The 71509-nt window shown below is 42.7% G+C and overlaps 5 protein-coding genes across 9 annotated transcripts in view; 2 read left to right on the top strand and 3 right to left on the bottom strand.

The window, feature by feature from the left end:
- The first annotated feature begins 22414 nt into the window (after positions 1–22414).
- Positions 22415–26149, top strand: LOC133915765 (UBP1-associated protein 2C-like). Of its 2 annotated transcripts, none has more exons than XM_062359072.1 (2): positions 22415–23854; positions 25837–26149. In XM_062359072.1, the coding sequence occupies exon 1, from the start codon at positions 22522–22524 to the stop codon at positions 23851–23853; it is 1332 nt and encodes a 443-aa protein (XP_062215056.1). In that variant the 5' UTR covers positions 22415–22521; the 3' UTR covers position 23854; positions 25837–26149. The 2 variants fall into 2 exon arrangements, with proteins under 2 accessions (XP_062215056.1, XP_062215047.1); XM_062359063.1 differs by having other exon boundaries at positions 22416–23854; positions 25853–26149.
- A 1107-nt stretch (positions 26150–27256) lies between these two features.
- On the bottom strand, positions 27257–29303 carry LOC133915757 (protein trichome birefringence-like 1). Its single transcript, XM_062359051.1, has 5 exons — positions 28677–29303; positions 28421–28595; positions 27967–28148; positions 27730–27885; positions 27257–27656 (listed from the first exon to the last, which is right to left on the bottom strand). The coding sequence occupies exons 1-5, from the start codon at positions 29159–29161 to the stop codon at positions 27314–27316; spliced, it is 1341 nt and encodes a 446-aa protein (XP_062215035.1). The 5' UTR covers positions 29162–29303; the 3' UTR covers positions 27257–27313.
- Positions 29304–30514: 1211 nt separating this feature from the next.
- Positions 30515–41111, top strand: LOC133915738 (uncharacterized protein YNL011C). Of its 3 annotated transcripts, none has more exons than XM_062359039.1 (14): positions 30515–30844; positions 31690–31806; positions 31921–32053; positions 32160–32256; positions 32393–32436; positions 32612–32768; positions 33125–33196; positions 34340–34423; positions 34986–35087; positions 35635–35682; positions 35951–36076; positions 36260–36352; positions 36814–36988; positions 40964–41111. In XM_062359039.1, the coding sequence occupies exons 1-13, from the start codon at positions 30625–30627 to the stop codon at positions 36964–36966; spliced, it is 1446 nt and encodes a 481-aa protein (XP_062215023.1). In that variant the 5' UTR covers positions 30515–30624; the 3' UTR covers positions 36967–36988; positions 40964–41111. The 3 variants fall into 3 exon arrangements, with proteins under 3 accessions (XP_062215023.1, XP_062215014.1, XP_062215007.1); XM_062359030.1 differs by lacking the exon at positions 40964–41111 and adding an exon at positions 37184–37342; XM_062359023.1 differs by lacking the exon at positions 40964–41111 and having other exon boundaries at positions 30516–30844; positions 36814–37139.
- Positions 41112–59185: 18074 nt separating this feature from the next.
- LOC133915726 (uncharacterized) lies at positions 59186–61808 on the bottom strand. Of its 2 annotated transcripts, none has more exons than XM_062359008.1 (3): positions 61410–61808; positions 61132–61243; positions 59186–59523 (listed from the first exon to the last, which is right to left on the bottom strand). In XM_062359008.1, the coding sequence occupies exons 1-3, from the start codon at positions 61750–61752 to the stop codon at positions 59376–59378; spliced, it is 603 nt and encodes a 200-aa protein (XP_062214992.1). In that variant the 5' UTR covers positions 61753–61808; the 3' UTR covers positions 59186–59375. The 2 variants fall into 2 exon arrangements, with proteins under 2 accessions (XP_062214992.1, XP_062214998.1); XM_062359014.1 differs by having other exon boundaries at positions 59186–59505; positions 61410–61807.
- A 6467-nt stretch (positions 61809–68275) lies between these two features.
- Positions 68276–71509, bottom strand: part of LOC133915719 (GDSL esterase/lipase At1g28570-like) — a 5039-nt gene continuing 1805 nt past the window's right edge. The window contains exons 3-5 of the mRNA XM_062358996.1: positions 70842–70990; positions 70482–70758; positions 68276–68845 (exon numbers count right to left, since the gene is read on the bottom strand). Of these exons, the coding sequence (XP_062214980.1) occupies positions 68541–68845; positions 70482–70758; positions 70842–70990 (731 nt within the window). The 3' untranslated portion in view covers positions 68276–68540. The remainder of the gene's footprint in view (positions 68846–70481; positions 70759–70841; positions 70991–71509) is intronic.

The following is a 71509-nucleotide window of genomic DNA, read 5'->3' as shown; positions in this document are numbered from 1 at the left end:
GAGCATGGCATATGCATTCATATGAAAGTATTTACTTTAATCACATGGATGTTTTGCTTCGTATGCAAGGAAGATTTTGTTGTCATTCTAGATATGATAATTGTTTTGTTGAATCATAGACAGTGGAAGATAGCCTGTATATGTTGTTGTATTGTCATGTTTAGTTAGGAATTCAGAAGTTACTTTCCTGTTAGGCTTTCTTGCCCCTGTTAAATGGATGCTTGTTAAAGCAATTTGCTTGTTGAGATTATTCAATCTCATTCATGCTATCTTTCTAGATGTGTTTTGATGTGATGGCAAGCATACGAAATGGATAGCAGCATGTCACTTACACCTTTACCTCTACTTTTGTTTAGTAATGATGTATGTTGATTAGTGTACTTTCGTCGTTGATGATGTATGAATATTTCATCATGGTGTATCTTGGTAATGGAGTCATTTCTTTATATTATTGTTAGGATGCTCGCTATGATGTCAATGTGTTGTTTTATGATATGTCTATCTATCTATATGTTGTGACTTCCAATTTATGTTTGCTTTTGAGGAGAAGCTACTGAATGTTTCTTGTTCGATGTGCTTGTAGGGTAGTTTAGTAGCATTCCAAGCTTGTGGAGGTCTCTAGAGTGTTACAGAAGGCCATGGTGGTGGGCCATCTCAATGGTGGTGGCAGACGTGGGGATAGGGCGGCAAGGCGGGGGGATATAGCCATTCACAGAAGGTGGAGGACCACCTTTTGGGCGGTTTCCTGGCCGAGGTGTCACGGCAACATCCTGGTGGTGGGCGATGATCGTGAATCTAGTGGCGGGGGCTACCAGATAAATGAGGAGGAGGATGGGACGAGAGCGTCATGTTGTGGATGAGCTCATCGATAGGGAAGGGGCGGGAGAAGGAAGAAGAGCCTAAGGAAAACAAGATTGCCACAAAAATCGAGCGACAATGGCTCATGAAACACTCTAACTCTCTGTAAGTAATTTTTTAGATGAAGGAAGTACAACTTTCGGCCTCTGTAACAATAAGAAGACAAAGCACCAAGGATACACGTTGCCATTACACCCCCACCATAAAGAGAAATCGAAACAAATCAGTAACAGAGAAAACAAAAAAAGGAAAAGAAAAAAAGAAACTCTACTCCCCGGTCACAAACCTCCAACTTAAAAAGAACTTCTAAACTCTTCCTTTCTGCTATTGTAGGCTCCGGAGTTTTCAAAACGGATTGATATGATCTTGGCAAACCCCAAAACACTTCATCCACACTAATTAGGGAAGAAGAAACATGGATATCAAAGCCTATCAGCTCTGCACAGACTCCACCACCAAGATAGCACACAAGAAACCAAAGCCACACACCATCATCCATTCTACAACAAAGAGTCCTTTCTGCTATTGTAGGCTCCGGAGTTTTCAAAACGGATTGATATGATCTTGGTAAACCCCAAAACACTTCATCCACACTAATTAGGGAAGAAGAAATATGGATATCAAAGCCTATCAGCTCTGCACAGACTCCACCACCAAGATAGCACACAAGAAACCAAAGCCACACACCATCATCCATTCTACAACAAAGAGGTAGGGATGTGCACACCACACCTCCATTGCATATGGCCAGCCATCAAAACCATCTCAAAGTACACTATCTCAACATCGCCACCTCCACCACTGTCGTCGTTGAACCTGTCGACAAACACCAACCTCCACCTTCAAACTCGTCAAACCACACATGCAAACCACGGCCAAGAGCCATGGCAGGCAACCCTTACAGTCACCACAGAAGTAGCAAGGACTAGGGGAGCCCTGCAACAATGGCCACCATACCAAAGCGCGTGGATGATGGCACCCATGACAGCGGCTTGAAACAGAACCGACAGCCTCCATGGAACCAAGCTGAATGTCGGTGGCCACCAACACCACCGCGTACAGCGGTCGTGGCATCGCCACGCAACCTGTAAAACAAAGTTGTTCCTCATGACACCATGCAGATTGTGGTAGGTGTCACCGGACCGATCACCACGCCAGTGACCGTCACAAATCCAAGGTCGATCGCGACATGCCCAAAGACAGCAATGATGTAGATCCAACCTAGGGCTAGACACCCTATGCCTCCTCGTGCTGATCCCATCCATGCCAAGCAAGTGCAGGGAAAACAGGCACGTCGGCGTCGACACCAGACCTAACCAGAGCCGGGCACCACCACGCAAATCGGGTACTTTCATCCACGGATTTCAAAGCACCACATCATCGGGCCATCTCCGTGTAGGGAAGAGCACATCAACGGCGAGATTGAGCACTTGCATCTCCCTGCCAGAGACATGGGCATCTCCGTCGAAGGCGAGCACCCCCGCGCGCGGGCAAAGCGTCAGTCACACAACCTGGCCGAACGCCACACACGCGAAGACAGCCGCGCCCCTAGGTGCGTGCACCAGGAAAAGCACGCCGGCAAAACGCCATGGAATCTAGCCTAAACCAGCAGATCTAGCCGCCAACACCGCAGATCTAGCTATACCACGCGCCGATCCACCGAACCTTGTCGGTGGTCCACCGGAGGAAGAGTAGACGCAAGGAAGAAAGTGGAAGGGGAGGGGGGACACCACGACAACGACCGCTTGGAGCCGTCGCCGGCTATCGCCGCCACCATTGTCATCCAGCCGGTGGGTAGCAACAACGGTCGCCCAGGGTTTCGATGGGGAGGGCCTCCTACGGCTGCGGTGGCATCGCCCCTGTGCCGCCTTACGGGAGACGATGCGAGGGACCCTGCTCTGACATGTTGTAAGTAGATGACCCCTTACACTTTGGTATTTGGGTTTATCACTTTCTCTCTTGCTGCACCCACGAAGCATATGCTTCATAGCTCTTAGTTCTTTTTCTTTGCGAAGTTCACATCTCTTAATAAATATTTTTTGAAAGATGTTGTGACTTAAATATCTAGCTATTTCAATGTAGTGTACACAACCGTTGGATTGTGACGCGAGAATCACAACATTGGCCAAGAGCTTCTCCGAAGCTAAAATAGCCCATGCCCTTCACTCTTGGGGCTAAAACCGCAACATTGACTGAGCACCTAGTCACTCCACTCACTTGAGAACAACCCGAGAAGGGTCGCATGCCTGCTTCACCGCAACATTGATTGAGCACCTAGTCACTCCACTCACTTGAGAACAACCCGAGGGGGGTCGCATGCCTGCTTCACCGCCATGAACTCTGTCATAAGCACACCACCGTACTTATCGGTCGTGCCCTCGAACGCAATGTTATGGTTCTTGGCCCAGTGCGGTAGGCTGCTAGCACATCCTTGCGGAGGTGTCGCTCCGGTAGTAGGTAAGGTTGAAGTCTACGTTGTTCTCCACCTTCCCGAGGTGTGCCACATTGACCGGTCCAGGAACACATTGTAGGCATTGCTCACAGTGTAGTCGGTCGCGCCAGCCTCCATGCACCGGACGATCAGCGACGGGAGCTAGCGCTGGCCAAGGAGACGAACAAGACGAGGAGGATAAGAAGGCGAGGCATTGCGGCTTGGCATCGTAACTCGAATGTGTTTGTGTTGGGCTTCTTGTGTCTTGTGGTGTGCCGGCCAAGCTTATAAAACCAAGCTGTGCTTGGAAGTTGGAACCGGCCGGCCAAAGCTAATTATCAAGCAAAATAATGGTGCACCGAACCGAACTTTGACTATCAATAGTTTTTTAAATATTTAGTTTGGAAACTTTGGCTATTACTCGCACCCCTTGCACTTGGTCATTTAGGGGACGGGGCACATGCCCCGACACTTGGATTTGGCCCTGCCAAGCCTTAGTGAAATCACACAATTAGACATGTTAATATACGAGCATGGGCCATGGATCTTGGGGCCTTAGGCAGTCACCACTCTTGCCCATGCCTAAAACCGACAACATCACAGCCTCTCAAACACGTACCAGTCCCTCACCACGCTCACAGCCCCACCAATGGCACCGAGCACCTCGTTGCTTCACACGCTTGAGAAGAGCCCGGGAGGTTTATGTGCCAGCTTCACCGCCGTGAACTCCGCCACGCACGTGTCACCGTACTTGCTAATGGCATCCTTGAACACAGTGTTCTGGTTCTATCCCTAGTGCAACAAGGTGTAATCCGTTTGAGTGTAGGACTTATTTATATACTCTACTTTTAGGTGCTATATATGTTTTCAGATAAATTGTTAGACTTCTAAACTATATCACTAATCACGATCAGATATGTCAGTTATATAAGTCTATAACATACTAGTCTCTAGCATACATGTGTGAGTCATGTGTCATGATTATATCGTATATGATATTAATTTCAATATAATCACCTGGGCCAACAGCCTGCAGAGCCGATCTTGCAAAGCAAACCCAGCTATTCCACTCTATGTTGTACCCGAGCTAAAACATGTACGTACATATAAATTCCAATAGAATATATCTCAATCAATTTCTCTACTGTATTCTAGCACAATCGTACACGGTACCTCAAGTATTATTTCCTCGAGTTAAATTCCGCACCCAAGATTCCCTGACACACATAGCAGTTAAATAAATATTTTCACGTTGAGTCGAATAGTCAAAGACTACAATATATATAACTATGAATAAATGTTCAAAGCTACATAAAAGTCCAACATCTTCCACTTGGCTAAAACATTTCAATCAATAAAATGAAATCCCATATATCTAATATGCTGAAAAAATAATTCCTGATTAACTGGCTTAGTCAGTGGATCTGCAACCATACTGGTACTAGGCAAATAAATCAAACGAGCAGACTTAAGTCCATTTATTACATCACGAATATAGTGATACCTTCCCTCAATGTGTTTACTTTTACTATGAAATTTGGGATCTTTAGAAACCTCGATGTGAAAGGTTGTGATGCACTTTTCCACGACCTTGATAGGTGCAAGAAATTCCCTTAGTCATGTATCTTCCTTTGCTGCCTCAGATGCAGCAATATATTCAGCTTCTATAGACGAAAGAGCAACAAAATTCTACTTCCTGCTACACCAAGAAATAGCACCTCCTGCCAAAGTGAATATATTACCTGAAGTAGATTTTTGGTCATCCAGATCCCCTTGCCAATCAGCATCAGTATAACCCTGTAGCTGAAGATTATGACCATTAAAACATAATAAATAACCCAAAGTTCTTTTGACATAACGCATTACATGTTTCATTTACTTCTGGTGCTCTTCCCTCAGGATTCTTTTGATATCTACTGAGAACTCCAATAGCATGGCTAAGGTTAGGTCACGTGAATAATATAGCATACATAAGACATCCCAAAGCTGAAGAATAAGGAATGCAAATTATTCTATCTTTTTGCTTAGGAGTTTTTGGACATATTTTCTCACTGAGTTTAGTTATCTTTACGAAAGGTATATTAACAGGTTTGCAATTTTTCATAGAAAATCATTTTAAGACACTACAAAGATAAGACTTTTTAGACTAACCAAGAAGTCATTTGTTTCAATCTCTATGTATTTCCACTCCCAAAATATAGGAAGCTTCTCTTGTATCTTTCATATCAAATTTAGAAGACAACCAACCTTTAACTTCTGTCAATATAAATTTATTGGTAGAAGCGATAAGAATATCATCAGGATGTAAAGACAATAGTACAAATTTTCCACCAATAACTTTTGAATATATGCAATGATCACCTTCCGTCATTGAAAAACCATATGACGTGATATAATTATCAAAAAGAATAATCATTGACGTGAAGCTTGTTTAAGACCATAAATTGATCTATTCAATTTGCAAACCATATTTTCATTTTCTTTTTCTTCAAAACCTTCTGGCTGAAGCATATATATTTCTTCATCCAAATGACCATTAAGAAAAGCAGTTCTGACATCCATTTAATGGAGTTTAAGATCATAATAAGTTGTTAAAGCACTAATAATGCAAATAGAAGTAAAATTTGCAATAGGAGAAAAAGTTTCCACAAAGTTAACACCTTCCCTTTGTGTAAAGCCTTTAGCAACAAGCCTAGCCTTATATTTTTTCACTTGGTCTATTGCATTAAGTTTCCTTTTAAATATCCTTTTACACCCTATGGGCTTGCGGTTATTTGGTAAAGTAACAAGTCCCAAATTTTATTCTTTCACATTGAGTTTAATTCTTCCCGTATTGCTTTCACCCATAGTTTTGATTGAGGACAACTAATGACTTCTTTATAAGTCCTTGGGTCTTCCTCTAATTCTGAAATTTTAGAGTGCACTTCCCCTAGAAATATATAATAATCATCTAGATATAAAGGTGCTTGGATATTTCTCCCACTTCTCCTAAGCATGTTAGTGTTGGGAGTTTGACTAGTGTTTTCTTTCGGGGTTAGATTTTCCTCATTAGTTGAGTTAATTCTAGATGTATCCATATGTGGCTCTTGTGGAGTTGCCACCCTTGTACGTTTAGCACGGCGAGGTGTATTCTGATCTAGAAATATTGCATCTATATTTTCCACCAGTTTATCATTTTCAGAACATAAAATCGATACCCTTTTGAATCCATAGAATACCCAATAAAAATTCTTGGTGTTGCAACTTAGTACGATTATGATTTGGCACTCTAATTGAACATTATAACCCCAAATAACTAAATGATGAAGTGAGGGTTTTCTTCCAGTCCATAACTCATAAGGAGTGACAGTGACAGTTTTTGATGGTGAATTATTCAATAAATAAATAGAAGTATGCAAAGCTTCACCCTAAAAAGATAAAGGAGATCTGAATATGCCATCATAGACCTAACCATATCCGTGAGTGTTCTATTCCTCCGCTCGGCTACACCATTTTGTTGCGGAGTGTACGGCATAGTATACTGGTGAATAATTCCATGCTCTTTGCAAAAATCATTTAAAGTTCTTGAAGTGTATTCTCCCCCACGATCAATTCTTAAAACTTTAATTCTTTTCTTTAAATGATTTTCCACTTCGATCTTAAATATCTTGAATACATCAAAACCTTCTGACTTGTGTTTAAAAAGATATACATAACTATATCTAGAATAATCATCAATGAATGTGATAAAATAGACCTTTTGACCTTTAGTGGGGGAAGACATTTTACAAGAAATATCAGAATGAATAATAGCAAGAGGCTCATTAGATCTTTCCTCTTTAGGAAAAGGCACACGGGTCATTGTACCCATTATATATGCTTCACAAGTACCATAATCCTCCCACTTAAAGTTTAGAATTCCATAATTAATAAGTCTCTTAATTTTATTTTTAGATATGTGCCGAAGTGGTAAATGTTATAAATATGATTATGAGGATATGTTCCTACTGCCAATGTTCCTCCCTATGAAATTATCTTCCTAACTTAACAATCAATATTGTCACCATCTAATAGATCATCAAGGAAATAAAGACCATCATGATAAATTCCAGAATGCATTAAAGTCCCATTCAACAATATTTTGACTCTTCCTTTTCCAAACAGTACATCGTAACCAATTGATTCCAATTAAGAAACATAGATTAAATTCCTTCTCATGCTAGGCGTGTATAAAGGATCTTTTAACAATAATTTTCCTCCACCAGGAAGTTTAATATAATATTCAATTCCAAGTATATCGGCTTTAGCATTAGTGCCCAAGTAAATATATCTATTTCCCTTGGAATTATGTTGTATGGAAGTAAAACACTTATGATCTCTAGCAATAAGAGATGTAGAATCAGAATCAACAACCTAACTATTTGGAAAAGTAGCAGTAAATAAAGATTTAGTGCATACAAAAACATAATGCATACCTCTAACCGAAGAGTTGCTTTTATTATCATCCTACTTCTTTTGATCATTATATGCTTCTTCTTTTTCCTGCAGTCAACTCTGAAATACCCAATCTGACCACAGTTGTGATAAGCAAAATCCTTCTAGTTCGTATCATTCCTCTTAGATGAGTCATAATTTCCATCATCACGATCGCGTTTTCTATTAAGCTTATCTCTAAGATCACCTCTAGACTTCCTCTTTTACCAATTCCTTTTGTGTTTTTCCTCTCTAAGGTGCAACTCAAAATTATTTAAGTTTCTTTCCTTTTCTTGAGAGAGTTTTCTATGTTCCTCCGTAAGGAGATGATGTCTCAAATTACTTATATTAAGTACACGCTTAGAATGACAGAAAGAAATCTAATTGCTCCCATGAATTTGGCATAGAGTTCAAAATAACCATAACTTGCACTTCTTGAAAAGATAGCCTGCAATCTTTAATTCTTCTGCCAGAACACAAAATTTATTGATATGCTCATTAATAGAACCACCTTTATTCATTTTGGTAGAGAGAAAACGATTAGTAAGACTAAACACTTTTATAAGAGATACATCACTAAAATCTTTTTCCAAACTGCCCATAATTTTCCGCGCAGTCCATTGGCCCTCATACTCAGCAGCTAAAGAATTAGTCATTGATTCTAGTATAAATATGTGAACCCTTTTATTATCTTTAGTCCGAGTTTCATGTTCTACTATATAAATTTCCTTTTTTTTCAATAGTGACATTATTATTTGGCTTTTCTTGTTAAAATATGTCAATGACATAATCAATATTCTTAGCAGAAAGTAAAAATATGATTTTTCTTCTCCAAACCGTAAAATTAGATCATCTAATTTGCAGCTTCTAAGCAACTCAGCGAATATTTGACGTTCTGTTCTGATGGAGGAAAAATTCTTCTGTTCCTCCTCAATTGGTGTGAAGGAGTCCGAATGTGCGAGAAGACCAATCCAACAGAACCAAAAATGCTTTACGTGCTGTGCTACAGCCCCATTTTTCTTTTCCTCGATCCACGTGCTAGTTCTCTGGCTTCACGTACTGCTGCAGGGTTGGCAGACCAGGACGAACGGTGGCGTGGGCAGTTGGGCACGCGGATGGCGGGATGGGCGTCTGCTCGCGTCCGGGTGATGGCGCCTGGCAGACCACGGTGATGGCGTCGACTCGCGTGCGGGTGGTGGCGCCTGGCAGACCGACGCGTAACGTGGTGTGCTGCCGCCCTTGTCGCCGCACCCCCACGCAGCGATCACTGCCGAGTCCCGAGGAGGCTATCGCGGTGGGAGAGATCTCCGCGCAGCGGATTAGCAGCGGCGCAGGTGCGATATGCAGAGGCGGCGCAGCTGCGATCGACAGAGTTAACCTGGCTCTGGTACTAATGTAGGGTTTTGTAGGTTACATGGTATATTTTCTATTCATCTGTTTTATTTCGTGGTGTCGTTTATAATATTTTATGGGACTAGAGGATAAAGATATATTTATAGATTTCACTTTTAGTGCTACGCTCTGTTTTCATATAAACTATTAGATTTTTGAACTATGTCATCGATCACGATCAGATATGTTAGTTATATGTGTCTTAATATACTATTTCTTAACACATATATGTAAGTCATGTACTACGATCATATTATATATGAGATTAATTTTAATATGATTATGTGGATCAATAGCCCGCAGAGCCAATTTTGTAAAGCAAACCTAACTATTCCACCATGTGCTATATCCGGACTAAACATATACATACATATAAATTTCAAGAGAGTATATCTCAATTAATTCATCTACTGTATTCCAGCACAATCGTACATCACATAGAGCAGTTTAATAAATATTGTCACATTGAATCGAATAGTCAAAGACCATAATATATATAACTATAAATAAATATTAAAAGCCACGTAAAAGTCCAACATGTTGTCACTGACGCAATGAGGCACCTGCCGCTTGAATTGCATGCAAACGATACCAGCTCGGAAAGATTACACATGCAACATTTATAAAAGTAGTGGAGGAAATGAGGATATTCTAACATTTTTTTGTAGTTACAACTAAATGGCAAACGAACCGATGATGCAATGGAATCTTTCATTACTTAAGAGCAACAAAAACCATATAATTAGCCACCTGAAGTCACTGACCAATTGACCAATAAATCCAAGGTCCCGGTTGTAATTATCCCAGCTCTATCATTTCCCTACTCATCCTACTCTCTCTCTCCCCGTGGTCTGAGATGCATCTATCCATGGTGCACTCAGTTCAACAGTGATAGCACATGCCTGCTCATGAGCCCATCTGCCCATACCCTTCCCTTTGTCCCCTGCTCTAGTTTCTTCTCCAACTCCCAATGGCCGTCGCCGTTGCTTCTTCTCCAGCCGGGCCTAGGGATGCCAAGGTGGGGACTAAAAGGGAGAGGAGAGGTGGGGTTGTTGTCGGCCACTGGTAGGTATGTCTGATCGCATTATCTTCTTGGTTTGTTGCAGTTAGTAAGAGTAACTTCGGCTGGAGGCGCGGCTCTTGGACACCTGGAGGCGACGCAACTTCGACTAGCCTTGGATCCTTGAAATCTTCTTGCCCACAGAAGAACATTCACCGACTATGGTTACCGAGCCTACCCATCCTGGCTTGATAACTTTTGGCCCAATAAACTAAATGGACCTAGCCTGTGCAGAGATTCCACCCTAGTAGAACTGGCTTTCTCCTGGACTAGCACGAGCCCGACATGGCACTTACGTCTATTTTTAGCACACAATGGCAGTTAGATTCCCAAATTGAGAAATCCTACAGCAGCCAGGCCCATAAAACTCCCATCCCCCTCCCGACCTCGATCGTCGCTGCATCGCCAAGCCCTAGCTAGGGTTTATCGCACCCTCTCCCCCTCGCCACGATGGATCACTTCTCCAAAAAGCGCAAGCCCAACAAGAACGGCGTTGCCGCAGGTGCCTCCCTCACTGGCGGGGCCATCGCGCTAGGCCTCACCCATGACGACATCCTCTGCCTCCTCGACTTGCTCTCCCAGGACCAGCTCACTGACATCGCCGCTGTCTGAGGTGGGGTGATAATGAATCCAGGGTGTACCAGACAACAGGTGTGTTGATCTATGTTTCCTTATTTTTACAAGCCGGGTCTTTACCCCTTTATATATTAGGGGCAAAGATGTTCATACAAACGGATCGTACCAAAAAGATGATAGACCTACGTCTGATGAAGCCTAGCTATACCTAGCCCATCATGATGGTGGATAAGCACGCCTACCCTGCTATGGTCATCATGCAAGCCTTATACCATCACCTAACGCCATCACGCTCATCCGTCAGACCATCCCGCGACATTAAATGCTACATGACGTGTCACTACAACACCACACTGCCCCACGATCATGTTTCGCCGAAAGAAAGTGCATGGGAAGGAAAATACTTGAGTGAGCAACATTAAATGAGACTTAACTGATTAGGTGAGTACCTGACCTGCGATCAACACTTACTGGTCGCAGGATTTTGCTCTGCGACCAGGGGTTGGTTGCATGAGCGTCGCCCTGGTCGCGTGATGAGGCTGCGGTCTTGACAATACCTACTGTCAACTGACATTTGGAAGTGCGGGGCCCACCTCATGGGGCCCCCTTATTAAGTACATCAACATTATCCCTCACGCCCCCTCGTGGATATGGTGGGTTGAGTGGTTCACTGCAGGGGTCAGTGGTCATTGCATGATACTTGGTCATGGTCAGGTCTGGTCACACCACTCGGGCCCCAGGTGATCATAAGTTTGCCCAAAGAGTGGTCGTCGATGCAGCCTACTTTAGTGGTCGACTCAGGAAACCGTATCTCGAGGGGAGGTTAAACATTCGGAGAGAGAGAGGAAAACACTAGAGAGATAAACATTAATTGCCTCTAGACCCAAGGGAATTTCGCTTCCCTGCGAGTGGCCTTTCGAATTTCGCATGGATTTGACCCCGCGACGGTTGAGATGTCGCGGCAATCCTTTAAATTGGAGTGCCCACAGTTTCCCGTGAATCCTTTCATCACCTCCCTTAGTCTCCAAGTCTTCGCTCTCATAGCCCTTCGTCTTCATCTCCGTCCTTGCCTCGCAACATCTTCCATTTTGTCAGATGGAATGCACTTCCCGAGATCCAAGTGCGACGAAGCGAGGCTGAAGGCATTTTACGACGCCAGCCTACTCACCTGCCGCCTTTCCTCGGGGTATCGTTCTAGGGAGAGCGCGCCCTCTCCCCGCTAGGGGGATTGTTTTATTTGTCTCCTTCTTCTTAGCAGGTCTCGTGCTGCCCATCTTCAAGTTCTTCACCATCATCATCTCCTTCTACGATATTTGCCACCTTCATCTCAACCCCAACTCCATTCTCATGCTGAGCATTTTCGCTCATTTGTGTGAGAACTTTGTCAGGGTCGAGTTGTGCCTCAATATCTTCTGGTTCTTCTACACTTGCTGGTCGGTGATCGGGTCGGCCACCAGAAGCTGCATGCTCCACCTTCGTGACGACGTCGTGGATCCAACATCGATGACCAATGGGTTAGGATCTGAGGAAGCTTAGTTTGAATGATGGAATATTCGCAGTTCTGATTGTTGAGATACTGCAAATCCACTAATCCAACAATTTCAGTCCATTTTCCTACTTTTTCTGTAAGGGGTTCAAGGGGAAAGCATTAGCCCTATCCTTAATATGACTCTCTGTCACACCGGCTACTGGTTTAGCTTCTACGTTGAGGAGATCCGCATCGGATAGGCCAACAAGGCCTTCGATCCAGTGGTAAGCCTTTCAAGTTTCCAGCCAGTAGACAAGAAACTCTGTAAGTAATAGACTAGGGATAGCCATCAAAAAAGGGAAAGCCTGTCTCAATCAGTACTTCTTTTTTTGGAAAGCCAGGTTTTTTTATCTTTAAGACGAGAGCCAATGTGTCCAAACTTCCGGCTGAATTGTTGCTTTCTAGTGGCCGAGAGAGGGGACACCAAACATAGGTGCGTACCATTGCCCCAATCCAATGGACTATGTCATACAGGGAGGAACCCATGGAGGTTGGGACAGAAAGAAAGCAGGTTTTGCTTCTGCTTCCTTCTTAGTACAAGTCACTACTTGTTTTGCTATGACTTTTTACTATCGTCCAACCATTACAAGTCATTGTGGTCAGGTTGGAGGGATGATTGGTTCTACCTTGCGGCTGACAGTTCCTTGGACAACCTTCACGTGCCAAGTGCGCCGGTGTAAAATACAGACAACTGGGGGAATTCGCTAGTGACTACCCCGGAGCTACTAACCCTAGCCAAGTGGGTTGGCCATCTTCGAGAAGCTAGGCTGATAGGGTTGGACCTCATCCGTGACTTTTCATCAAGCGTCGGTTGTGCCCCCTGCGGAGGCGAGCACATCCTACATTTCTATACTCAGTGTCAAGCTATGTCACCTTGGAGAGCAGCACAGGTAACCCCATCGTCGTTTCCTTGGTGTCGCCTTTTTGTACATGTGTGTGACCTCTCACATCTCTTATGTTATTCAAATCTTACTAATGATACCGTTGACTCGCGGGTCCAAATCCTAATGTTGGCTTCCTCGAGGAAAGACGGTCCTCCTGCTGGCACACTTCCACTGTGTGATCTCACCCCATCAGAGAGAGCGTAACTCAGGAGGTTATGTTTGGCATTTCCAAAATTTCCGCCCCGAGCCTTTTCAGGAGTTAGATTTTTATGATTACGCCATTGCAGGGCCTCCCAGAGGTTGATGTTCTGCGCCCAATCATCGATGAGGTTCTAGAGGACTCCGATTAGGCTGCCTCAAGGAGAGGAATTCGCCGTGACCTTCATCCCGACGCCCAACCAAGCACGACCCCGCCTCCTCCTAATCCATCTAGTCGCACCTCCAAATTGTCTTGTCGCGGTGATGGCCAGATTGCATGGGATCGGACATTGACCCCTGTTAGAGGTCTCATGAGCAGTGCTAGTCATCAGGGAAGTGACCAGCCTTGCCCTGAGTCAGCCAGGGTGACTAGACTACTCATAGTCCATTGTCAACCTCGAGCGGAGGTCTTGCAAATGGCACCAGCCCGCAGGGGAGCGGTCATGAGCTAGCTGGGGATGATTAGACTACTCAAGAAGCCTCCGCGCAAGGGGAGAAGAGACTGACGGAGGATTCGGCTTTCGCAGATGTGCCTAAGTGCGCTCGTGGGACACCGATCGCTCCCAGCTCGATGGCAGACATGACCTCCTCCTCGCACGGCCAACTCAGTGGCTTCACGAGGTCGAGAGTTGTGCTCACACCTCTGACCACACAACAAGCCTTCCTGCTAAGCGTAGGCACTTCGAGTTCTTTCTTGACTTTGCAATTTGTTGTCGCTGCAAGTCTTCTACCCTGGTCATGACTCCTCCCTCGGTGCCTCAGTTGGATATTCCAGGCTTCCAGCCCGCAATGGCCCTAACACCAGAAGTACCAGCCATGACCTCTGTGTCTGTAGAGCCTATCATGGGGCCCACTCCTGCCTCTGATCTGCTTTCCCTGGTCGCCAGCCTCCCTGCCTCTATTAGCAAGTTGATCGCTGAGAAGGAAGCAGCAGATCGTAGATGCACTAAACTGGAGAGGCGGGTGACTGAAGAAAAGGAGATGAGGTGCTCGCTTTAGCAAGAGAATGCCATGTTTCAGCTGGAGAAGGCCGTACTTCAAGAGGAGAAGGTCGTGCTCGTCGCAAGACACCCCAAGCTGACGGAGGATGAGCGGACAACCAGCGCATTTCTACGGGATGCCTTCATGGCAATGTGGGGGCCTCTGAGGAGCATCAGGCAGGAAGCCAATGAGCCGAAGGAGGAGTCTGCGCATGGCTAGGCTTACGCCATCCATGTCCTGGAGGAGAAGTTAACTCAACTCCCGGGCATCCTAGTGGCGCGGGCAGCAGAAGATGCAGCAGGGTACGTGCTCCAGTGCTACCGTAGCCATGACCTTAACTTCAACCTCGAGGCCATCCAGGAGAGATTCGCAGCCGCTGGTCCTGCAGCCAAGGTGAAGCGGGAGGCAGAGTGTCAAGGGGCGATGGAGTTTGTAGGGTCTCTCTTCCGAGTGGAGACCATCGAAGAGTAAATATCATATTATAACTTAGGCTTGTATAATACTTTGAATGAAGTTTTTTCATTTCCTTGATTGACTTGTGTTGTTTCTGTGGTCGTAGAGTCCCTAACTTGACCGAACCTCCTACTCACTCTGAGCTCCCGAACATGGCCATCAAGGACACCAACGACTAGCACAGTCAGGAAGCGGTGACCGAGTGTGAACTTGGGTTCACAATCGACCGAGAGAACTTGTAGGGTGATCTTCGAGGTGCGCCAGTCTTGCCACAGACTAAGCCGCGTGTAGTATTAGGCTAGCTAAGTAATACCCGACTAGTTGACTTATGCGTGCTCTACGACCTATTTCAGACCAGCTTGTCAGGAGGTACTGATCGCGATGCAAAGGGACTTGCAGTGGACGATGAGGGAAAACGACCAGCGACGGGCGTATTTCTATGGGTGCCTTAGTCAGATGTTCAACCCTTTCAACTCCCTGCTCGAGGCCACCGGCATTCATGTCCGCCCCACCCCTAGGGATATCTTGACCGGTCATATTGATTGGTTTTTGGTGACCTTCGAGGAGGCATGTGACCTCGAGAAGAGGCTTCGCGAGGCCGTTGACGACCACCTTTTTGAGGTCAGAGTCTCTAGTGCCTGCCTTGATTTTGTGGGTCTAGAAGTGGTACGTGAACTTGTGAGAGGCCATCAGCATGGCATATAGTAGCTTCTGTGCCAATGGGTATCGAGCTTTCGCATCATGCAGGACTTCACTTACGTAGTACACTGGTTGCTAAAGACCTTCATGCTCGATGACCAAGACTACGCTCGCGACCTGTGGGATAGCTACAACATAGAGCAAGAGCTCCTCGTCTGTTCGGAGAGCAGTTAGTACAAGAGGGGAAGAGAGGTACCTTTTAAAATCTTGGAACGCCTCCTCCGCTTCTGGCATCCATCGAAAGTGGTCGCTTTTCTTCAGGAGCTTGAAGAGCGGCATCCCCTTCTCTCTCATCTTTGAGATGAACCTGCTCAACGCTGTCACACACCCTGTTAGTTTCTAGACCTCTTTTAACCTAGTCAGGGATCCCATCTGATCGATGACACTGATCTTGTTTGGGTTTTCTTCTATTCCCCAACTAGACATGAGGAAACCGAGCAACTTCCCTAACGAGACTCCGAACGTGCACTTTTCCAGGTTCAGCTTCATGTTGTACTTTTACAGGCTATCGAACGTTTCCTTGAGGTTTGCGACCAGGTCATCCTTGGTCTTGCTCTTTACAACCATGTCATCAACATATGTCTCAACATTTCTACAGAGCTGTAGTTGAAGGATGAGCTGAATACATTCCTGGTAAGTGGCACCAACGCTTTTCAAGCCAAAAGATATTTTTATATAGCAAAAGACCCCGAAGGGCATAACAAAAGTTGTTTTCTCCTCATCTACTCTATTCATACTAATCTGTTGGTACGCTGAACGGGCATATAAAAAGCTTAGCAGATCACTACCTGCAATTGAGTCAACAAGCTAGTCGGTGAAGTCGACGCACATGCTCCACTTACCATTAGACTTTTGGACCATGACGGGGTTAGCCAGCCGTGGGCACTGCACCTCTTGGATGAAGCCTACTTCCAGGAGTTTGTTGATCTCCTCATGAAGTGCTTCCTTTTGGTCGGGTGCCAACCGACGCGCCTTTTGCTTGATTGGTCGAGTATCAGATCGCACAGACAATGTGTGCTCGATCACATCCCTAGGGACTCTGGGCATATTAGACGGACTCCAAGAGAAGACATTCGTGTTTGCACGAAGGAAAGTGATGAGTGTGAGTTCCTATTTGGGGTACAGGTCAGCCCCTATCTAGACCGTCCTGGATGGGTCGGCGTCGTCTAGGCAAACTTCCTTGAGCCGATCGTTTGGATTGGCTATGAACGTGGACCTTCATCGGGCGATCACTGGGCTCGACATTCTCGAGTTGCGACTCGAGAATTAGCTCGACCATTTTGAGGCTCCTCTTGTCGTAGTGCAGGGCCATCTTTGGATTGCCCAAAATAGTGATGGCTCCTTTGAGACCATAGATCTTGATCGTTTGGTATGCATAGTGGGCGATGGCTATAAACTGAGCCATTGTCAGTCATCCCAGGATCACATTATAAGTGGTCCTAAAGTCTGCCACATCGAACAAGACCTTTTCGGTCCAGAAGTTACTCGACGAACCGAAGGTGATGACAGCTCGATCTGCCCTAACCGCTTGGTCGAAGAGCCAGGGATGATTCCAAAGAAGGGAGGAGATGGTTTCAATGCACTCCTTGGGATCTGTAAGGCATCCAAAGCGTCAGTGAAAAGTAGGTTGATGGAGCTCCCTCCATCAACTAGTGTGCGCCCCATTTGGAGATTGTGCATTGTGGGATTGACCATGATGGCGTAATGACTAGGGTGCTTGACGTATGCAGAGTGGTCTGCCTGACTGAAGGTGAAGGGTACCTCCGACCACTTCAGGCACAGACTCGAGCCTAGCACGGTCACACATACCTCACGGATCACTGACTTGTACTCCTTATTTGAGGAAGACATTACGACGCCCCAAAGATATGGTGGACCATGTGCTTGGCCCGTTGGAAGCCCAGAGCCAACTGGTCAAGGTTTGTCCTATCCTCACAATCGTCGTGTCCCTAAGCTCCTGGTCGATGATGCCTCGCATGACTTTGCATTCGGTCAAGTCATGGGCGTCGGCATGGTGGATCAAACAATAGCATATGCCCTTCTTCCCGTCCTTCTTCTTGAAGTGTCGGTGTGGTTGGTTGGTTTGCTCAATAGCCATGATGTCGAGTGGTCCAGCCTTGCGTTTGTTTTTCTTTTTCTCCTTCTGACCGACCCTTTTGAAAGAAGCAGAATGGTCGGAGGTTGGCTTCGATTTTCGCACCGATCTAGCACTCTCAGGCCTCGACGGCTTGTGCACATTTGTCTGTGAACTTAAAGAGCTCGGTGGTGTTTCGGATTTCCTTTGTGGCTATCTTTTCGACCATCTTATGCCATCTGACCCCACTACGGAATGCTATGACCACAAACTCACCCGCGATCTTTGGAATGGTATTCCAGCATTCGGTGAAACATCGGATGTAGTCTTGTAGCGGCTCGCCATGCCGCTACCTAACTTGATACAGGTCATCCTTGACCCTTGGTTGGGTGTAGGTTCCCTGCACGAGGGAGGTTCTTCAGCCAGGTCCGTGCTTAACTGGCTAGGGCGATAGGAAATAGTTTGTCTTGACCTTCCCGTCGCCTCCCATGGCCTGCACTATGGTGGTGTAGATCTACAGGAACTCCTCCAGGTTGGTCGATCCATCGTATTTTTTGGCTAGGACCAGCCAGAACTTGTTCGGCCAGTGCACCTCTCATAGACGGACGAAGAAAACGTTGCACCCCGTCCCGTAATGGGGAGTCACTCGTCGTTGGGCAACCGCACGTGCTCGGGGAGAGAGCCGACGGTCTCATTGCCCTAGTGAGGGGACGAAGGAGTCCAGTGCCACCCTGCGAGGGGAGGGTGAGTGACAGGACTACTTGCCCTTTTCTACTCTCATCAAGCACAATCCTCCTATTTTTGGGTGGCCCTCTGGCCCCGGATCATGTCACAGAGATCGTGGTGGCGAAGCAAGTCATGCAGGTCAGCAGATGGACTATTCCGGCATGGTGGGGGTCTCCTAGTATTCCCTGCCACCGAGGGAGCCTAGGGTTCCTTCTTTCGTGGAGCCCACTGTGAACCCTATCGGCCACCATCCCGATCATCCCTTATGGTGGATGGGGTGGCGACTACCACGGTCTAGCACCGAGTGGTCTCTACCAAGAGGGCGAGATCACACAGCCATGACACTACTGGTGAACCCTTTGGTACCGCCACCGACGGATGGCTAAGGAGTACACGCGCAATATGCAAGTTCTGCGCAGGGGTCACGGCCTTGTAGTTGAGCCGTTAACCATGGAGCGGTGAGACATCGTGAAGGGGAGCCCCCGATGCTCACATTCCGTATGCGGTGCAATGGTTCTGAAGATGCCGCCGCCAAGGTCTCAACCTCATGCGCGCGTTCCTCCAGGTGGCATTGCTGTTGTTGGGGCAATATAGGACCATCTACGTGCCTAGCGTCAAGCTGGTTTCTCTCTTGGCTTATGGCATGGGGCTCACCTCCGGTTCCTGCGGCACGAGCTTCGTTATTGGCCCCAACTGCATGGGTCATCATGCAAACTTCACGTTCAGGCCTCCCGTGGGATAACAGCTATACGTCCTCTGTATTGTCTTATGAATTTGGTGAACTTGTTACAGAGAGTCTTTTCTTATTTTTACAAGCGAGGTCTTCATCCCTTTATATACGAAGGGAAAAGATGTTCATACAAATGAACTGTGTCAAAAAGGTGACAGACCTACGCCTGACAAAGCCTAGCTATACTTAGCTCGTCATGATGGTGGGTAAGCACACCCACCTCGCTCTGGTCATCCTGCACGCATTGTACCATCACCAAACACTCGTCAGACTATCTCGCGGCATTAAATGCTACGAGGTGGGTTATTGCAACACCACACTGTCCCACGACCATGCTTCGCCGAAAGAGAGTGCCTAGGGAAGGAAAATACTCAAGTGGGGTATCATTAAATGAGACTTGCCTGGTTAGGTGAGCATTTGTCCTCTGACCAGTAAGCGTTGGTTGCAAGATTTTGCTCTGCGACCAGGGGACTAGTCGCACGAGCCTCGCCCTGGTCGCGTGATAAGGCCGCGGTCTTGACAATACATACTGTCGGCTAACATTTGGCGGTGTGGGTCCACCTCGTGGGGCACCCCCTTATCAAGTACACCAATAGTTGCGGTAGTGGCACTTGTCTCTATTGCTGCGCTAGACGTCGTCCATGCGGCTGCCGACCATGACCTGGCCCTCTGCAAGCTCTTCATGCATGGACTTAGCTTGGAGACTACCTCCGACTCACTCTATGTCATCTTCTCCACCTATGGCAACCTCGAGGAGGTCGTCATCATCACCAACAAGTCCACAAGTCGGTCTAAAGGCTATGTGTTAGTCACCTTCTGCAACATCGACTCCGCTGTCCTCACCCTCAAGGAGCCATCCAAGAAGATTGACAGCCAGATGACTGTCACGCAGCTTGCGTCCGATGGGGCTACCGGCAATGGCGAGCCTCCCCCGGCTGATGTGTCCCTTCGAAACATCCATGTTGATAAGTCATATGATGTTAATGATGAATGAAAGACTCTTTTATAGGTTGCGTGATTTATTGGTCAGTTCTTATGGTCTAAAATCATCCACGAGCTCAATAGAATTACTTGCTTTGTTTCTAACCATTTGTGGTCATAATAGATCGAACATTTTGGTTCAGAATACATTCAAGCACTCTAGTGAGACAATTAGTAGGAAATTTGATGAGGTTTGCATTGCCTAATCAAGATGTCAAAGGATTATATAAAACCTAAGGATAGGAACTTCACTACTATGCACACTAGGATCTGTGGTGACCAAAGAATATAGCTATATTTTGAAGATTGTATTGGAGTCATTGATGATACTAGTATCTTAGTATCATCATCTCCTAAAGATTATGCTAGATATATTGTCGGATTCCGAAGTCCAACCTAAAATATAATGGTTGTCGTTCATTTTGATATGAGTTCCACTTATGCATCTACTGGTCAGCCGGATTCTATGCAGGACACCAGTATGCTTTAAGATGCTTTGGAGGCTAATAGAACAACCTTTCCACACCCACCACTAGGTAACCAATTGTTGTTTATTTTTGTTTCTTTTTTATCATTAATTATGGTGCTAAATTAACTTTGAACTTCTATGTTTTACAAAAACATTATTTTATTGATGTTGGTTACCCAAATAGATCAGGTTACATGTTCCTCATTTTAGGAGGGGTGTTGCTTTCACTGTGAATCAGGAGCTAGAGCCCTGCACGATAATGAGGTTCTCCGATCCAATTGATGCACTACACTTGTATGACATCTTCTCATCGATTGCTCACGGAGAAGCCTTGGGTCCTTGAGACATTTCTATTTCTTGCCCACGGAACAATCTTCGCCAATTATGGTTACGGAGACTGGATTTTTTTTATGTTTGTATTTTTTAATATTTATAAAAATATATGTTTATTCTAAAATATTGTACATCTAATTTATTGTCTATTGGAAGGGCAACAATAAAGTATCGCCCTTCCAACCAGTGATACTTTTAAAAAAAATAAAGATATCATCATTTCAACAGGTGACAACTTAAAAAATAAAAAACACTTCATTTCATTGCTCTTAAAATTCAAAACACTATCAAAATAGTTATGAAAAATTCTGAAAAAATATCTCGTAAAGGATGCTATAATCTATCTCTCCAAAAAATTCAACTCAAATAATTACTTTTACAATGAGAAATAACAAAGATAAATTTTATTATACATCATCTGACAAACTATGTACAATGAAATTTGTTTTTTCTATTCTTATTGTACAAATCATATTTTTATCTATTTTTTTAAGTTAGATCGTAGTATCCTCTACAACATATATTTTTTCAGAATTTTTATAACCATTTCGATAGTATTTTGAATTTTGAGAGGAAGGGACCACAATGTTTATTTGTTTATTTTATTTTTTAAAATGTGTCGCCTGTTGGATTGACAAAAATCATCCTACTAACTTAGTGACAAAAGCCTATATATACAATAGTCTAAGAGAAATACTAAATATCTGATGATAGATTTTAGGAGATAATTTGTCAAATTTCTAACCTTCCAATCGGTATCGAGATTTGTGCTGGACACCTCCTCTTCCATCTCCAACTAACTCCGGCGAGCTCCATGAACTTCGGTAAGATTAGGATTAGGGTTCGAGATTTAGGCTCTAGAACATGGCCGGGGAGCTCGCTGGCCTGGCGGTGGTGGCGAGCGGTGAGCAGGACGGTGAGGTGGCAGGGGTGCCACCCGCCGCGATGGTGGTGGATGGTGGTGGGGGTGTGGAGGTTAGAGTATTTAAGGTTGGTGGCGGGCGGTGGCTTCGGTGGCGGTGACGCTGTCGGAGACGAGTGAGATGGCAGTGGAGGCAGGGGAGCTCAAGAAAAAGAGTTTGGATTCGGCGGAGGGCGCTAGAAGAGGGGCGACAGAGGTGGAGAAAGGGGTCATGCAGGTGGGTGGGCCGCGCCGATATTGGGGACAACGCCAGCAAGGTGACGCGGTGGCGGCACACGGGGTCGAGTCGGGAGTGACATCGGAGTCAGTTGGGAGATATGATGAGGTGGGGAGGAGATTAGGTACATCTGGACCGCTTGATATAAATAGAAAGGTCTAAAATTTGATAGATTTAAAGTGTCAAACTCTGTCATCAGATAACTAACACTCTCATATTTTAAAATGTGCATGTATTTTTTAAATATTGAAAAATAAAAATTAAAAAATCCCCGAGCCTGCCCATCCCGGCTTGATAACTCTTGGCCCAATAAACTAAATGGATCCAGCCCGGGTACAGATTCCACCCCAGTAGAACTGGGCTTTCTTCCGGCCTGCTCGAGCCCGACATGGGTCTATCTAAAGCACACGATGCCAGTTAGATTCCCAAGCCGAGAAATCCTGCGGCTGCCAGGTCCATCAAAATCCCCTCCCCTCCCGTCCCGTCCCCTCCCCTCCCGAGTCCCGACCTCGGCCGCCGCTGCATCGCCAAGCCCTAGCTAGGGTTTTGCCGCCTCCATGGATCACTTCTCCAAGAAGCGGAAGCCCGATGAGAACGGCGCTTCCCCCGCCGGCGGGGCCGCCGCGCTGGGCCTCACCCGCGACGACGTACTCCGCCTCCTCGAGCCGCTCTCCCGGGACCAGCTCGCCGACATCGCCGCGGCGGCGGCGCTCGTCTCGGTCGCCGCGCTCGACGCCGTCCGCGCGGCCGCCGACCGCGACCCGGCCCTCCGCAAGCTCTTCGTGCGCGGGCTAGGCTGGGAGACCACCTCCGACTCGCTCCGCGCCATCTTCTCCGCCTACGGTGACCTCGAGGAGGCCGTCGTCATCACCGACAAGTCCACAGGCCGGTCCAAAGGCTACGGGTTCGTCACCTTCCGCCACGCCGACTCCGCCGTCCTCGCCCTCAAGGAGCCATCCAAGAAGATCGACGGCCGGATGACCGTCACGCAGCTTGCCGCCGCCGGCGCGGCCGGCGGGCCGTCCGGTGGGGCCGCCGGCAGCGGCGGGGCTCCCCCGGCTGACGTGTCCCTCCGGAAGATCTTTGTTGGGAACGTCCCTGCCGATATGCCATCCGATCGCCTCCTCTCGCACTTCGCTGCCTATGGCGAGATCGAGGAGGGGCCGCTGGGGTTCGACAAGCAGACGGGCAAGTTCCGTGGCTTTGCGCTCTTCGTGTACAAGACACCTGAGGGTGCGCAGGCCTCACTAGTGGACTCGGTGAAGGTGATTGACGGCCACCAACTTGTATGCAAGCTTGCAATAGAAGGGAAGAAGGGGAAACAGGCACAACCACAGCAATCCGGGCCTGCCGCCCAGCAGCAGCAGCAGCAGATGCTGCAGGGTGGCCCGCAGGACATGCCGGGTTCTGGGCTTGGGCTTGGTGGGCCACAGATGGGTGCGCAGTATGGTGGCCCTGGGAGTGGTATGCCCTCGTTCGGTGCATTTGGTGGTGTTGGCGGCGGGCTCGGAGGTCCAAACCCTTATGGAAACTTGCCATCTTCTATGGGTGGAGGTGGTGCGGGTGGTTTAGGGTCGTTGGGAAGCCAGATGCCTTCCGGGGCTGGCGCATATGGTGCTGGGGGATTGGGTGGTGGCTCTTTTGGTGGATCATCTCAATTTGGTGCTGCTGGGATGGGGGCTTATGGCGGCCTAGGAATGGGAGGAGCTTCACAGCTGTACCGCATGCAACAGGGAGCAGGTGGGATGCCTTCAGGCGGCTATGGTGAGGGTGGGAACTACCCTCTTCCAGGATCTGGTTTCCGGGGTCAGGACACTCAAGCTGGGATGTCACCTGGGCCAGTTGGCAGGGCTCCTCCTATGTACCCCAACGTGCCGCCTTACTTCTAAGGTATTCTTTTACACCCCTTCAATATGTTTTAAATTGTATAACTTATTGCTGTTGGGGTATGCTGCTTTTGAAACCTGATAGTGTAGTGAAACACTAAAACATGCAGTGATGGTAGACGCTTTGCTTTAGCTTTTCTTGTATGAACTTGGCTAATGTGTTTGCAAATTACTTTGCTTTTGCTTTTATCGAATGTTGATGTGACTGGAAGTTCAGATTATTTCACTGATTAAGTTCAGATGATTTGTACGAAAGCTAAGGCAATCTCAACACTAAAAAGAGGTGATTGAGGGGCATGAAGCTTCGAGTTTCAAGGATGCTAGCTATGAATATGTCAACAAAATAGCCCTTAAATTCCATACTGTAGCTGATGTTTGCATTTGAACAGCGTTTTTCTGTTCTAAAAGTTGCCTTTGGGTGTATGATTGTATTCATTGCGCTTGCCTTGGTAGCATGAAGGGTATTTTCAGAACATAGCATAATGCTTTGGTGGTCTGACCGTCTGAGGCATCCCTCACTTTGCATTGATATTCGCTGGTTGTTTATGTGATGCAAAGTTGATTCATCTGCCTTCATTGCTTACTTTCGCATGTGCTTTTGTAATGTTGGATTCAATTTGTTGTCATGGTGATTGTATTGGGATCGCCAAGCTTTGCTTTTCTTGATCTGCTTTACAATGATGCCAATAATGTGAATCTGGTTAGGGTATTTACTTGATATAACTGTGCTGGGTAGTGCTTCAAGGCTGAGGCCTTAAACTTTCTTTTAGGCTAATCTGTTTGACCTTGCTAGATGTTTGTTGATGTCTGATATTTGAGATTGATATGATGACAACCAGATGGTTTACATTACATAGATGTTAAAATTATTGCAATGAATATGATATCTGATAAAAGACCATGGCTAATTATATCTCTTGGTCCATTCTTTTTTGTTTTCTAAAAAAACTTGGTTGATTTGAATTGCTTTCTCAGTGTTCAGATCTTATTGACCTCCTTTTTAGTTCATGTTTATAGCTGTTCATGATTATCATGGAGTCTCATTATGAATGATCATGTGTTGCATAACCTTTCTCTTCATTGATGCACACTAGTGTCGGCACCCAGCTGCTTTTCTGTCTTCACTGAACTGATACGCATATCCTTTATAAGTTTCCTCATCTATTTGGTACTTCAGCTAGAACATTTGCACATTTTGTAAACCTTGAGTTGTTTCCTATCTCATCGTGCATGTAGTGCTTGGGGTATCGACCTCAAATAATGTTTTTTCCCATTCCACTGCAAGCATACAATTACCAGTCACCTACACCTATAGCTTGCATTGTGCATTAGAATGTTAGAGATGATCGCTGGCTGCTTGATCAAATTGTTGCTTGCAGTGTTATTGATGACGAATTTATAAACTATTTTGAAAGTTATCTATTCATTTCTTTTATTTTGACAAACTGTATTTATAATCACGACTACGCAATATACCTCGAACAAAACAACCCTTTGTGAAATGCCCTTGTGCTAAGTTTTTTTCTTTTCTTTTTTTGTTATGGGGACTTGGGGAGGTGATAAACTGGTATTTGGAATGCTTCCTTTTCCTTCTTTATTGACGATTTAATGAATTCTTCTGTGCATGTTTGGCTCTACATTCGTTTGTTTCATCAGAAACATGGTTTGCATTGATCAGATTTAGCGTTTAGATTTTTACCATGCTACAATATTTTTGCAATTTCTTAGTGAACGGAATAATTATGTGATATATCTGCACCTATAAGCTCCTCAATATTAGTGTGCAGTTGTCAAAACTGCTATACTTGATTGCATTTCCCCCCAGTCTTGTTATCTGTTAAGGTATTACAATATTACACAAATCATTCTCTAAATAAATTCAGAAGCTTAATCAATTCAGCGTTGTATCCCTACTTTCTTTAATGCTGTATTACCTAAATTTTGTATTTATATTTGTACTCAGCTGAATTATTGATTGAATTCTAGTGAATGTGTGACTCAGGTGTGTGACAACTCTTGGGAGCATATGCTTTGAAATGGTTGTGCTGAATTCAGAAGTGTTGTCTGCTTACATGGATGTCTTGCATATTCTGGCTACCTCTGATCTGGATTCTGGAATGCAGTTTGCTCTCTCAATTTTCGCTGTTAAGGGATCAAGCTAGCTTAGTGTTTCCTGATAATGCTTCACATGTACTTTCTTATGACTGCTTTGCAGTTTCCTGTTTACATAAACAAGTGAAGTGGCATTTACTCTATTGTGTTGTTTATTTTCGCATTATCATATGATGTCCCTTTATTATGATTAGCTTGTGATCTGTTTGATCTCGCGGCTCTTTATTGGTGGAAACTTGCTTCGTGAGTTGTGGAAGTTTATAAGTATGATCGTTGAATTCTAATGCTGTTTTCAGTTTTCTTGGAATTTTTATATTGTCTATTTGCACACAGCTGCTCATCTACTCAAATATAAACCCCATACGTTAGATTTGTCTGTGTTTCTTCAATCTCAGATAGTGGTTGTTTGGATTTAGGTGTTGTCAGATTTGTAAGGTGGACCGCTTGATACTACCAGCAATCTTGTTTGCATTTTATGCAGTCAAATGCCTTGTAGCTGTGGGTGAGGATTCGAGCTCAAATCAACTGCAGTTGATACGGATGTGTTTAGCATGTGTTTTTGCTTATATGAGTTTCTCGTTTATCAATTTTTCACTGGTTACCTTTTCACACTACATACTAGTGCTTGAAACCCGAAGTCAGTAAACCAGGTTTAGCTTTGTAAAATATTTGCTTAATTTATGGCATGTATCAACATGTCGGTTGAAATTTTGGCATGCTGAGTCACACGTCTTGTGTTGTTAGTTTAGGAACTTTTTGTCGCTATTGACATATTTTAGTTTGGCTTTTATTCGTGGCAGCATAACTTACCATGCACAAATTGTTTGTGTTGCTGGGAACTCTGTTATGTTTTTCAAGTTGCAATCTGCATTTTCACAAGTTTAGAAATTCTGCTGGTGTTAATATGTTTTGAACTAGCTTTATATTCATCTGTCTGTCATACGTAAAACCACAAATGACATTTACTGACAGTAAGTGGTAGCTACTGTGTTCGCATCTGTATGTTGCAATCTCCATGGATTGCTTATGCTGTCATTGATATTGGTGCTGATTTCTGTTTCGAGGAACATAGTTGGTGCAAGTGAATACTGGTTATCTCTGCACTTTGTTCTTTGGTTATTTGTTTGATTGCTTAGCTGATGTGAACCATTCGAGCGGTGCTGGTAGAGAATTAGGATACATTGCCCTACTGCTTCTTGTGGTATAATCTTCAAAAAATGGTACCTATGTGGCAATGTCCCGATGTGGTTTTTTCTTTTTGTTTGCCTTTTTTTTTTGTTTTTTTGCTGTGCCATTCACTCCAGGCTAGGTAAAGCTGCAAAACATAGTTGAAAATAAAAAGTATTTCACTTCATCCTAGCAAGTGTACATTAGTGGGAGGTCTCATCAAGGAGGCAAGTAAAAGCACATTCCAGGTATCGGGTAGCCCTGGTAGGCACCAGTGGCTGCAGTCGGCATATTTGATCGGCTGTTGCAGCTGCTCCGTGTTCAGTGGCTTCCCTTCCTGGTTGATGGTGTAAACTGATGGGTGCGCGTCGATCCGGAGCTCCGAGAGGTGGGTGATGTTCAAATATGTAACAGGCGTTCTCATGCTTTTTATGTTCCTCTCGACGATGGATACCAAGCTTTTGGGAAACCATGGAGCGACTGTTCCGTTGGAGATTGGAGATGTCTGGTTATAGCACCAGCTTACACTGCATCGTACAAGGGATGTACTTAGCTTCATGTAGTTCCCGTGTTGTTTCAATTGTTGCTGGAAATATGTACCTCTTGTGTTCAGGGGAGACACTCCGGAAGAAGACCCTTGTTCTGCTCGGATCTACGTTGTGATCGACCCACCTAGCCCAAGTCCTCAAGGCTCTGTTGAAGGCCTCCTCTCCTGTCATCTCGACCATCTTCCCGTCCCTCTCGAGATGGTCCCACCTGCAGCAACATGCTTGGCTAAGCGGCGGGGAAGAAAAGAGAATGACACGCTGAGGGATCGCAAGAGCTGTGTAGACTTACGCCCTGAGCTTGCCGGTGTGAGTCCACCAGTGGCCGGTGTTGAAGACGAGAACGTCCGCGCCCATCGTGCGCTGCAACATGGCCGGCAGCTGGTCCAGCTTGAGCGCCCTGGACTGGTCGTCCTTGGTTTCGAGCTTCACGAGGAACGGGCTCCAGTAGAACTCCACGGAGCAGTTGTAGTCCTGCTCTTGCAGAATTTGAGTGATGTAAGAACAAAAGGGGGTGTAACATTGCGCCGTCAATGATAGAAAATCTTGCATTTGGTTTCTGTGAGAAGATATTGAAGAAAAAACGTGTAATCAATTTGAAATTCTTGCATTTGGTCTCCTGCGTGATTAGTGGAGCAGTAGGTATGTGGGTAGGTCAACAGTAACGAACTTAGCTCCAGGATCACGGTAATCGCGGCCGCGAATTTATCATGCGTACCACGGAGATGGATAATGATGCCACGTACCATGGCGCGGAAGATCTCGGCGCCCGCGTCCTCAATGATGCGCGTCCGTGACCGGTCGGGCACCGCCGCGTAGAGGATGCAGGCGAGCGACTCCCACATGTTGCGGTTCAACGAGTCGCCGACGAACACCAGCCGCTTGTCCTGGCACAGCTCCAGCGACTCCGCGCCGCCGAGCCTTTGAAACACGAGGGGAGAAAGACGTCAGAATCATGCAAGTATGCATGCGTTCTTTGTGATGGTCGCGCGGTCCGCTAACCTCGTGCGGCTGCCGCACCCTCTGGGCCGCCACCGCCACTGCTCGTAGCCGGAGTCCGGCCGGCCGTTACGCCGGCACGCCACCTGGTCGCTCTGGAACGGGCACTCCGCGGCCTCGTACAGCGGGTACCCCGCCGCGTCGTCGCGCACCCACGCCCCGTCGAACATGTCGCACTCCCCGTCCTCCTCCCCAGCCGGCACCGGCGCCGGCGCAGGGCCAGCATCCTCTTCCTGATCCCCGTCAAGGTCGCCCGCTCCCGCGTCGCGCGCCGGCGCAGCCACAACGTCATGGTGACCACGACCAAGAGGCGGCGCCGGGGCTTTCTGCACCCTGGCGAAGCGGCCCCACGGCGCCTGGAACTGGTGAGAGCCGACGGCGAGGAGGAGGCCGGCGGAGAGGAGGAAGAGGCAGGCGAGGGAGCACAGGGAGGTGGCGAGGGCCTGTTTCTTGGACGACATGGAGAGGGCAGGCCTGAGGGAGTCCATTGCTACTTGCTAGTGGAGTGTTTTTCGCAAGTTCATGGCACTTGGCAGGTTGGTTACATAGCGAGACGGACTGGCCGGTGGCCACGGACGGGGAAGGCGTGGAGCTGCGGCCGCGCGTCGTCGCCCATTTGGTGAGGAGCCGTTGAGGTTTTGGTTTGGGAACATGCTGCGCTGCAGCCGTTCTTATTCGAACTGCGCATTCTCTCTCTCTCTTTCTCATGTGATTGTGAATGATAGTTGGTGGTCAGTACTAATTCTTTACTGTTAATCAGTAGTAGTGCTTGACGTGGCACGTAAGTATTCTAGTGAATGTCCCTACTCAAGTGGCCTGCTAGTTGTTTCGGAAAGGCACTTTTTCCTGCTCTGAATGGGCGCAAGAGTTGTTTTACTCATATATACCTAGCTCGGCCAGCAGGAGCTGGCTGAAGAAGCGATCATCATCCAGATCTAGCAGCGAGCGGCGCCGATCGATGTGAAGAATTCGTAACATGAGTAGGTGCACACGCGGCCGCCGGATGAGATCGATTGCCGAACGCTCTCTCGGAGAAGAAGGTACCGGGTCATCAAGAAACTGGAACTGATCATGGAGAGCCTGGATCGAGTGAGGCCATCGCTTAAAGAATCGGTAACGTGCAGTACGTTTTTGCTCGAGTGCGCATGATTCCGCGTTCTGCAGGATGATGCGCGTAATGAGGAGGACGCGGGGGCATCCGTCACTCGTTTCGGCCTCCGGAGATGCGATCCTAGTGCTGGAATGATTTGCACCACTGTCGGAGTTTTGAATCCTTCTTAGTTCAGTTCAGTTCAAGTTGAATCCAACTGCGGAGTATATAGCATTGTATATAAAAAGATCATGTAAGAGGCCGCGCAAACTCTACCTACGGTAGAAAATATTGTACATACCGTTCTAGAATATATGCGATCAAAATTTTGAAACTTGATACTACTAGTATTATGCATGGAAGTGTTTACAGCGGACTCAAGGTTGTACCTGTGAGGGACGCGAATCCTCGGACTTCAGGCTTGCCAAGGCAGAGGCAAAAAGTAAGCTGTGTTTTGCGCCACAGTGAAATACATTAAGTCACTGTAGCTAATGCAGTGTCCATCACTTAGTTAGCACGGCTGTACTGTTCTCAGATACTTATTCTTCGATACTGTAGCTTCAGATCTGATCCGTCCATATCTGATACAATAGCTCAAACTCATGTACAGATAAATAAGTAGCCCACAAGGCCATCTCCACGCATAGCGCAGCCCATAGCCCATAACGTATATTCCCAAGTGGCCCACTTCAGCGAGTGGTGCTGTGCCACGTCGGAGCCTCGGCCGGTGCGCCCAATCCCTGTAGCGGCCAGGAGGGTCAGAGCCAGCGTGCGTGCCGGGCACGAGGGAGACGCGCGCCGCCCGTTTGGTTCGCTTGATGAGGCGCGCGGCTGCTTCCTCCGCACGCCCCCTTCCACCCGATGGCGCTCGTCGCGTGCCCGCTCTTCATAAGCACGCCGCCCCCCACTTCCGCTTCCGGAATCCTCGGCGGCTGCTGCTCCCCTCTCCCCCGCGCGCCGAGATCCGCTGCCTCCCGGGGGCGTCTCCGCCGCCGCGCCATGGCCGCCCACGGAGGCGAACACTCTACTACCTCCGGCGGCGGCGTTTCCTCCGCGCCCCCGTCGCTGCTTGTCTTCTCAGGTGACCTCTCCTCTATCTGACTGTAATGAGCGGGACGATGCGGTTGTCTGAGCTGGGTGGGAGCGCGCTCGCGTGGTGTGGCCGGTGGGGTTCCGTTCTGAGCCTGAGCCCCGAGAGGGTATGCGGGGTTCGGGAATTGGGCACCCTGGGATGCGCCGAGGGGTGCGAACTCACGGGGGTCGGACTGGTTACGAGAATTGCACCTGAGGATCCGTGGACGTGAGCGTGTTGGGCGGGTGCGTCTGTGAGCGTGTGCGTATGGGTTGGTGGAATTGGCGAACTGAGAGTGCTTATGATCGTATCACTAGATAATGCGTAGCAGTCCGAGGGAGCTGGCGATGTATGAATTTCAGGCTTCTACCTCCAAATTGGTGCAGCCTGTTATCGTTGATACTAGATTGCTAGTGTTCCTACAGAAGACTAGGCAGCGCCAAAGTACATCTGCGTGCAGTACTGGGCGAGATGGTGGTAAATTTTCATGTGCTGATGTATCAATTGCTATAGTACTATAGTCCGGTTGATGGATGGTGTGTAGCTCGCATGTTTTGAGAAGAAAACATTGATAAATATAAACAAACAAGTGTCATTTCTGTTTATTTTCTCATTGAACTGCCACAGAAAGTTGATCAGTAGTTAAATGGGCACTTTATAATCACATTTTGGCAAGGAAAGAAAATGCATAGACATTGTGCTCATAACTGAACCTGTGAAAAGTTTGCAAAAGTAAACCTGGATTTGTCAGCACAGTTCCATGGCATATCTGTCATCTAACTTTTCCAATTTCGTGATATTTTTCTGTTTCTTCTTAAGACATTTGTCCTCCTGAACTTTTGAGTTTGATTCAGGCGGGACAGCATTTAATGGTGTTGTTGAAGAGCTGAAGAGAGTCACTACTAGAGTTGCGCATGTTCTCCCTGTCTCTGATGATGGTGGAAGCACAGCTGAGATTGTGCGTGTTCTTGGTACGTTAATGTTTGCTACCACAGGATTCATTTTCCTATTACTTGAAATATTTTATGAATAGTTGCAAAAAATCCAATCTGTTATGATGGTGAATGTTAGCTTCCGTGTCTTAGGTGGACCTGCTGTGGGAGACATAAGATCAAGATGTTTGAGATTGTCTGATGAAAGCACTTCCGAAGCCCTTTCTGTTCGGATATTGCTTGGGCATCGGTTGCCTCTTGATCCTTCAGAAGCAAAGTTGGAGTGGTAACAATCGGGTCCTCTTTTCCGTTATTTTTTTGTCAGTTTCTGGCTAAGTAGCCAACGAATCTCTTCTTTATGAACAATTAATGTTAGTTTTTGGATTTGATAGGCACCGGATTGTAGAAGGAGACCACTCTTTATGGGATGGAGTCTCTCGTCCATACAGGGAAACAATTCGTGCATTTTTGGTCTACTTTCACAATGAGGTCTGCCTCTCATGTTTTTTTATACCATATAATGTGTGTGTGTGAAAGTCCTGCCGGAATAATCCATAGGCTGATGATTAAGCAATGCATCGCCTATTGTCTTCTAACACATAATGTCACTTTTTTTTTTGTGCAGATCCTTCGACGATCAGCTGACATGTTTTGCTTCACCAATGGCAGGTGATTCTTCTAAGGTGAAATTTGCAATAGATCATATTCTTGTGAATTGCCATTGCTTTTCCTGACCATTGTTGGCGTATTGTAACTTTTTGCTGTATTTAATGGCATGATGCACTTGATATCCTGTTCTGTGATTTTTGGTCTACTTTCACTACAAATTGATTTATTCTTGCAGCATTGGGAATTTCTTTTTTGCTGGGGCACGCATATTCTTCCAGTCTTTGGATGCTGCAATTTTTTTGTTTTCACGCGTATCACAAATCCCTGCAGAAAGTCTTGTGCTTCCTGTTATATCCACAAATGACAGACTTACTCTGGGATGCGAACTATGGGTAACCTCACTTACCAAAGTCTTACTCATACAATACATGTTCCAGTAGTATATTTTCTTGGTTACTCCTTGTTACTAGCCCTTAGGTTCGTAAAAACTTTGTTTCACCCTTTTATTTATCGGATCGTCCCTTTTTAATTATTGCAATGGATTTTTTGTTAGACTAGGTAAGTAGCCATGTTCTTACAAGCTTACATTTTATTATTGTGAAGTTTAGAATTGGCAGGATTGTCTGTGTTTGCAAAGTTACTTTTCTAAGTATGCACATCCCTTGCTTACAAAACCATAAATAAACATCTTAATTCTTTTTTTAATACACATACTTTTCTTTTTTAAGAATAATTATTCCATTTTCAGGATGGCACTATCATTCGTGGCCAAAATGAAATATCACATCCAAGCAATGGACGTCGAGAAGTTGTCAACAAGGTACTCCAAAGAGTATGCTATTTTAGTCTCAATACTGCTGATAGAAGCCGAGTTCTTTTGGTCCACGTGGTACCCGTGGTTAGGCCCCAGACATTTTTTGAGCCTCTTCCATATTTTTTTAAGTCCTTTTTTATTTCAGAAAAGGGGAATATATCTGTGATCTTAACTTAACTAGCCCTTCATGTTTGTTCACTATACTATCATGACATGTCTAGGGGCTACTGATTCTTCATGTCAAATCGTGTAAGAATTTTTTTGTTTAATGTTTTTGTCATTACATTTGCTACTTATTATAACTACATTGGTTGAGGCGCTGTTAGATGGAGAGGAGTGTATGAATGTATGGTTGTATTGAACAGCTCCAATAGGGCATATATGTAGTACAAGACATGAGACACCCCCCTAAACCCTAGACTAGAGTACAATGACCATTTTACCCTTAACAGATGCCTTGTAGTGATCATGTGGTGATGTTTATTGTCTGGACACAAAAGTTTTGTTAAGTAACTACCTCGAATGCTGATGGTAAGTATATGCTACATGTCTTTGTCATCCAAAATAGATCAAGGGAAATGGGTGAAAAATCAATCTTATTTTCTATGTGGAAAGATGGTGTCCAGTGCTATTTCCACATTTGTGCAATTTAATAACATACGTAATGAAGTCTTTTTTGAAACATCGAGGGATAAAAGAAAGCACCTAAAAATGGTTTTGTTCAGGGAAAAAGACTTGAAGCTTCATCTGGTCGTGTATCTTTTTACTGCTGCTAGTTTAGGTGGCTTAGATAGCGGTTTAGTCTTGAAATAATCGTTAGTTACCATAACACATAAGTTTTGTTTCATCTTTCGATAATTATCTTAAGCTTAAAGAGCAAGTCAGCAAAGTCTTTTAACTTGAATCAGTGAATCTGTCTGTGCTTAGTTTAAGGCTCCAAGCTGTTACTGTGATGTCAATTGCTACTCTTTTGTTACAGTTTCTTAGTTGATGGCATGCTCTATGCCTCTATGTCTCTAAATTCAGTTGACATGTATTTGGGACCTGTATATGCTCCTATGGTTCTTCAATCTATGCATCATTGTTGATTCTCACCGTTGTTTGTTAATTTCTAACGGATTTTCTGTATTCTTTTCCTCTTTTGGAAAGGATTGTAATTCATGTACTGCACTTCCTTCAAGGATCAAGCGTGTGTTTTACATGTCAAGTGAAGGTAGCAACCTATTGCATGAGGTTGGTACCCATTTTATTTTGACTTGTTAGACAGTTAGACTTGCCCCTGCCATGCAAGTCTATTATGAATGTTCAAGTATCTCTTTTGGCAAGGAGTGCTTAAATATTTTGATCTGTAAGTTTTACCAAATCTCATAAGTACATTAAATATAGCCCAACAGGTCACTTAATTTAATGGTTTTGCATGTTTTCATGTTCCACATAATGATCACAACTTAATGACAAATACTGTGACACTGTGATGTATGTATCTGTTGGGACAGCTTGTCCAGCAACACTATTTAGTAGTGATTTTCATGTCCTTGGCGAACTTGTCCTAGAAAAGAACACTTGCACATCTGCCAACCTCTGTAGTTGTGATCTAAGAAGGCACAATCCTGATGCAATGTCCGATTGTCCATATGCTGAAAATTTATTTATATTTTTGCATCAATATAAATATATTTAATCAAATATCACTATATCAGTAATGGCTCATTAGCATGTAAACTTGATAAGGTACGGAATCTATATTTGGTATCCACCATTCCTGAATCTGTTTTCTGCTTCACTTGCGTTGTAGGTTTTCCCTGAAGCTAACCATACAGTTTTAGAGCAGTTAAGTAAGGTGGACTGCATTGTCTATGCTATGGGATCACTCTTTACATCAGTCTGTCCATCACTGGTAATGATGCTGCTTTCCGTTCGTTTATATATATCATTTACTTAATGATCTTCAATATACCATTAGAAATCTTTGTTGCATGCTTCTCATGGCTTCTATGTCTTCATAATTGCTGTTGACTTGTGTTGAAGTGATAAAACTATAATCTATTTTGTCCTGACTGTTGGATCCATAGGCATGGTGTTCGTTCAGACTCAAAATAATTGGGTTAGCTAGCAAATCCTACCCCACTGTATTAGCTTAACTCATACTTTTTGTCTGGCAACAAATCTTGCTAATATAAAATTTTGTTTGGCTTGATAAAGTGTGTTAGCTAGGTTAACAGTGGAAGAAGAAAGGTTAAACTAGTAGTTTAGGAGCGTTATGTTACTCCACTGCAGTTCAACTCTAACCCACCTCGTAGCTTGAAACTGTATGGGAGTTGGAATGCTTACTGCAGACTGACTCGTCAATGCACATTCAATTGAATAACATTGGTTTTAACTTCTTACTCTTGCACTTCCTTATTTTGGCATCAACCTCTCTTCTGATATTAAAACTTATGCAGGTATTGTGTGGCATTGGTGAGACTATAGCATCGAGATCCATTCCCAAGGTAACTATGCTCAGAAATCAGATTACACATCAATTTCCCATGCTTTATTACAATGGTCTTTTGATTCCATTTGTCCTATGTTGAATATGTGTCCTGTTATTTATGTACAAACCAAACTCTAATTGTGATTTGTCTAACTTATGCTTGGATAGAAAGATGCCCTGAAGTGACAGTGAAGGCCTTGATAATTACTTGTAATCTCCTTCAGTTAATAGTATTTGTTGTCTCTCGATGCTTTCACTAAAAATATGTTTCTGGCTGAATCTAGGTACTTCTTCTAAATGGATCACATGACAGAGAGACTGCTGGGCTGTCTGCTTCTGGCTTTGTCACTGCAATTACTGATTCTCTAAACAGAACGTATGGAGATCCTCACAAAAGCCTGAAGAATCGTGTAAGTTTATTGTATGTTCCCTAAATAATTTACTGGAAGAAGGATGTATATATCATTTGCTAGTTAGACATTCAACAGATGGCTCTTGCTTGGTCCAAATTTGACATGGCAATTTCAAGAATGTAGATGCCTTTTTTTCTGCCAAGATTTTCCCTTAGATTGTTTCTTTCTCATTGTGTGCAGCCCAACGACTACGTAAATGCTATATTGGTTCCAGAAGGGGGCCAAGTTCCTTTAGATGTTGAAAATTTGGCTTCTCAAGGAATCTTTCATGTGGCAAGTATCTTTATTCTATTGTCTATGGTGATGCTTACTGATCTAAAAAGAATGAGGAAATTGCTCGTTTTTGCTACTATTTCTATTGTGCTGGAGCTAGTTATTTTCCTTATCTAGTTTTGGCTGGGATGGTCCAAATATTTGAAGTTTCTGTTCCTATTTGGGCTTCTCACTATAAAATCGAATGACCCATTTTTTCATCAGATTTTTGCTTGCCTGAGTCAAAATAATTGATGCAAATTGTACACACTGTGGGATTGCATTGAGTCTTAGAAAAACCCAGTGAACAAGCATAATTTTAATATTTGGGCATTTACTGTGGATATTTTACGATAAAAAAAGGTTAGCCTCGTACAAGATATTACAGAAGCTTGTGTAAGATATATTATTCTTGTACTAAACGCTTGTGTCTACTAGCATTTGCTAAAACAATTGGTTTTATGTGCCAATGCATATTGCAGGTAACTGTGGAGTCTATACATGACACAAAGGTGGGTGTCATATTTGATCCACGATCATTAATCCAAGCTCTGACCAGTCTGATATCTGAACACATGCACATGCGTCTCACAGAACCTGAACATCTAACAGAAAATGTAAAATCTCTAAGTTGAGCTTTCAAGTTCAAATTGTGAGGTACATATCAGTCTTATCGTTTAATTGTTTAATCCATCCGTTTGTGGTGTCAGTGGTCCTATTTCTATTGCAGCTAGTACTAGTGTTGCAATTTTGCACGACATGACATGGTTAAGAGAAAATGAAAACATGTATTACATAGTTTGATTTCCTTCTTGAATTGTCATTTCGATTCATTTCATTTCTTTGCTTCAGAACGGCAATGTTCATGACTTCAGGTTCATGACTTCTTATAACTTTACTATTGCCAAGTCTAGAAGACATGTGACACCTTTTTCACTTGCTTTGAAACTCAAAGCTTCTAGAATTTACCACAAACTCTCTTGCATTGCAAGTTCCTACACGAGTATACATTAATTTAAGGGCTTGTTTGGTAAAGCTTCTCTGATCCAAATTTTCTAGATGGAGTAATTCTTCGAGAAAAGTGACTATATGGTTGAAAGTGATTCTTTAGGATAAACTCTATAGAAGGAGTGATTCTGTGTGAGAAGTGAATTAAGAAAAAATTTTTTTTTTTGGCTTTCAGTATCTATTTCATTTCAGAGAATCACTTATACAAATTTCACTCAGGAAGCTAAAAACTGAAAAAGTTATTTGGCAGAGTTCCTTCTGATTCTAATCGGGGAGCTGCTCTGGGAGCTCTGCCAAACAGACCCTAATATTTGAGAAGAAACTAATCTTGTGAGACCCGCAACAACTCAGTTTGCTACAACATTCCTCAACTTGTAGAGTTTATACAAGCACAAAGATATATTGAGATATCTGTTTACCACTGATGATTGGACTAGTTGCAAACTAGCAAAGATAGAGGCTAGAAAAAAATATATAATGTTGTGCTTTCTAGAGAGTTGTGGAACTCCATTAAGGATTGTCTTAGAGCTTCTCTATCACTTATCATTGTGTTGAGGGTAGTTGATGGTAATAAGAGGCTTTTCATGCTAGATGTTGTTGCTCTCATGAATTATGCAAAAGAAACATCAAGGGTGGCTTCTGTGCTGAAAACAAGAAAAGCTTGAGAGTCATTGTGATAGGCAAATGGACACCCCATTATATGACGTTGTCCTCTTTTTAAACCTAGGAAAAAAATTTAACATTCAAAAGGAGAATGATGAATATGTTGATAAATATATTGGGCACTTAAGGGTTGTTTCAATGATGTGCTTGCACGAATGATAGAAGATGAGAACCTTCAAAATAAAATCGATCAATAATCCATGCTCTTCAAGAATTGCACCGTCTTCCAAACTATCAAGTCAAATGATCCTTGTAAGTGATTTAAAAATTTAATTGATGCATGTTATTTAAGGCTTAAATCATAATATATGCATGTGTATTGTTAATTTAGTTAATTGATGGCGCAGATATGGTGGCCGATACATTGACCTACAAAGATTTGCAAAGCGTATTGTTAATCTGCAATGTGTATTGTTAATCTTTATGTTTCATCATCCAGTTGTGAGTGTAATTGGAGCACTTTTGAATTTATAACTCAATTACTCAAGTTTTATAATTCAATTAGCAAAATTAATCATATATTTTATTAACTTTGCTTGCTTTTATGGTCAATTGTGGATTCATACTAAGAAGAGGAACCGGTTAAGAGTATAAAAGATTGAATGATTTGGTTTATGTTACCTATAATCAGAAAATGACTAGTAGGTTTCAAAAGCGCTATGAGGAAGGGGGTAAAATCTATGACAATTTGCTTATTGAAGACTTTGATTGGGAAAATAAATGGGTTGACTCAACGGTCCAACCTGAAGGTTCTCATGGTTCGAACCTCACATGGTACCAAGTAGATGAAGTTATTGGTGCATCACGTGAGCTTCATGATCATAACCTTTCTATGATCTACACTCGTTGTACAAAACATATACCAGGAGTGATTGAAGAAGATGAGGAAGAGGGAAAGGAAGAGGCCATCATTTTAGATAATGATGATGCATATGATTTTGGTGAACAATCAATGGATGCACTCAAGATGGTGCAGATAACGTGATAGCATCTAATGATTTCGATGAGTTTGCAATGGATGACTTTTGAGAGGTGGGAGGTTTGAAATTTTGAGAGATGAGAGAGTTATATGTCTTTTGTGCTATATTTACATGCTATTTTGATTTCATAATATACTAGATTATAATTTTGAGCTACATTTATATTGCCATTTGTCAATATCATTTTCTAATATCCTAGACTATGGCGTGTGTATGATGTCGCCATACTGCGCACTATAAGCACTATAAAGGTGTGAAGGTGGTTGGTTGCCGCGTCTTGTCACGTTGCTGTAATAACTATGCAACTCACATAACAGGTCACTGAGTTAACAAACTTGATCCTCACATCACTGGTAGCACCAAATAGCAATTCAAAGCACATAAACAATATTCAATCCTTTATGACGATCAAGAATAGTAGCAATGCTATTTAATCCTTGAATGTCAAACCAAGACTTCTCAAACTTTCTACTCACACTAGCTGACATGGTTTCTACAATGTCATTTCAACAAGTTGACCATTACATTGTTTTCATTCCAAGCATACAAGTTTTTGAAAAATAAATATTAGCAGTCTCATGTTGAATTCCAAAAAACAATTTTGCGATGTCAAAGATATTTTTAGCCTCTCAACTACATGAGTGCCACTTTCATTATTTATCACTTGAAGCATAAGTATATTGCTTCTCGACACGCTATGCACAATTGAAAATAGTCCTACGGTCCTACTAGGCAAAGCAACATTAGGCATAATGAATGTTGAGTTCCATCTAGTTATGCAATCAAGGGTTAACTTTTCTAGCTTTTTAAGCCGTAGTAGACCAGAAAGGTACACCATCATGGATGTTTTTGTTAGGAATAACAACTTGTATTCACTAGTAGCATATAGGGGCAATATATAGAGTACATAAAGGAAATTCTAGACTAGGATATTACCATAATGCCCTTAACACCCCCTCAAATGCAAGGCGCATACAATAGCGTTGCATTTGAAAAATATGATACTAAGTAATAAATTTAGACTAATACATCCAAATATTATTTCTTTAAAGTCGTCGTAGAGTGGAACCTTGGTAATTCTATCGAATCAAGCTGAAGAAATGCAAAGCAAAACATAGGAATAGTATCATGATGATGACAACAAAAAATGTCCTTAGTCAAGAATCACAAAAAAGTGACGACAAGTAGCAAGATGACAAACGAAAATGCCAGTAAAGCTACAGAAGACCAAAATGACAAAGTTGCATCAATAACAATGGGAATGGATTAGCTAAACAAAGACGAATATTTGACTAACCACAATAGAAAACATCTAACAGACAAAGGAATATGTGGACTCGCACGACATTTATGAACTTAAAGAGAGACTGAAACTTGGATAGACACAATGAGAAAGCAAAGACTAAAGCTAGACACAAGCTGCTGAAGACTCAAACAAAAGGACTCATGGCACTAAAGCATATTAGCATGAGATTGATAGCCCAATGTCAACCAAGAAGCACAGAACCATTGCCAAAAGCAGCCCCAATGTTGGTTGTGTCCACAAGGGTAGTAGCAGCAACACAACTGATGAGCACAGTGTTGAGACTCCTATGAAGCTTAACCTTCAGCTTTGATCCACTAACAGCGAGCCTCTTGCATATTCCACTCGCTATCTCATCTAGTTCGGAGTCTTGTTTACCTTGGTGTCAGTTATCATAACATTTCTCATACAGTGCGCATCCTCAGTCAGTTCGTTTTTGCTCTCACTCAGTTCCACTATAATCATCTCCTAAGTGTTTTGTGCTATCTTCATGGGACTATCTCTCATCATCTCTTCTTTTCATGCTCCAGCTCTTTACAACTTTGTGCTTATTCTGATGCTACTTGGGCTAGTGATCCTTTTGATCGTTGGTCTATTTTTGTCTACTGTATTTTCTTGGTGGTTCTCTCATTGCTTTGAAGACTAAAAAGCATATCACAGTTTCTTGTTCTAATGCAGAGGTTGAGTTGCGAGCTATGGCATTGTTGACAGTGGAGCTCAGTTGGTTACTTGAGGATTTTGGTGTTTCTTCTCCTGCACTTACTCCTCTTTACTCATACAATATATGTGCTATTAGTATTGCTTGGGATTCAGTGAAGCATGAGCTTACCAAGCATATTGATGTTAATGATTCTTACAAACGGACATATGTATAAGATGAGATGATTGATCTTTAGTATGTTCCTTTGGAGCTTCAGTTAGCTGATTTCTCCACAAAGACACAGAGTACTATAGTTCAACACAGGTTACATCTCTTCAAACTCACTGTGGTTGATTCTCCATGAGTTTGATGGGGTTATATATATACATTAGTGCTATTCTACACCTAGGACCCAACCCACCCAACCGGACCCTCTCCACCCCATCTCGAATGAACCCACCACGTGTCCCCGCCACGCGCGCCCAAGCGCCCCTGCCCCGCTCGCGCCACATGTCGCCCTGTCGCGTGCGTTGGCGCGCCCCTGCCCATGTGCCCACCACTTGTCGCCGCCGCCCCTGCGCTCTGCCCCCAACTGTCATGCTACACCCCTGGCCAATGTCGCCTCGACTACTGCGTCCCACCCGCCTCAGTCCCAGCCACCGCGCCCTTGGCCCTCCTCTTCCCGTATCAGCTACTGAAGCTAATGAATGGCTTGGAACTACTGATACTACTGTACAAATTATTTGTACTACTAGTACAACTGACAACTACTGACACAAATAACTGAACAATTTTACTATGACTTGGAACTATTGAACACCTACTGACCAAAACTACGGTCCCTACTGAAAACTACTGACAACTACTAACACTATTTACACATTACTATCAGTAGTTTACTATAAATTGGAACTACTTACACTATTGAATAGCGACGACTACTGACACTACTGAACAGTTTTTCAATGACTTGAAACTAATGACATACTGAAAAACTATTGAATACTACTTACCGGGAACTACTAAGCAAAACTACTGATATATTGAAGCATCCGAATCATAGAAATTACTAAAGATTTACTGAATGATAACTACCACTGAAAAACTATTGAACACTATTGAGCAGGAACTACTAAAAAACTACTGAAAAACTATTGAACAGTACTGAGCACCGTGGCACAGGATGTGCGACACATGAGGACGCACCACATGGGTAGCGCGCTGCTGGCTCGGGCATGTGTGCTCAGGGTCCGCACGAGCTGGGAGTAGCCACGTGGTGTGGGGGCACACGTGGATCGCACGAGAGTGCCTGGCGTGGCTGGCGCAGGCTAGCACAGTCTAGCATGTGGTTAGGCGGGCGCATGCCTGGCGCGGCTGGATTGGCTGGGCTGAGCCGGGGAGTAGAATATTCTACACCCTAGCTTATGAATAGCAATTTGTATTTAATGATAGCCCATGAGAGTAATATATAGAGTATATAAAGAAAACCCTAGGAGATTACCATAATACCCTTAACTATTATACCCTTAATAGTTTTCAATTGCATGATGCATCACATCTAGACCATCCTTCACAATCAAATTAAAAAATATGCGAACTAAGACAAATCTATAACACTTTGCAGTTTTACATAAGCTTAATTTGCTCTATCTTCTTCTCAAGCAAATGGTGTGGTGGTTCTGTAAGTTCAAGAGAGAAAATAGGTTAGTGTAAGCTTATGTTGAATGGCAAAGCTTACTTGTTGTGATGCGCATATTTTCAATTTAATTGTGAAGGATGGTTAGATGTGATACATCATAAGATTGAAAGCAGTCATGATAGTTTGGTTTCTAGACTACCACACTTAAGATCCAATGTCATTATCACAAAAAATAAGTCTTAACTGCAGAATTAGATGGAACTCAAACATTTAAAAACGCTTAGTGTTGCTTTGCCCTACAAGGTTGTTTCCGGTCATGGAAAGCGTGTTGAGATAGCAGTGTACACGTGCTCTAAGTGAGGAAGAATGGTCACATGCTATTGATGTTGTTGAGAGGAAGAAAGGGTTTGATACTTTTATTTCTTAAGACAAAGCCAGAGAGACATTTTCTCCTTGTGGTTGAGTTTTTTTGGCAAAATTGCAAAACCCACCCCAAATGTCATTTGGATTTTGACTTTCCACCCCAAACCGATTGTTGCAAATGCCACCCGCTAATTATGTATGGTTCAGTTTTCACACCCACCGCACATGTACTTAGCTGACTCGGCTGATTTTCGTTGACATGGAGCTGCGTCGGGCCACCTCAGCCAATGATGGTTTAGGTCCAGCGTGGCAGGGGCATCTATCTTGTGCAGGACGACAATCGAGAGAATGGGCTTGTCAGGGGATAATCCTAGACAATAATCCTGGGTATACCGGATGACGGGTGCATTGATCTATATTTTATGTATGTGTACATCAAACTAGACTCAAGAACACCAGAATTTATCTAGATTCAGGCTTCCTGTTGGATAATAGCCCTACATTATGTGTATTGTATTATGAATTAGGTGAACTTGTTACATAATATTCTCCTCTTTAAAGCAAAGTCTTCACTCCTTTATGTACTAGGGGCAAAGATGCACAAACAAACAGATCATGTCAAACCCTGTGGCAGACCTACTCCTCATGGAGCCAACTACCCCTAGCCCATCATAATGTTGGATAGGTATGCATGCTCTGCTCTGATCGTCATGCGCGTCCTATACCATCACCGAACGTCATCACACTCACCCATCAGACCATCCCGTGACATTAAATACTACAGGACGGATCACTACAACTCTACACCGTCCCACGACCATGCCTCGCCAAAAGAAGTGGCTAGGGAAGGAAAAAAAATACTCGAGTAGGAAACATTAAATGAGACTTGACTGGTTAACTGAGTACCTGCTCTGCGACCAGTAAGGACTGGTCGCAGGATCTTGCTTTGCGACCAGGGACCTGATTGCACGAGCCTCGCTCTAGTCACGCGATGCGGTCGTGGTCTTGACAATACCAGCTACTAGCTGACACTTGGCGGCATAGGACCCACCACGTGGGGTACCCATTACCTATTACACCGATAGGGCTGATGACCCCTAAGCTCCTAAACTGATCCATTGCAACGGCGACGGATCGTGCCATCGTGACTTGCATTGTTGGTCAGCCGGGCTAGACCAACGCAGCTCCACGTCAATAAAAATTGACTGAGCCAGCTGCTCTCTTGCATGGTGGATGTGAAAATTGAACCATACACAATTAGTATCTGTAGTTTCTTTTACTTATCTTCATGACATGCATGATGGGACAATAATTCTTGATTGGACAGCAAAGATTTCTAATGTCCACTCAGTTCCTTTTGGTCAAATCTCAAGAATAAAATGAAGGGCAGAGATAGTATTTGTTTAGCCAATGAAACATACACGTTATGTTCATATAGCTTATCGCAAAAATCATAAAGATACTATTGGTTGGACCTAGAATAAACTGATTGCGCTTCGCAAGATGTCATTGTTTTTCACTAGAGGAAGCACCTAGTGTGGCGCATGCGCTTTACCTTTCGAATGAACTGCACGCGATGAGTGGGATGATCGATAGAGCCGGCAAGCGAAAATCGTCGTTCACACGATAACAGATTTGTTCGATCGATAGCGCGCAGTACATAATATCAGCTCGACCATACTGTTAAAAGTGATTGAATTGCAAAAGTAGTAATAGATAACCAATGACGTTCGGTGATGTTATAGGACGCGCATGACGATCAGAGCAGAGCATGCATACCTATCCAACATTATGATGGGCTAGGGGTAGTTGGCTCCATGAGGAGTAGGTCTGCCACAGGGTTTGACATGATCTGTTTGTTTGTGCATCTTTGCCCCTAGTATCAAAGACATATTATTCTCTAAACTCACTTATGAGTTTTTCTCTTTAAAATATATTTCTCTTAACAAAGAGATAATAATCAATATATATTGTATCATATTTTTTTATTGAGTTTTAAAGGGATTTTAACAGCATCTCACTATTACTCTCCTCGTATTTTTTCCATAGAATTTTTAAAGAAAGTTTTAAAAGTTACATATGTATATGGACTGATATTGATCAAGAAAGAGTATATATATATATATGAGAAGGTGTCCGTTCAAAAGATATACCTTTTGAACGGATGCTTTTTCGCTCAACTTTCGATATTAGAGATATGGCATATGATCTTATGTAGATATTATCTCATTAAAAACTATTTATGAGAAACTTTATAATAAAATTCATAAAGAAAAAGAGTGCAATATGATGTATGAACATGTTAAACTCGGAAAGAGACTCCCCTTATCGTTGTAAATCTCGAAGTCATTGCATACCAATATCATGAATATATTTTTGAATATTGAAGTTGGTAAGTACTTTGTGAATAAATCTGCGAGATTATCACAAGATTTAATTTACAAGATATTTATTTCCCTACTTTGTTGTAACTCATAAGGATAAAATAATTTAGAGGCAATATGCTTAGTGATATTATTCTTTATGTTATCTGTTTGCATCTGAGAGCAACACAAGTAACATGATCTTCGTAGATAATAGTAGGTGATTCAATGGAACCAATATCAAATGGCTGTTGTATGTGGTTGATCATTCTGCGAAACCACATGTATTCATGTGATGCCTCATATAATGCGAAATTTCAAAATGATTGGTGGATGTAGCCACTAGAGTCTGTTTGAAAGATTTTTATGAAATAGTTGTCCCACTATATAGGAACACGAAGTTCTTTTGTGATTTGCCGTTGTGCAGATCTGATAAGTAGCTAGCATCAGTGTATCTAATCATATTTGAATCTTGATTTCTTTGAAACTGAAAGAATAGAACAAGATCTTTGGTGCCTTGGAGATACCGAAAGATGTTCTTGACTCCCGCCTAATGGCATTTAGTTGGAGCAACACTATATCTAGCTAGTAAGTTCACTACAAATGCGATATCAGGCTGGTGCAATTTGCAAGATACATGAGCGTTCCAATAGTACTGAGATATGGAACCTCAGGTCCTAGTATCTCTTCTCCATCTTCCTATGATCTAAATGGATCTTTCTCCATATCTAGAGATAAAAAAAAAACTATGGGGGTTTTAGATGGATATGATTTATCTATATTGAATTTCTCCAATATTTTCTAGATAAGGTAGCTTGGTGTACCATAATTCCTAAGAAAATATGCTTGAGTTGTAGACCTAAGCAAAATTTAATTTTACCCAAATCATTCATCTCAAATTCCATCTTTAGATGATCATGTGCTTCATTTATATCTTGTACGTTGCCAATGATATTTAGATCATCAACATACACTGAGATAATATAAATCATGTCAAGGATTTCTTGATTAACACGTATGGATAATCATCATTGTTAGAGTAACCCTTATGCAGAAGGAACTCACTAAGTCAGTTGTACCATATTTGTCCCGACTGCTTTAAGCCATATAGTGACATATTGAGCTTTGCACAATATATGTTACGATTTGTGTTTGGATTTGAAATTTGGATTCCAACGAGAACTTTCATGTATATGTCTGAATTAAGTGACTCATATAGATATGCGGTCACTACATCGAGCAACTGCATAGATAGATGATTTTGAACTACCAATGAGATAAGATATCAAAATGTGATTCCACTCATGACTGGGATCTAAATCATTTTGGAGGTTGTTTGCAATCGTTGTGGAGAAGTATGTGTCGACAATTCTAGTCCTTCGATCATATGATTCTCCAGAATGAAGATAGTTGGTGGAAATCTCTTGTACCCTTGGTGATTGTTCATGATTTCCTAACACGGTTGAGTCGGGGTATTCCAATATCCTGGCATTATGAATTGAGTGCACTATTCAGTTGGGTTGTGGATGTTGCCCATCCACTATGTGTATACTACCCATTTGGTGTCTGTCAACTTGAGGTTGACTTGCATTTACTGTTTTAGAAGGTTTCTTCCTCTGTTTTCTTTGACGCTTGCGAGAAGTTGTATCCTCCTTTGTGGCCGTACTTCTCCTCCTTTTATTTTGAACATGGAGTTGAGTGGTTTTTATTAGTACCTCCACTCTTTCAGGCACATTTTTAGTAGGATTATAGGATTTGGTGACACCTTTGTAGTCAGTAAATGCATCTGGCAGGTATTTATAATATATTACAAATTGATGATTTTCTAAACTTAGAGTTCAGATTCTTGAGTACGTGGATCTGAGATGGAAATGCCTTGGATATTCCAATTGATTTCCTGTCATTCTTCCCGGTACTTGAAATCTCCCCCTAATGCCGTGAAATGGTCCTCATTGAATATACTGTTAGCATTCCAGGCTATGAATAGGTCCCCTGTGAGGGGCTTGAGGTATTTAATGATCGATGGAGATTTATACCCCACGTAGATCCCCAGTTTCCTATACGGGTCCATGGATGTATGCTGTGGTGGTGATATCGGTATGTATGTAGCGCAATCGAATTTATGCAGATGGAAAATGCTTGGTGAATTTTCACGTACTAATTGTAGATGAGAAGTACTATGATATGTAGTAGGTTGCAATTGAATTATATCAGCAGCGTGTAAAACTACATGACCCCAACCAACACGAGGTTGGTAAATTACAATTATGTAATAAGAGTCGTGCAATAAGCTTAATTCTCTTGATAAGATGTTTTGTCAAACCATTTTGAGTATGGATATATGGAATAGAATGCTGAACTTGAATTCCTAGGATCATACAATAGTCATTGAAGGCACGTCTGGAGCATTCTGTAGCATTGTCCATTCAAATTGATTGAATTTGATGTTCATGATATTGTGCTTGTAGTTTAATAATTTGAGTCATTATTTTGGCAAATGCATGGTTTCGTGTGGACAAGAGACATACATGAGACCATCATGTAGATGCATCTATAAGAATCATGAAATACCTGAATAGTCCAGTTAATGATTGGATAGGACCACATATATCACCTTGAATGCGTTCAAGGAATTTGAGTAGTTTTGCTTAAATTTTAAGGTAAGAAGGCCTTAAAATTAGCTTTCCGGTGGCACATGCAATGCACATAAAATTTGAAGATTGTTGAAATTTAGCTTCATTTAAATCATGACCAATAGAATTGCTGATAATTTTTCATATCATCCTTATTCCGGGATGACCAATGCGATCTTGCCACGTTTGGAATGCATTTACATTCTGAAAAATTACCTTGTATGCAACATTTACTACATGTTTGATGTATGTGTAGTACAATCCTAATGATAAAGAGAGAATTTTCTCAAGTACTTGTTTGCCATATCTGTTATTTTTTGTTAAGAGGAGACATTCCTCTTTGTTGTCATCATGGGTTTCAATATGGAAACCATTGTAATAGATATCTCTATAACTTAGTAAGGTACGAATTGAATCGGAATACAATAGAGCATCATCGATTATGATTTGAGTATCCATATGGAGAGTAATTATGGCATAACCTGATCTAACAATCATTGCATCACGTCCCGCGATTGTCAAAATATTTCCTTGTCTCTTCGTAAGCGTTTAGAAATTTTTTGTTTCCTTAAGTATATAATTTGTGGTGCAACTGTCCACAAGGTACATTTCCTACTCCGTCAGATTTACTCCGTAGAAATCTATATATAGAAATGAAGAATTTCATATGACATTCTTTATTTGATATATAGAATACATACAAATTTTATTTAGTATCATAAGTGCTGATACAATATTGTTACATACAATACATAATGATGATAGCTTATTATTACAACAACTAATAGACGTGTATAACATAGGATCTAATGAATTGGGAGACTAGATAAGGTCTCCAAACATGTCGTGCAAAGCAAATTTAACGATCATGTTTTCCGTGCTCATAGAATCTTCTGGCTGCTGAAGAATCTGGTTATTACTTGGTTCTTGTGGAACTTGTGTGAACAACTATCCTCTTTTGTGGTGTCAGTTTGAAGATTGAAGTATGCTTCATATCTTTGTCTTTGAGCAGGTCGGTTACATCCCACGGATTGTAAATACAGATCAATTAAATATTTTGGGGTGCGGTATTTCTTAGTGATGTGCTTGTAGCAGTCACACTTGTGACAAACATTAGATTTGTCGAATTTGGGTTTAGAAATGTCTTTCCCCTTTCAGTGCACGTGGCTTTTGCTTCATGTTGCATCTGCGTTTACCTTTAAAGTCTGTTTGTTGGCATCTAAAAGAGCCATCGAACTTATTGTTATTCTGGACATCAAAATGTACTTCAGGTAAAGAGGTAGTGCCAATTGGACGCTGATGATGATTCCTTAGAAGAAGTTCATCATGCTTTTCGATCTGAAGTAATACATATATTAAGTTATAATAAACTTGGTATTCTCTTGCACAATATTGTTGTTGTAAGATCCTACCAGTGGGAAACATAGTAGATAAGGTTTTCTCTATCTTTTTTGCTTCTGTAGGTTCTTTTTCGCAAAAGCACAACTTGGAACATATTTTATGAACAACATGATTGTAGTCTCTGACGGATTTGAAATCCTGAAGTCGAAGATGTGTCCATTAATGCTTTGCATCAGACAAAATGACTGTCTTTTGCTGTTCGTATCTGGTTTTAAGAGCCAGCCATAAAGTGCTTGGATTTTCTTCCATTAGATATTAAGATTTGAGATGCAGATGGATATGGTGTCTTATTATGTATGATGCATCATATTTAACTTGATCTGGTAGCGGTAGATCCCCCTCTTATGGAGGTTGGAGTGCTATTACTATTCCGCGGGATGCAAGACTGACCTTGACGTCCATAACCCATATTGGGTAGTTGTGACCATCAAGTGCGAGTGCATCAAACTCTTTTCCGATCATCTTGAACTACATGAATTTAAACCATAATTTGATTAATTTACTATAGGTAAATTAAAGAATGATCATGGTAATATATAATAATAATGCAAAATATGTAAAGTCAAGTTGAAACTCGAATTACATAGTGTAGACCTCAAATTATGTAGCTAACATGTTGAAGATAATCACCAAATATGGTGAAGATCTCGCAGTAGTAGGAGGCAAAATCTGACGTTTGTCAGTAGATGCTTATGTTCCTATTATCTTGTGTTATGCTAAATATAATATTTGGAAAACACATGGAATGTATTCATTAAGTCAAGATGACAAAATTTAGACCCCATAGTAATGGTAGATAATATGCAAATATACAATAGATGTCATAGTTCCATTACCTTGTGATTCACAAATGTTAAATTAAGGTAATCACTTAATTTGATTTTGCATTGTAATTCTGCTTGAATTAAGCATTATTGGACATAAAAGAACTTTGGGCTTAATTAAAGGTGAATTAGTATGTAATTCTACAAGAAAAATGATCTCAATTGCAAAATTAACACGATCATAAACAATATAGCATGTTATAAGGATTGCATGAAGCAAACACATTGAACATTACATAATATTCCAGAAAATGGAGTCTGAAATGTTAAATTACAACAATAAATAATACATGATGTAATTACAGGAATCTCTAAGGGCCTAAACATGACAAGTACTTAGTTAAACGGTACTTATAGTTAGACCAATTTGCAATTTACCAAAAATCCAGGTGTGTTTTTGCAAAATGGCCTTAGGCAAGCGCTAGGGGCCAAGAGACTTGAGCCGAAGCCCAGACAACCTTTTCGCCCATGTGGTCAGGCGCAAGGAAAAACAGGGCGGGGCAACCTAGGCTTGGGCCGGTGCAGCCTTTCAGCTAGCCCAGGTCAGGAGCGTGCGCGATGACAGGTAAAAGAGCTGGGGACGGTGGTAGGGTTAGGGTTTTCCCCAGTCCCAATCGTCACACCCGTAGTTTAGTGGCACCACATCATGTAGCCGCCGTCACCATCACTGCGACATCACATCTTCGTGCTTCATCACGGGGTGTACTCCTCCTTCGACGAGGAGGAGAGGTAGCCCGTGAAGCCACTGTTCAGGGCCTCGAAGCGGAGGCCTTTGGCCACCGGGGACCAAGAGCCCGGGCGAAGGCTAGGATGGCGGTTCATTGCCATTGTTGCGAAGCGGCGGAGGAGGCGTCGAGTCAGAGCTGAAGACGAAGTTGAGGAGTCGGCGTTGGTGTCGCCATTGGTGGATCCGGCCACCTTGGGGGCCGTTGAGGTCCCCTCGCCGGAGGGGTTGATGTCGCCAGAGGTGGATCCAACCGCCTTGGGGGCTGTTGAGGTCCCCTCACTGGAGGGGTTGATGTCGCCAGGGCATGCACCGCGCAGAGGGGAAGAGCCATCTGTGGTAGCGGTGACATCAACTGAGGTCGTGGCCGCAGTGACGAAGTACGGGGGAAACCCATGACGAGAGGCCATGGTTCTTCCTTGAGTCATCGGTGAGTCTGGGTCGGGAGCCGTCGTCGTGGTGCTTGGGTGGAGGTGCACCACAAAAGTGGCAATGCGCCCTGGGCGGTGGCTCCTTGACGAGTCAACGTGGATGTCGACCTCCAGTGACAGGAGGCCAGCAGTACTCACCATCGATGAGTACGTGAACAACACATAGCCATGGACTGGGCAGTAGCCCATACTACCCGAATGGATGACGTCGCCTGTTGGGGCCATGGATGGTGTGGTGCTAGGTCCGTGCCCTGCGTGTCAACCCGAGGGTGATTGAGCGTGAAAGGATCGGCGACATCCTAAGAGGGAGGACGGTGAATTAGGATACTTAGAAACTAATGGCTCTAAAAACTTCATAAGATAAATCTATCTTAATTTCTATCTAAATGTACTTTAAGTTTATCTAGTGTGTCTACTCTACCGTTCGAAAGAGATTACAACTTATCTAGGAAGGTAAATTACAAGAATATAAATACGGAAGCGTAAATAAAGTAGAGAGAAAACTTGACATAAAGAATTTTTATCCCATGGTATCGATAGCATGAATGCCACCGCTAATCCACGTTGGAGCTCCACCAAAGATATGCTCTCGGTTGGCACCTGGTCATGACTTTTTAGCCACCAAGCCACCAAAGCAAGGTGCCAAGCTGGATGAGCCACTAAGTCACCAAGGTAAGGTCTCACACTAGCCTCTCTTCCAATCATTCGTCGCTATGATCACTTCGAAGCTTGAGCCACCAAGGCAAGGATACTTGCGGTTCCGTACACGTGTATTGTCACCGCTCCACACCAAGTCGGAGGGTCAACAACACCAAGACCTAAGATGCCAGTGAGCCACCAAGATTCCAAGGCATCGGTGTACCTCTCGATACAAACTCGGATCACTCTTTGATCCACTCTTTAGGTAGCAATCACTTAGGAACACTCTCTCTAGGCCTAATAGCCTCTCTTCCGGTCACCCGTTGCTAATTGCCTTGGATGATCAATTTAAGCACTTTGGTAGTTTGGATATCTTCTCAAGTGTATATGGGTTTCTCTAAACAGCCACACATTCAAATGACTGAGTAGAGGGGTATTTATCACCTCAAACCCGCGCACTAGCCGTTAACCCAACGACTTAGAAAAGCTATTAACACTGGATTGTCCAATGACAATATAGTACAATCATCGGACAATCCAATGAGTACACCCTCAAAAACTAGCTGTTGCATTCCACTCAAAGTCATCCTAAACACTGGATACTCCGGTGGATTCTTCAACTTCATCACCGGACCTTCCAATGAGTTACTTTTAGCCAAACTGCGCAACTTCTTCTCTGTGTAAAACACTCTGGTGCAAGCCTCCGGTGCACTTCCTCTTCACACCGTAACATCCAATGAGTTAAGCTTCAATCTTCAACTCCTGACACCTTCTCTGCAAGAAATGCTCCAGTGATGATGCTTCGGTGTACACAATACATGCACCGGACCATCCGGTCACATGATCTTCATTCTTCAGCACTTGGAATCGCCTCTGGAAGAATTTCTCCGATGCATTATACCCTTCATCACCGGACTATCCGGTCAGTGCACAACTTGTGAACTTTCCCAGAGAATACTCTGGTATGCATCTTTTTCAACAACACCAGACTATCTGGTGGCTTCATCTATTTTGCTCTTTTCTGCAAATAAAGCTCTGGTGTGTACACTTCCTTCTACACCAAACTATCCGGTGAGGTCTTTTCTTCTAAGACTTCTACAATTCAATCAAACTTTGTCCTGGCTATGGTGCATTCTTTATGTATTGCATCCATGAGACATACTAAAACATATACTTGACAAACATGTTAGTCCCATTGACTATGTTATCATTAATCACCAAAATCATATACATGCCCTAAAGATGTTTCGCTATAATCTCGCTAAGTGTATGTTTGCTACAATCTCCCCTTTTTGTGATTGATGACAACATAATCAAAGTAAGTGGCAAATAACAAATGATATCAATTGTAAAGAGTACAAGGTCATACCACATTGCTTGGATGCATATTCTTACCGCATAGTCCCCCTTTGTTGTTGCTCCTCCTTTCTCTATTGCCACTATCTCCCTTGAATGACTCATGCATAGCTACTACAATCTCCCCCACTTAGTCTCTCTTTATTGTGGCTCTCTCTTTCTCCACTGCCACTATCTCTCTTGAATGACCCATGCAAGAACTTCTCCATTTGCATGCTCTTGATGCCAAATGTAGATGAGTCACCCTTTGTCAATCTTGGACTTCTCCTCCTTTGTGAGTCTTGGCATCCCTAGTCATCTTCTTTCTCCACTAGTCATGACTCTTGATCATCTTGACTCTTGCTTTGGTCGTCAAACTTCTCCTCATTTGTCAACAATCTTAAATAGGGCTACAAACACATGTTGAACTCGAAGAAGAGCATTAGACCACATGGAAGAGAGCTTCATAAATCATGACCTAATGAAATGATACCAATTGAAGGGATACCACTTGCAAGGATAAAATTTTAAGAATATGGTACCAATTAAAATGAAAGCACATGGATCACTATTTATGAAACTCACATAATATAATTTAAACTCCCCATATATGTGTACATACATATGATAAGAGAGACACATATGAACAACTAGACAATATATCAAGATGGAAGTTTAAGCCATATTATGCATGGAAGTAGATTAAATGAATAAATGAATTGATAATGATACTAATTTAAACCTTTAAGCATTCCATACCTCTGGGGACTTGTTGATCACTCTATGAGACTACAAAAGATATTTCTTGAAACATATATTAGTCTCAAAATCACAACCGACAGGACATGCTCCCCCTAAATACGTGTATACAAATATTGAATACTTGTGAGATATGCACTTGTCATTGATAACAATGAAAAATTTACCCTATAGATTGGACTCATTACACATAAATGATATCAAATGTAAGACTAGTGCCATAAAAAATCTACCACTAATAAATCATGTACGTGGCTCATGGGTTAGAGGGAAGCATAAGCAACCTATCATATAAAAAACCTACACTAGGTATTACAATAAATTGAAATAAACATATGTAATCCTAGATAAGGCAAAGAAAAAACTAGATGCAACACAAAATGTATGAACAAGAATGTATCTACTATTACCTCTTTTACCTTTGGATGGGGGATGTTGGGTATATGATGATCATGATCTTTATTAATGCGTCGAAACTTGTACACTTGGCTTCTTTGCTTGAATCTTCACCTCATTTTGTGTGCCAAGTCTCCAACTCTACCGAGCCAACCCTTGGGATTCAAGTCTTCTTTGGAACTCAAACCGATTGGTGCCCCTTCATGTTGGTGATGACTTTCTTATGCACCCAAATTGGTTGATTCCATCCCCGCTCCTTTTTGCTAACCTTGTGTGCAACCACCTTATAATCGTTCTTCTTCTTGAGCTTGTAGTGGTTGCTCTTAGCTTTGGTCTTGTAGTTGGGCTTGGTGTAGATATTAGGGGTCTTGTCGGAGAGGTTCACTGCTTTATTCTTTTTCTTGGTGTCCTTCTTGATTTGCTTATATTGAAATGACTTGTGGCCTTTTTTATAGCACTTGAAGCATGTCATTATGGACCCCTCCGCAAGCTTGTTCACCATATTTACACGGTTATCTTGAGGAGGTTGGACATGATTTTTGCCCTTTAATTTTACCAAGTCCTTCTTGAGCTTCTACACTTCTTTCTTGAGCTCATCATTTTCTTGTGCAATGAGATCATCACATATTTTTACAACAATATTTTTAACACATATCTCATTGGCAAAGGGGTAAGCTAGATAGATCACAAGAAGTTCAAGCATCTACTTTAGGATTGAAATTAAATAGAAATGTAGATTGCTTCAAATGAACCTTAGGTTGAGATTCAATGCACTCAAATTTTACCTTAAGCTCTTCATGCTCCTTGTTTAGCAATTCAAATTTGCTCAACAATTGTTTATAATTGGAAACAAAGGTAGAATAAATGTTATTAAGTGCATTGAATTTCTTAAGTTCTTTAGATTGTTTCTTTAAGACCCTTTATTGTTCATTGATCAAATCAAGAATTTCTTGTTGAGAGGGGAAATCCTCATCGGATTCATCATCTACTTACATCGTTTTCCATACATTTAGCCATATGACACTTGTGTGATGACGACTTTGAGTAAGAGCTTCTCTTGGAGGAGTGAGTGGCGAAGCTCTTATCACTTGAGCTTGAATCTTTTTCTTCACTCACCCATCTTCTCATACTTACAAATGTTTTTGCTCTTCCCCTTGTCCCACTCTTACTCTTGGTCTTTTTCTCCTTCTTGACGTGATCAATTATTTTAACCAAGTCTTTCATAGAGATTCGATGATTAATCTTGGCATTGATCTTCTTGATGTTCTTCTTCACTTGAGAGATGAGCTTGCCAATTTTGGGATTCATCTCTTCATCGCTTGATATGCTTTGCTCATTATCTTCATTGCTCTATTCATCTTCATCTTCATATCTATCATCTTCGCTTGAGCTTGACTCTTGCTCTTGCCTCCTCATCTTTGCCTTCATGTGCTGGCATAGTGCTTGCTTGCTTGTGAGAGCAAGGTTCTTAGATCGGATGAAGAAGAAGCTTCTACCCTCATGTTTATGGTCATCTCATAGGCAGTGATCTTACTGAGCACTTGACTTAGAGTCATCTTCTTGATGTCGTTGTTGTCGTAGATAATGGAGACTATCAACTTATACTTTGGAAAAAGATCTTGAAGTATTCTTCTTACCATTTGATTATTATCAATTTGCGTCAAACCTAACACATTGATCTTATTGACAAGAATATTTAAACGTGAGTACATGCCATTAATATTTTCATGGGGTAGTTGTTTTATGTCATTAAGCTTAGTTATAAGCATATGATATTTCTCATTGCGCATGTCCTTTGTATCTTCATGTATTTCAATGAGACTAGTCTAAATATCATGTGCATTGATGAGAGAATAAACACGATTAAATGTATCAACATTTAAAGATGATAAAATGATACTCTTCGCTAATACATCTAATTGCCTCTCATTATTAGTGATGCGATGTCTCATCCCTTCCTCGGTGACCCTACAAACATCTAAACATCGAGCTTTCAAATAACAAGATATTAGAATTTTCCAACAGGAAAAGTTTGTGTCATCAAAAAGTAGAGCACTATAGGTATCCATACCAACCCCAGACGTTACAACTCTAGGCGGTTAAACCTAATCAAGAGCATGAGGCTCTAATATCACCTGAAAGGATCAGTGACGTCCTAAAAGGGGGTGAATTAGGACACTTAGAAACTACTAACTACAAAATCTTCACAAGATAAATTTATCTCAATTTCTATCTAAATGTGCTCTAAATTTATCTAGTGTGCCTACTCTACCATTCAAAAGAAATTAAAGTTTATCTAGAAAGGTAAATTGCAAAAATATAAATACGGAAGCGTAAATAAGGTAGAGAGATCAAACTCAGCATAAGAGATCTTTATCATGTGGTATCGATGGCATGAATGTCACCTAGTCCATATTTGAGCTTCATCAAGGATATGCTCTCGGTCAGCACCTCGTCATGACCCTTGAGCCATCAAGGTAAGGTCTCAAGCCAGATGAGCCACCAAGGCAAGGTCTCACCACTAGCCTCTCTTCCGGTCACTCATTGTTGTGATCACTTCGTAGCTTGAGCCACCAAGGCAAAGGTCTCTGCGTTCCTTTACACGTGTCTTGTCGCTGCTCCACACCAAGTCGGAGGGTCAACAAGCTTGAGCCAGCAAAGCCCAAGATGTCGGCGAGTCACCAAGACTCCAAGACGTCAGTGTACCTCTCGGTACAAGCTCAGATCACTCCTTGATCCACTCTCTAGGTAGCAATCACCTAGCAACACTTTCTCTAGGCCTAATAGCACTAATCACTCCCTAATCTATGTGCTAATTGTCTTAGACGATCATTTTAAACACTTTTGTGGCTTGGATGTCTTCTCGAGTGTATATGTGTTTCTCTGGATAGCCACGCCTTCGAATGACTAAGTGGAGGGGTATATAGTATCAAACTCGCACACTAGCCGTTAACCCAATGGCTCAGAAAAGCTGTTAACACCAGATTATCCTATGACAACAGTAGTAGAATCACCGGATAATCCAGTGAGTACACCATTAGAAACTAGTCGTTGGATTCCACTCAAAGTCATCATGAATACCGGAAACTCCGGTGGATTCTTCAACTTCATCACCGGACCTTCCGATCAGTTAACATCAGCCAAACCGTGTCACTTCTTCTCTGTGTAAAACACTCTAGTGCAAGCCTCCGGTGCACTTTCTCTTCACACCGGAACATCCGGTGACTTAAGCAATCTTCAACTCCTGACACATTCTCTGCAAGAAATGATCCGGTGATGATGCTCTGGTGTACACAATACATGCACCGCCATCAGGTCACATGATCTCCATTCTTCAGTATTTGGAATCGCCTCTGCAAGAATTGCTCCGGTGCTTTATACCCTTCATCACCAGACTATCCGGTCAGTGTACACCTTATGAACTTTCCCTGGAAATACTCCAGTGTGCATCTTTTTCAACAACACCGGACTATCCAGTGGCTTCATCTATTTTGCTCTTTTCTACAGATAAAGCTCCGGCATGTACACTTTCTTCTACACCGAACTATCCGGTGAGAGCTTTTATCCTAGGACTTCTTCAAATCAATCAAATTTTGTCTTGGCTATGGTGGTTTCTTTATGTATTGCATCCATGAGACCTACTAAAATATATATTTGATAAACATTTTAGTCCCATTGACTTTGTTGTTATTAATCATCAAAATCACATACATGCTCTAAAGATGTTCCGCTACGATCTCCCTAAGGGCATGTGCGTTACAGAGTGGGCGAGGGCCTCGGCGACCATGGTGAGTGAAGAAACAACAGCAGCGGCCCTAGGGAGTGTGGTGACGACGACCGCGACCCGAGGCGTGATGAAGATCACGACAGGAGCCAAGGAAGGCATTTGGGCAGCGACGCTGTGCATGGTTCAGGACACGAAGAAGGGCAAATGCCAAGTGAATCACATATAAGTTACAATCCATGGCTCTCACCTGTGATTAATGGAGGCCTTTGTGCCTCCTCTTCTCTTTTCGATCTCTGTTTCTTGATCACTCATTGGAAAGTGTGCATGATAATGCGTTAAAAGTGATTGGATTGCAAAGTAGTAATAGATAAATAATGATTCGAACTTCTTTCTTTATTGATCTTTTATGAATATATATACAAGATGAGAAGATATCCGTTCGGAAGATATCCCTTTCGAACGGATGCCTATTCGCTCAACAGGCATAAACAACTGTAGAGCAGTTGCCCGGCTTGGATCATTCGCTTCCTAAAGCATACCATGCATCTATACACATTACCGATTCCCTGCTCGCGCCGTCCTTCTGCTCGTGACCGCGGGCATTGAGCGCCGCTACCGTCACCACCGGCTGGAGGCGTCCGGGGCCAACGCGGAGTGCGTCCATCCATGCACGCTCGGCCGCGACCAGTTCTCCAACCTCACGACGAGGAGATCGTGGAGGGCACGGCGGTGCATCAGCAGTCGTCGTCGACGCTGTCAAAGGCCACTGCTCTGGATGACCAGGGTGGACCTGCAGGGCAGCTGGGAAGGGAGGGCTCGCGTCGCTGTCACGGAAGTCAAGAACCAACTCATCCGCAGCGTGCGTAGGGTGCAAATTTTCTAGAAAGCTAATGTTACTAGTTGAACTAAAGAGAGTTAATAGGTAACCTTAGGTTAATTAATTTGCACATCTACGTGCGCAGGCTGAGGCCGTAAGAACGATAAAGCTTGAATGCAAATGGCTCCAGACACCAACTCCACATGCGGTGACACAAAAACGTAGGGATTAGAACGAATGCAACACTAGGGACGTGCAGTTTATTATACACATCAACGGAGAAATGCGCTGACAAGAATGACGCGCTTATTGTATTGCGGTAGGAAAACACTTGTAGTTTTTTCCTTCTGCTGTGCCATTCCAGGAGAATTCGAAATCAATTCTTCCAGAATAAAACTACTAGTAACCAACGTAAACTGCAGCGTTGACTATGTAGCAATCGTCGTTTTTATCCCCCATTGCTTCCAGGCACACGCCGCTCGAACAGATCATGCCGCCGTCCACGACCTCAAAGCTAATAATCTTGCCACTGCGAACAACGAGGAAACTGCATAAGATGCTACAGCATATGAGATCCATAAAACAAGAGGCCACGCTATCAGTATATATACTGCAATGCACATTTTATCAGTATCCTCGCATCACAACCTACCTTGCCCCCGGCAACTCAGCAAGACTCCGTCATTGCATGCCAATGCTCGTTCTGAATAAAATGCATTCCACTGAAATAATGCCTACTTAATTATCAGACATCTGAGCCATCTTAACCACTAGCTAGCTATCGTCAGTGATAGTTGTACAGCCAATTACCAGCATCCAGGCCATGGTACTTAAATTTGGTCAGGTTTTTGCATGTCAATCCTGTTGACAATCTTGCTGAATGCCTACTAAATAGTTTGTACATTCGTTCTGAAAGAAAGGAACTAGTACATTCTACGTCTCCAATCATACTGAAAGATGCAGTCATGAATACGACTTCGTAGAATCTGCACGAGTACCCCTGCCATATTCAACTCTTGCAACATGCTTTCTCAGTGACTCAAGTAAATTGTAAATATAACTGCTTTTCAAGATACAATACCCACATATACCAACGATTATGGATTCATATAAACTATTTCTTTTGTAATGTCGACAGTCATCTTATCTAAAATTGCATAGTACAACTATTGAACATTCCATCACCCAATACAGAGCTGACATGAACTGATTTGCTATGATATTTGATGGAAGATTAGGATATTTTCCCTAAGGTGGTTTTATCGGCTTTTTTTTCACTAGTATAAGATTCATAGTTTGGCTTATGTACAAGATATTGTTTGCTGACTCAAATAAAATGTATCACATCTGAAACACATTGCAGTGTTGAACATTCCAACACAATGCTGACCGTGCATCCTTTGCAGTCCCACTTGATGAAGCATCTGCCAGTCTTAGCCAAAGGTATTGTGACAGCTCGAACAGAGGTTCACTAAATGATGATCCCTTCAAATCTTTACAAAGGTATTCATATGCTGATGCAATGAACTCTTACAGAAATATATTGTAGGAGCTTGATTGAAGCAGGAAAATCAAGTGTCTATAGCTACGTCAGTGTTTATGTTAAAAAAAGGAAAAGAGGCCAGAGGGAGGAATATTATTGGTCACATATGTCAAGGATCTACTATAGAGTTCTGTATTAACACGAAATCTCCAAACCAAATCCCATGACTGCCAAGAAATTTTGTGCAATTCCAACTGAAGAGGATCACACTACTGTCTTACTGAAACATTTTTATATGCTGAACAATGAGCAGGGATCATAATGACGAAGTGCTATAACAAACATCCTGGCTTAGGCTCATACATTCAGAAATTGTTCACAATGTGTTTTTGTCTGACTATATCAGAGCCAGGTACAGAGCAGGGTTGCAAACCAAGAGAACTATACTTACTCCCCTAAGCGCCTATGAGATATGCACGCTCAGCAACCGGGAATGTATGCTCAATGAATTGATCAACTGAACGCCAACAAAGGCACTATGGAAAATTCTACTTCATTATGAACTAAGAAACCATGACACCATAGCGCTGCTACTGGATCAGATTCAGCATTTCAATGACAAAGTTCAAAGTTCTAACAGGCATAAAAAGAGAAGGAAGAGAGAATGCTCACTAGGGAAACACGGCCTTGACTCTCTCAGCGTCCAGCAAGTGCTGCGTCGGCCTCGGCACGCCGAGTTTGATCTGCAGCTTCATCTGGTCACTGTTCACCCCGGGTATGGACCCTGCACACGCAGCCCACATAGCTCAGTCCACAAACAATTGAAAAACTCGACCTCATAAGTCATGATCCAATAAACAGACAAGAACGGGCAGCTCGTGGTGCTAGAAAGGTGTTCGACGGAATGCCCGAGGGACAGAAGACAGGGGATGGGGAGGCGATTTCCGTACCGCGGCGGAAGGCAGGGATGGAGTTGGAGGAGATGGCGTCCCTGCAGGCGCGCACGGCGGCGGCGGTGATGTCCTGGCCGTGCTGGTCGTAGCCGACGCCCATCTCCACGAACAGCAGCGTCATGGCCGCCGCCTCCTCCGCCCCTCCCTGGCCGTCGCGCGCCTGGGGCTGGGCCGCCTCCATGGAAGAGGAGGCGGGCGCCGCCGCTGGGTTCATGGGCTTGGGGGATCGGATTCGGAGGTGGAGGCGGGAGTGAGACGGTCGGGAAGAGGATGGGAGTGGTGGCGTTCTTGGTTTGGTCAGGCGGAGGATGCTGGGGAATGGCGCTGCTGATGCTACCATCTTTGGTCCGATTTGGTTCGTACTTCAGAAATGCTAACACATACATAACATAAGTGCATACATTTTTCCCGATATATAAAGTGTGTTTTTTTTTCTAAGAGGGCAGTTTATTAACACACTTATCTTTGGTTGCTTAACAAACGAGAGGTCATAGCATCAAATCCTCTAAGGTACGCAAAACCGTACCATCGTGCACTTATAGGAAAAAAATGTAGCACTGCATGAATGTTCATCACATGTTCCCAACATGTATATTTAAAAGTGGTGGACGAGATCTCCTAAACGCTAATCAAATAAATTAGATAATAAATATGTATGATAATTTTATATTTAGACGCTTTGAGATTTACATTGAGACAGGGATAACCATACGGACGATATTATAGGAGTAGACATCTATAACACTGTTGCATAGAATTTCTCTCCCTCTTATAAGTAGATATAAATTTTGTCAATGAAACTAAGCGGAGATTTGTTTCGGGAATCATTTCTAGTGAATTGGTAGAGTTAGTGGAAATATAGGATGTGTTTGGTTGTCTGGCTAAGCCGTGGCTAGTCTAGGAGGTAACCTAGGCCGACTCAAGCTAAGCCAGTGTAATACAATCACGCTGTATTTAGTTTGTCTACATAAGCCTAGTTATATTGCTCTAGACTGTGTTTGGTTGGCTACATAAGTAATGGGTTTGCATTGTGTTATGCAAATCTTCATGTTTGGTTGTCAGACCAACTCTTGTTGTGGTCACTTTGAGTTTGCTTGAGGTGGAGTTACCCTGTTTGTAAGTTTGTCTGATTTTTTTTCTAAGTCCCAGTACATGAGTAGGAACCATTCAATCAACAATTTATCTGTACAAAATTTAGAATTAGTCTATAATCCATCTAAATAGATGAAGAGTCAGGGAGGCGACAGATCGATCATCACTAACTGAGGACCAAAGCTTTAATCTTCAAGATCAGTTCAGCACCTCCCCGCTTCCTGAAACCAGTGGAAAAAAAAAGCAAAAAAGAAAGAAAGTCAGCTTCGTGTTCGTGGAGCTCGCCGTGTGCCCCTCACCACCGCCCACCGCCCGCCCCACCCCACCGCTCGCCGCTATTGCGGTGGCTTGATCCGGCGACCGTGAGCTCGTGGCTGCCGGATCTGGTGGTGGTGGCTTTAAGGGGTTCCGCCGGTTTTGGTGGCGAAAACTTTAAGGGGCTCCACCAGGGCTGATCGAGCTCCATCTAGCCTCTCGTTGCCACTGAAGAAGGGGGAGGCAAGGGGATGAGGCTAGCCAAGCTCCGATGGGGCTAGTCGAGCTCAAGGCGAGAAGAAGAGAGGGGATGCGAGAGGCAAATGGGAGAGGGAGGTGAGCGGAAGCATCACGCATGCACCCATGACTGTATCGCGCTTGCATAGTCGATGCCAGGCCAACGGGGAACGAAATTTTTTCTGTTCCCGCGAAGCTTGGCCTGGAGACTGCTTTTGTATTAACTAGGCCTAGCTTGCAGGCCTGTCCGGGCATCCAAACAAGTCAAGCTAAGTCTAAGCCAAGCAACCAAACACACCTATAATAACTTTGTTTATCAGACTTCAAATCCTTATGTCCACATATTTACACATGTGCATATGCTCAGTGTTTTCAGTATGTACCATATCTTTAGGAATCTGATAGGAAATTTACTCGCATGTTGTTAGTGTTGTCTATGTAGAAAAATAAATTTCATAAGGTAAACTGCAAGAATATAAATAACACAAGAGATGACACTAGAATTTTATCTTATGGTATCGGTGATTTGCCGATCACCTCTAATCTACGTTAAGATAAGTTCAAGTTTCTAGCCGCTTCTCTATCAAATATGCAATTCTCACCACGAGAAATGACTTACATTGAGCAATTAGATATTAAGTTGGAACAAAACAATGAACTACTTAAAACCTCGATTACACTAGAGTAGTACTTTATCGTTCCGATGAGGAGTGCTCAAGACCTCTCATAATCACCATCGTGGCTCCTTCACAAGTTTGTTTGAAGCACCTTCAAGCCGTTTAGGAGGCGGAAACCTCTAAGAGTAGCGAGGCTTGCTTGAAGGATTAATAGTGCCACAAAGCTCAAACTCTTCAAAGCTATGCAGTAGGTGATCTCACACTCTCAAAATGTAACCACTAAGCCAAGAGAGGGAGATGAGGATGTCAAGTACTCAAGAGTATTGAAATGAAATGCTAGACTCTACCTTTGAACCAGCAATGGGTCTATTTATAGCCCACTACTCGAAATATGGTTGTTGCACAAAGTTTAAATACTCTGCGCATCTGGCGGTCAGACCACCGCTAATCCAATGGCTACAAAAAGTGTAATGATGACACTAACATCAGTGAATAAATGACCTGGCGGTAAGACCGCTACTGGTCTCGATCAGACCGTGAGCCTCAAACAGAGTATCAAAACTCTTTGTTCCCTAGCGGTCAAAGCCCCAGCGGTCAGATCGCCAACAAGGGCAAAGAATCCAAAACTCTCTGTTCCTTGGCAGTCAGACTGGGACACCTTGTGGTCAGATCGTGAATTAAGAACTTGGGAAACTTCGGCCTTGTTTATACATTGGTCAGATCGGCCACTGCTAGCGGTCAGACCGCTACGACACAGAACACTCAGAAGGTATTTTTCTCGGTTCTTCTCAGATTAAATTTCTCATTCTACATAAAATGCAAGTTTAAGCAATTGTAGCACTTTTGATATCTCAAGTAAACACACATTAACCCCTCTTAACAGTACGTCACTTATCCTATTAATCTAGTCATTTCTCTTCTCTAATCACCATTGGCCAGCAAAAGAAAATACTCTATATTTTATACCTTAGCCTTGAGCTAGCCATTTGCATATCTTACACATATGCTTCTTCTAGTTTCGCAACATTCTTGTGACTAACATTTTTCATACTTCAATATAAACATGTTAATCAACAATTCTTTATTGTCATTAATTACCGAAATACAAATTACGAGTCTAGATGCTTCAATCTCCCCATATTTGGTAATTGATGATAATAACACTGAGAAGTGATGTGGTTTTAGTTTTAAACCTACTTTTAGCACAAAGCATAAAGAAGACTCAGAAGTGAGTTTTCATAGCAAGAATTTCAAGAATACGAAATTAATGAGAAATAATTGCTATCAAACTCATGGTGAGGTAAGCTCCCTCTACACATGTGCCCATAAGGTTTAGAAATTAAAAAAACATGCGCAAGTTAAAGAATTGAATAAAATTTTGGCGGAGTTTACCATGTATTCTTGGATCCGCAGAAAGAGATATTATCAATGAGATTACCATTTCAAATATATCACTAAAAACATAGAAATAGAGATGAACAAAAGGATAAGTAAATTAACATAGTTGATCACATTACAATATCGAAGGTTCTTAATCAACATAAAATACTAAGTTCACACATAGTTTATATGCAAACATAAGAAGTAAATGCAAGTAATAAGGTTTATGAGACACGATAGAACGACAATAAAAACAAGTCACATATTCACATAACTAAAATAAAATATAGCTCCTTCTTTCGCTCACTCTTGCGCTTCACTTCTTCCGTCTTTTTCATCTTATCCCCCTTTGGCATCAAATACCAAAAGGTCTAGTCATCCTGAGGAGGAGGTGGAGGAGGCCTAGGATAGACGTTGTAGAAGTGATCTGTGAAGCTAGAGAACTGAGTCTGAAAACTCTGCTATTCAAGAGATAAGTTATGAAATATGTCATTTAACTCTTGGTTTTGTGCACTGAGAGTTGTAATGTCTTCTCAAGCAAGAGAGATGGCACGAGTGGACTGGAACTCTGTCATCATATGCTGATAGTAATTCTGTTGGAAACTTGCATGTAAAGAGTCCAAAGTCTGCTGAAAGCCCTGCTGGATAGATGCCATGTAGGGATCAAATAATCTAGCTGGAGGTGTCCACTAAGGCGGAACTGGCTCTGGAGTTGGCGATGCCTGAGGCAGAAGAGGCTCCTCATGCTGATCTCCCTGAGCTGCAGGAACACCCTGACTTCCCTAACCTCTATGAAGAATAATCGGATACACCTTGAAAGGTCTATATCCCATATATTTTATCTCACAAGAGGTTTGGTAGAAGTTGGACCTCATGAGGATAAGTGACATGATGTATGGAGTGAAGTGCAGATTGGGAGTGATGCTCACAGTGATATCATCAATTGCTTTCAGGATAAAGTTAATCACATCAATCTTGCACCTATTCATAATATGATCGATAATGTTCAATAGTGATTATGAATGATATCACTATTTCCACTTTTAGGAGCAAAAGTGGTTCTCACGTTCGTGTTGATCGTTGCAGGTAACGCCTTCAATCCCATCATTGTTCCAAGAGTGACTTTAGAAACAACACCCACTGGCTCATAGGAAGTACTCCACATATCGTCAGTGAAACAATCTTCATCATTCACATCAATGGATCTATATACAACATTATAGGGTATTCACACTGCACTTGCAAAATCTCTAAATGAAGCTTCATACTTCCTGGATCCAGTCATCCATTCAATCTTTTGAGTTTCATATGAAATTTCAACAGTTTCATATAATTGTCTTACAACAGTAACATTCCAATCACACTTGAAATTCACAAGCTCATAAATACCTAATTCTTGAAAGATCTCAGTGAAATCATGCATGCTAGGCTATCCTCTCACATAATTCTAATCAATCCATTTTGCTCATAGATGGTCCTTTTCAGAATGTGACCATAAAAAGCATCTTGTTGCACCATGGTATAGAATTAAGGTTGAGTTGCATCATTGTCTAAAGCATATTGATAGGTGCTTCTTGCTTTAGTGTATTCAACAGCAGTCCAAGATTTCCTAAAGGTCCTATATGTTTGATAATTGATTTCCTCATCCTCATCATTAGCATCATTCATATGATGATCACTAACATTTTCAATAAAAGATGAGGATTCCTCACAAATGTTACTTTGAGGTGAAATCCAGTCAAAATGCTGAGGATCATTATTAGAGTCTGACTCCACCAATCTTTTCTTTGGCTTAGTCCAGCTAGCCAACATATTTCTCAACGTACGTCCAGTTTCACTGATCCTATAAGATATTACAAAGTATTTGAAAAGAGAAACAACCAATTTATGAAGAACCGGCGAAGGCAACTACTGTTGTCTGTGCTGGCAGTCAGACCAGCACAGCCCAAGGTCTGACCGCGAGCACACAGCAAATCCAAATTGATGGCTTTTGAAAAAATTTGAAGTTTTTCCTACAGGGTTTTTTTAAAGAGTTTTAATATATGATGTATAATTTTTCCCTTATTTTTTTGCTGAGTTTTAAAGAAGTTTTAACAGCATATCACCATATTATATTTCTCCTCAAATTTTTCTCACAAGGTTTTTGGAAGAGTTTTTAATATTATATATACATAATATATACAGATGACCAAATTGATCAAGGGGAAGTGCTGTAAAATAACTACCTCTAGTGAAGAGACACCCTTTAGGTATTTAACCATGTGATTAATTCATCAAATATCAAGAGTTATGTCTATTGAGAAGATGTGTCTTCCCAATAGATATATCATTTCATCATATCTATTCAATATATATAAATATATAAACACCCCATGAATCAATAACAAGAGTTTTTATTTCCTCTAATAACAAGTGTGGCCCTTTATGAAGCCTGACAAAGGCTCGAGAGGCGCGTGGGGTTGGCCGCCTCTGTCACTGATGTGGCCTGGAGGCTAAGGATGCCACCTTGAGGTTTGGCGTCATGGTCACCATATCGGAGGACCTCTGTAGTGCAGGCTGATTAGCGTCGTTGTAAAGCGGGAGTGCGTGATAACATGTGAGTATAAAAGTAATAGACAATCAAGAGTCATAATAGAGAATGAACCCGTGTATCAATTTCATTGATCTGTTGTGATTATATACAAGATGAACGAATGCATGTCCGTTGGGGACACCCCTTCCCTAATGGACAGGTAGAATTGCCATCGGCAGTTATTGATCACATCCTTCGGTTCGTAACAGTATCATCTTGAATGAATCACTTGTTGTTCGGTACCTGGCCACAACAGCATCGGTTGAACGGAATCCGAACCGTAAATTTGTACTCGAAGGTTGGAAACCAGACTGGAGATCCCAGACTGTCAGTTTTGAACATCAACATTCCATGATGATCACATGATACAGAATGTCGATCAATCAAGCTTCATGTATATACGCTTGTATCAAAGGCAAAACCAAAACCCATATATAGGATCCTGAATTCTTTAAAACTGATCATAACCAGCTTCAAGAAAAATCCAGATCTAAAACCGTAGGCGAATTGAGAATATTTAGTTTAGTCATCTAATTTTTATTTGAAAAAAATAAATATTTAAAATATTTTATTTATTATATAAATTCTAGATCTAGCATGAATTTCGAATCTGAAACTATATCAAACGAGGCCTACATACATTGCCCTCAGGAGCTGAATCATAAACCTAGTTTCCTATATAGTATGACCACCTGCACACACTGTAAACATGATCTGTATGGTGTCTCTTCCACTTCCTGACGCAGTACGCTGCTAAGTAAAAAGAGTCGAACAAAGCAATGCGCTCAACCATCGCGATATTCTGCTCTGCAAAATCTCCTCTCTTTTTCTCTCCTTACAGCAGCAAAATGGGTTGAAGAAATACAAGACTGCAGCTCATTGGACTCTTTTCGGCTTTGAGAAGTGTCCAAGATGCTGGATCCTGCTACATCTGTCGTGCTTGTTAAAGCTCTACATGCGCTTGAGCTCACTGGATCAAATAAAAGAGCTCACGGCATGGTATGTCACAGTATTTGTTGGATTATCTGTACATTGGTGAAGTTGAGAGATTTTGTATTCTCCACCCTTGCAGGTTTCTGAAAGAGGAGGAATGGCATAACCCCCTAGTACTCCTTGAATGACAATTTTGTAGGTTGCCTCGGTGAAGTGTAGACCATCCCACGAGATGTACTTTGATGGGTCAGAGCACACCATAGATCCAGGACGTCCACACAATATCGATGGGGAACAATTATATGGAGCATCACTTCCACAGCATGCATTCAGTGGGACAGTGAAACCTGCAGCAGGATCAGTCTTTGCTTAATAAACAGCAATTATGGAAGACAGAAGGGTACATAGAGCAAGAACAGTGTTGTTTCTGTCGCTCTTTGTGCTTCTCTAAATTTGTTCCTTCTTCTGTGTTAAGGATCTTTTTGATAAATTGAGCTTCGGTGGCATTGTTGAAGTATATCACCTGTGGATGCTGAGATATGTGCCACAGGTGCATGTATGTTGAAACAAAAATGAAATGTAGATTAGTGGATGACTGGATTTTTATAAGATAGTGAAACTTGTGTCGAAAACACTGGCATCTTTGTGTTGTTATGTGGATAGGTCAAACCAAATAAGACTCAGATTTTGACGCACAACTAGTTATTAAAACATGGCATGATTTGGGACTACTTTAAGCATACATAAACAGGCCTGCGTCTTTGCAGAACAGTGCAAAGTTGATTTGAAGCTCAACCTACACGTTGTAGCCTGGATTGCACCATCAGAACTATAAAAGGCTAAAGGCAAGCATTGGAGCAGCAAATAAAAGCCTAAACCTTATACCTTCAGTCTACACATGTAAAAATGTCCAGTCATATTATCCTAAAGACATGAAGTATATAAGATCAAGTGTTAGGGCCTGTTTGTTTGGGCTTCTGCTTTTGAGCTTTTCTGAAAAACTGTGCTTTTGGCTTGTCTGAAAAGCTATTTTTGGAAATAAGCTGTTGACTTCTACAATAAATTTTTGACTTCTCAGCACATAGCTTCTCAGAAAAGCATATCTCAGCGAGCTTCTCAGATTTAGTTCACTTCTCCAGAACCCCGTTTGTTCTGACTTCTGGCTTCTGCCAGTAGCAGAACCAGAACCAGAAGTAGGAAACAAACAGGGCCTTAATTGCCTTGTTCTGACCTGTCTATGGTCGCTAGCTATGTCCCAGTTATAAGTTAATTACCAATAAAGTGATGATAACATTATTCAGATTCAATTTAGAGGCTCATTCTTGTCCCAAAAGAGCATGATTGGTCAAATTCAGTAAGGCTTGAATGTTGTCAAACGAATGATTGCTCTAACCAGAAATAAAAACAATATGTTCAATGTTAGGTAATACCACTTGGTTACAGTCATACACTATCACATCTATCTTGTGTATAGCCAATTAAACATCAGTTTTCCCTTAAGTTATTAATGAACTAAACATAACATAGTTCAGATACAAAGGAATGCTTGACCTACAACAATATCTCAACGACCCGAAACACTTAAGAATATGGTTTCTGTTTTGGGAAAAGCAACTTCACAGTAATGGATGGCCGCTACCATTCTGAGAAGAACAATGACATAAGGATATGCATATCCGTAAATTTGTGAGGACAAATATGGTAGCATGTGGGAAACACAAAAAGGATAAATGAGACAAAAATATATAAAAAGGCATATGCTGAACCATCTCATTTCGGTTTGTCCCGAACTTACCGTATGATTGTGAAATCTGGATTGTATGTGACGTAAGACGTAACACATCCCAAATGTGAGATTTTTTTTTCAGGATTTTTAGAAATATTTCTCATGTACCAACCAATATAATAGGATCAATACCCTTAGGCAGAAAATCAACATCATTTGCATTCTTAATTTAATTTTCCTTTTGAAGTGGTACTCACCAAACTGGAGTGGGGCACGGAATATGTTCAATGCAGCTCCATAATAATCAGCATAAATGATGGTCACATCAGGGTGAAGATTCCTCAGCTTCTCCAAGTCCTCCTGAAGCATCTTATTATGGTACTCAGCGAATTTGTTTAGCCACTTAATGCACCCTGTTTGTTCATCATAGTAATCCTCTTTATGGCTTGGAAAGATCGCAAGATACAGTGGGACACACCCTATTGGAAAGTTCCCTGGAACAACTAATTTCTTTGCTCCAAGATTTATAAGATCCTGAAAAATACATAAACTGTTAAAGCAAACATGTAGATGCTCCCAGTACTCCTAAAAAAAAGAAGGGAGAGACACATGCATACCGTGATGGCCGAGCTTATGGCACCAACAACATTAGGAACAAGCTCATGTAGCTCATCAAGAGATTTTCCCCTGACGATTAGATGGTTGTAATCATTTCCACCAACCTCCCCCACAAGGAAAAGCGATTTGGACATTATATCACTGCGTTCTGCATATAAGTTAAAAAATTAGTGGACATGCCAGTTTGAGTTTTCACTTTTCAGTTTTCACCAAATTTGGAAAAGAAAAACTGGTGGTACACACCTAATTGAGCATTATGTGAATAACACATTTGAGCGAGAGCTAATTCAGTGATGCCACATATGGAACAAGAGTCAAATGAGACAGACGTTCATTTGAAAACCCACTCCATATATTCTGGTTTTCTTCAAAAAGTCAATAAACATTTTCTAGCATATTACTTGGTGGTCAAAAACAACATAGTTTCCACCCATGTGCCCATCATAACTCAACAGCAACCTATGCACCTGATCACACTTAAAAGCACCCAAGTTTCACCTTGTCAGAAGACTCAAACGCAGTGAATTATGCAGTGCCATTTATCTGGTGAGCTCTTGCAGCCACAGGTCAACTACAATCGCTATTAACTGTAACAGAAAGCAAAGCACAGCGCTTTGACGCAAGTTGCAAACAGCAGCTCGCACCTCGCAGTGAACAGTCATGCAAC

Source organism: Phragmites australis, chromosome 1 (assembly GCF_958298935.1).
Source record: "Phragmites australis chromosome 1, lpPhrAust1.1, whole genome shotgun sequence".
Taxonomy (NCBI): Eukaryota; Viridiplantae; Streptophyta; class Magnoliopsida; order Poales; family Poaceae; genus Phragmites; species Phragmites australis.
Note: the sequence above shows the minus strand (reverse complement) of the source record. Positions and strands in the feature narration are given on the sequence as shown.

Excerpts from the sequence above, each read along its gene's own strand:
- LOC133915765 (XM_062359072.1), top strand. The coding sequence starts at position 22,522 with ATGGATCACTTCTCCAAGAAGCGGAAGCCCGATGAGAACGGCGCTTCC.
- LOC133915757 (XM_062359051.1), bottom strand. The coding sequence starts at position 29,161 with ATGGACTCCCTCAGGCCTGCCCTCTCCATGTCGTCCAAGAAACAGGCC. Across the intron at positions 28,149-28,420 it reads CCGAGATCTTCCGCGCCATG|GACTACAACTGCTCCGTGGA; the intron begins GTACGTGGCATC and ends CTGCAAGAGCAG. Across the intron at positions 27,886-27,966 it reads CACACCGGCAAGCTCAGGGC|GTGGGACCATCTCGAGAGGG; the intron begins GTAAGTCTACAC and ends ATGTTGCTGCAG.
- LOC133915738 (XM_062359039.1), top strand. The coding sequence starts at position 30,625 with ATGGCGCTCGTCGCGTGCCCGCTCTTCATAAGCACGCCGCCCCCCACT. Across the intron at positions 32,054-32,159 it reads TCAGAAGCAAAGTTGGAGTG|GCACCGGATTGTAGAAGGAG; the intron begins GTAACAATCGGG and ends TGGATTTGATAG. Across the intron at positions 33,197-34,339 it reads GTCGAGAAGTTGTCAACAAG|GATTGTAATTCATGTACTGC; the intron begins GTACTCCAAAGA and ends TCTTTTGGAAAG.
- LOC133915726 (XM_062359008.1), bottom strand. The coding sequence starts at position 61,752 with ATGGTAGCATCAGCAGCGCCATTCCCCAGCATCCTCCGCCTGACCAAA. Across the intron at positions 61,244-61,409 it reads CATCCCTGCCTTCCGCCGCG|GGTCCATACCCGGGGTGAAC; the intron begins GTACGGAAATCG and ends CTGCGTGTGCAG. Across the intron at positions 59,524-61,131 it reads GTCAAGGCCGTGTTTCCCTA|TTTCCTCGTTGTTCGCAGTG; the intron begins GTGAGCATTCTC and ends CATCTTATGCAG.